The 67358-nt window shown below is 41.7% G+C and overlaps 2 protein-coding genes across 2 annotated transcripts in view; one reads left to right on the top strand and one right to left on the bottom strand.

Annotated features, from left to right (window-relative positions):
- Positions 1 to 6682: 6682 nt before the first annotated feature.
- crispld2 (cysteine-rich secretory protein LCCL domain containing 2) lies at positions 6683 to 35187 on the top strand. The gene is made up of 15 exons (XM_053634446.1): positions 6683 to 6863; positions 12520 to 12867; positions 16179 to 16297; positions 17201 to 17333; positions 22851 to 22966; positions 23314 to 23414; positions 24581 to 24745; positions 25339 to 25399; positions 25492 to 25558; positions 25667 to 25797; positions 26284 to 26327; positions 26453 to 26525; positions 27281 to 27356; positions 31491 to 31621; positions 33098 to 35187. The coding sequence occupies exons 2-15, from the start codon at positions 12613 to 12615 to the stop codon at positions 33147 to 33149; spliced, it is 1524 nt and encodes a 507-aa protein (XP_053490421.1). The 5' UTR covers positions 6683 to 6863; positions 12520 to 12612; the 3' UTR covers positions 33150 to 35187.
- A 29445-nt stretch (positions 35188 to 64632) lies between these two features.
- The window catches only part of hnf4b (hepatic nuclear factor 4, beta), a 13688-nt gene continuing 10962 nt past the window's right edge, over positions 64633 to 67358 (bottom strand). The window contains exon 10 of the mRNA XM_053634686.1: positions 64633 to 66334. Coding sequence (XP_053490661.1) covers positions 66207 to 66334 — 128 coding nt within the window. The 3' untranslated portion in view covers positions 64633 to 66206. The remainder of the gene's footprint in view (positions 66335 to 67358) is intronic.

The following is a 67358-nucleotide window of genomic DNA, read 5'->3' as shown; positions in this document are numbered from 1 at the left end:
CCGTATTTTGACGAAGAACTCTTTTGCGTCATTTATGACGGATTCACGGTAGCTGGAAATATTCTTTTTACGTATGTTTTTTTCTTGAACACTCTTTGCGGTAGACTTTCCCCACCCTGAAATCTCAGAAGAGTGCTCGAGCTGTTTTCAGACAAGTAATTACGACGAGAGATGCTTTGAAATGTCGTGACCAGATGGAGAAACCCAACACGACCCTCAAACATGCCATGACACACGGCTCTGCTACTCCCGAAGATCTCCTTTTCCATGAGCCAGACTTTGCGCGAGAGGAAGAGGGGAAAAAAACCAAAAAAAAAACCAACCCCTTTGTGGTTTGGGACGTTCAGAGCTCTCGGGAACCTGTAGGTGTCGGCTGGTTGTGGGTCTGGGTGCTGTGGAATGGAATCGTACGGTAGAGCGGACGCCGTGTCTGCTCCAGCTGACCTCTATGCAGTCGGAGGAGAAAGGACACGTTATAGTTTAGATTCCCTTACAACAGCACTTTGTCTCCGTGCAGACCGTCCTGTGATGTGGGTTTGTCCGACATGGAGCGCTTCCCGCTTTCCTCGGCGACTGTTGGCGCCTGAGACGTGTTCGGTTAAACAAAGTGCTGGCGTACGAGCTGGAATCTCAACATTGGCCATGGCCTGTTGTGCTCGTTCTGCCAGCACCTGCCTAAAGACTTACTCACTCTCTCGATTATAGCGCTTTTACACTGAACAAGCTGGCATATGGTTGCTAACCCCAATCCACATCTAGCCGAGCCCTGGTTGAGTCTCAAGGGTCTGTTCTCTAGCACGTAACTGCACTTTTTTTAATCATGGCGATCAGTCCAGACGGAATCGAGGGTGCCGAAACTTCAGCACCAGAGAATAGCTGTCTTTATTGAAACCCAGCAGAAATGCAACGAGTTGCTTGTTTTCTCAAACGGTGTTGTAGTACACTCCTTGTTCTACGCCATTGTTACTCCCTACGTAGTGAGCACATGTAGTGAACGGGAAGCCGTTCGGGATTCTGTCCTAGCGTGCGCATCAGAGTCGCTAAGGGAAACCCACGTTGTTACGTGGACCCCCTCCCCCCGGGCCTCTCCAAATAATCGAGTCCTCTTCCCACTACGACTCTGCAGATCTACAGAGCTTTACCCCAATGCAGAGACCCAAAACCACAACAGGAGGAAACACAGAGGGGAGGAGAGACAGTCACAGAGAGACAGACAGAGGGAGAGCGAGGAACAGAGAACGTAGAGAGACGGATGGAAAGACGGACTGAGCGGGGGAGAGACGGACAGACAAGGGAGAGAAAGAGGGAGAGAGGGACGCAGACGGGAGCGAGACCGAGAGACGGAGGGCGAGTCGAGTAGTTCTGTATGGTCGTAACAGCCGTGCACGATGTGCAGTACACAGTGAGGTGAAGTAACACCGATGGAGAGAGAAAGACAATCGGATAGAGACGGAGAGAGAGAAAATGTCTCGCCATCAGTTATTACGTTCATGTATGTACACGTGCACACGCTCGTGTTCGCTCGTTCATCGTGTCGCACCACAGCGCTTGTCGAGTTCTGGATCCTGATTGGTCAGATGAATTTTCTAGAACAGCAGTTCTGACAATAGCAGCTGCAAATCAGCGGTTCATTCATGATTAATGCGCTCGTTCTAATACGTTATTGTTTCTATAGTAACCGCTCATTCACAGGGACGTGTACGGTATAATAATAAAAAAAATTTACATAAATAAAAAAAAAAAACGGTGTATTTGTCCTGCTAAAGATTTCTGTTTAACATCTACAGTATGGAAGGAGTCTCCAGTGTCAGAGAGAGTATGACAGAGAGGCTTGTGAAGGGATGTCTGTTTATTATAGCTGCTATAACGTAAGCGCTTAAAGTGCACCTATGACGGTTTTTCAAATATTCCTTTTCATGTAGTGTGTTATATACGTCGCTGTTTGTGAATGTAAAATAGTCTGCAAAGTTTCACAAATCAAAACGCACGACAAACGGAGTTATCGACTCCCAAAAGGAGGAATCGATTCTGAATCAACAGCTGAAATGATTCGTTTGTGATTCCGAACTATACTTCCTGTAGTAACCTACGTCGGTTTGTAACAAAAAGCCCCGCCTCTCGTCTTCATCGGCTCCTCGCTGACAGACGGAGCTGAAACTCGTTACGGTAGTGGTCGTTTCCTTTTTTGAAACACGCTGACGCTGGTAGACCGATCACAACAGACTGGGACATCTGACCGATCAGAGCAGAGTATAGAATGAATCCTTTAGAACGGATCATTTAACGAGTCGTTTGTGACACTGGGGGGAAAAAGGTAACGCTGCGGTTTAAATTATGAGCACGTTAAAGTGTTTTTTGACCTCGGATGCACGTTAAACTATCGTACGAGACCTTTAAGACAAAATTAGGCACGTTTCAAAACCATGCTAGGTGCGCTTTAACAACATTAAATGTAGCTGGATAAAAAGTACGACATGTAATCGCTGGCACTCTTTAGAACACGCTCTTACAGGAAAATAATCAACTTTAGTGTAGTAACAGTGCAGGCCTCATCATGCGGAGAGTTTTATTCCTAACGTGTTAATATGTATATAAACTTGAACTATTAACGGATTTGTCCGCTGATAAACGGTCACGATCTTCTTATTTATTTATTTATTTTATTTGCTTTAGGAATTTAAACAATTACTACACTTTAACTTTCACAGATGAAGCAGGAAGTGTCTCCGAACTCCTGTAACGCTTTGGCTCATCCTTTATTTCTTTCTTTCTTTTTTTGTCTTGGCGTGTAACGGGAATTTCTCCGTTCTGTGACGCTGCGACATTTCTTTTGCGTTTGCAGAAATCTCTTTTCAGCGTCTGTGATTGAATGAGATTTGGACGTGTGTGGTGGTGTGTTATTTTATTTATTTATTTTTCTCGTCCCTGTAATGCCTCGTTTTTCAGGGTCGGGAACCGAGATGGGCGCCATCTAGTGCTTACAAACACGTCCTCTGTTCAAACGTGGAATTTTCCTAGCAGTCACGATGCCAAAACACCACATTCTCGGACCCTCTGACTGACCACAATGATTTGGCTCAGTCACTTTTCACCAATTTCAAATAATCTCATGGATTCAACTGAATTTTTTTTTGTCCTCTCCACATTTTAGGGCATTTGGCAGACACCCTTATCCAGAGCGACTTACATCTCGTTGAGTGTTAAGGCCCTTGCCCAAGCGCCCAGCACTGGCAGCTTGGTGGTGCTGGGATTTGAACTCATGACCTTCTAATCAGAAGTCCATTGTCTTAACCACTGGATGGACCACTGAACACATTTGTCTTGTGCTGATGTGCGTTGTTGATTCCCAGCTGGGACTGAACGTTCAGGGACAAACCCTGTGAAGAAGAAGGAAAGGAGGAAGACCTTTAGAAAGGAGTTTTGTGTGTCAGACCCCCGGGGTTGTTCCCAGGCAGCTGGCTTTGTGTGTTTTTGAACTGCAGAGTTTTACTGGACGTTTCTCTGGAGATGAGTTTAATAGGTTTTGAGAAACGCGGTTCAGCCTCTCGCTTGGGAAGATAAATCTCTGCATTCGAGCTCTGTCTTCTCCAGTGAACATGGTGTTACTGTACTGCCCTGGTGTTAACTGATGCTCATGCTTTTTTATGCAATGTTGAAAAAAAAAAAAATTATTTATTTAACCAAAACCGCTTGCGAACGCACCACGTTTTTAATCGCCACCCCCGCACTTTTTCCGAGGACGACCCGAAGGCAGCGTAAGCAGAAGAGTTATAAGACGTCTTCGCACGCACTGTACTTCATGTTCCTCGATTTCACCGTACATCTTCCCGATTCTTTAAAGCTCGCCCCATCACTCGAATAACGCTTCAACTAATCTCCATACAAAATGAAAAGTCGATAAGGAGTCGATTTTGTCTTTTCCTTTCTGACAAAAATGGAAGCCTGGACACACAAGCCGTTCTTCTGGGTTACTGATTTCACCAACGCCGACCCTGTGGTCATCATCCTGAAACGTACAAGTGTTAATAACGTGTTTTACTCCGACACAAAGGACATAAAGCAAACCTCAGGGTCTGACCCTTGCGACAAAATGACCATTGGCTTGAGTTACACTCCTCCAAGTGCACACACTGTTGACATCATAAACTATTGCGCAATAAAGCACTGTAATTGGTGGATCATCTCATATTTTCTCTCACTACAGTTCATTTGGATCATTAGTAGAATGATTTAAGGTCTGTTTGCACCAACATTGTGTGTGTGTGTGTGTGTGTGTGTGTGTATATATATATATATATATATGTATGTATATGTATAATATATACTGGATAGACTTATAAATAAGCACATAAGGTAAGTATTCTGGACTGAATACTTGATTTCTACACAATTCTACATTTCTTCCACATTTCCCACAGGTGTGAGCGATTTCACAACGCACTCCCCGAACACTTTTCTTATCGTTATCGCGGCTGCGGTTGAGAGACTCACTTTCCACAGAATGTTTCTAAATCCCACATCTAATCTTGTTTTGTGTTGAATAAGCTGCTCCTGAGCACATCTGCGCTCGCAGACTTTGTGTTGTGTCGGTAACGTGGAGGCCAACAGCTTTGAAGAACAGAAAAATCGGGGATTATAGAAAATCTTCAACAATCCATTACAGTGAACTGTGTTTATATTAGGACAGATAAAGAGAATTCTTCGTGTAATGTCTGCTTATTATTGGAAAAATTAGATGATGTAGTGTGAAGTGAGGGATTAAAAAATAAAAATTTTTTTGCACTAAATCTGTCCCATCATGCACCATGAATGGGCGGGGCCTGTAACGTAACTGACAGAACCAATGAATGTTTACATCTGTAGTATTAAAGACACCCACATTTGCATATATGGTCTTAAAGATACACCCATATTTGCATATATGGATTAAAGCCATGACACGCCCACGTTTGCATATATGGTCTTAAAGATACACCCATATTTGCATATATGGATTAAAGCCACGACACGCCCACATTTCCATCTATGGTCTTAAAGACACGACCACGTTTCTATCTATAGTCTTAAAGACACTTCTAAAGATATCTAAAACGATATATGCAAATGACAGCAGATGTGAGTGGGATGTGTCTTTCGAACCATAGATGTGACTTTGGACATATCTTTATGACCGTATATGGAAAGGGGGGCATTTCTGTAAGACTATATATGAAAATAATAGCAGCTGGTAATGGGGTGTGTCTTTAAGCCATAGATGGAAATGTGGGCATGTCTTTAAACTATAGATAGATATGTGGGTGTGTCTAAGACTATAGATGGAAATGTGGGCGTGTCTTTAAATTGTAGACAATAATGTGGGCATGTCTTTGAACTATAGATGGAAATGTGGGTGTCTTTAAACTATAGATGGAAATGTGGGCATGTCTTTAAACTATAGATAGATATGTGGGTGTGTCTAAGACTATAGATGGAAATGTGGGCGTGTCTTTAAATTGTAGACAATAATGTGGGCGTGTCTTTGAACTATAGATAGATATGTGGGTGTGTCTAAGACTATAGATGGAAATGTGGGTGTGTCTTTAAACTATAGATGGAAATGTGGGTGTCTTTAAATTGTAGACAATAATGTGGGCGTGTCTTTAAATGATAGAGAGAAATGTGGGCGTGTTATTAAGACTATAGTTGGAAATGTAGGAATGTCTATAAGCCCATGAATATCCTGGTGATTAGGTGCCCTGCCCCTTCCAACACCGGAGTCTGCCTTACTCACCTGTTTTACACGGTGATCCATGTGACATCAAATCCATCTGAGTGCCGTCTAATCACACGCTTCAATCGAAGAGATTAGACGTGAGGAAAAGCTGAGCATTGTTGTTAACACGGTCAGTATCACACATTTGCTTACATTTCAGTAGGGACCTAGAAATCCTGGAGAATCCTCAAGATGAAATATTTGAACTATTGTTTTGACGTGTTCTTTCTTTGTGTGAAATGTTTCTCAATTCTATAAACCGACTGGTCATTTCCAATCTTAAATGAAATAAATAAATAAAAAGCCGCGATATCTGGAATGTGGTTTGAGATTTCTGGACCCCACTGTACATGTTGATAACATATTGATCTCCTCAGCGATGCTATGGTAATAACCACCCTGTATATGACCTGAATTATGATACAGACGTGTTTTGCGGCTGTTTTGAAAGGAACACTCCAGAACGAGCGTTGATGTGACAGAACAGCGAGCGCTTGGCCGAGAACATGACGTCCTGTTAGTTATATTTCCCCCCGTGAAGTTTACATAATCAAAGAACTGGGCAATGATCAGATATTGTCTGATTGGGATCAGATGTTGACGTAAAAATGACTTTGTGTATCTGGATGGCAGGATTCCAGAGCTACTGCTAAATCGAGATTAGGCACAGGGCCCGGTGGCAGGAGATGAGAGGAGCTGAGATGTTATGGGATGGGGCTTACGGTGATTTACGTGCTTTTGCACATCGTTCGTCAGATGCGGAGACTCTCCAAGAACATAGCCTTCCTCTGGCGGGCTTGAGGGGGCGTGCACGGATGGCATGCGTAGCTCAGCAGCTCTGTCTCACCCACACCCACCACCCCTACCCCCCCTTTCCTGACTTTTTTCCCTTTTTTTCCCCCCTTTCCCGGGGTCTGTTCCTCTATAAAAGGTGCTGAACGCTGAGCACACAGTCAGTGCGAATAAGAAAGCCCTGCAGCCTGTAGAGCTCCTCAAACCTGCTGGAGTAAAGAGCTCAGAAGGAGGATTTCAAACGAGACACCAGGCACGAGACAGAGTTATTAATCGAAGTCGGAGAACGTCTGGAATTCTTGGAGGCGGAAGAAGCTTGGTAACGTCACACACGTAGATGCATGCTTCAGACTTCATTCACATGTTCAGTGTATTTTTTTTTTTTTTGTATTTGGCTTTTGGAATCAGTGCTTCAGGTGTGTGTGTGTGTGTGTGTGTGTGAGTGCTTTAATGCATGCAGGATTGCTCTAAGTGACTTGTTCAGCTCAGGTGTGAGGTGTGAGGTGTGCACACGAACAAGGATGAAATTCTGTACTTTCTGATTTCTTAGTCGAAAAAAAAAAAAGAGAGGCGAAAGAGAGGACGGAGGAAGGCGGGGGTTTCTGCACTCGTTCGCTGGTCGTGCGGTTAGACATGTAATGAAACTCTCAGGTATTTCAGTGTCAGCACTCACCCCATGCTGTTCAAGCACATGCAGGAGCAATTACCGGACGTTTTCTTTCTTTTTTTTTTTTTTTAGGTGTTGAAGGTCGTATTCTGTCTTTTTACTGGAGACGGTTTTTTATTTGTGGAATTTCCACACATCGAAAACATTTTAATTAGATTCGAATTGACGTTAGTTGAGAGGCAGACTTGTTTTTTGAGTTATTGAGTTTGAGGTTTTGGTTGATCCACAGGACCACTTAATAATAAATAAATAATAAAGCTTTGATGATGATGATGATGATGATGATGATGATGACCCCTGAACACACTTTGAGAACACACTGGTATAAGAATTCTTGTTTTATGTTGGTTGAGAGTGTAGAATGCGTGGTCAAGGAATTTTTAATGTCTGTGAAAGGTCTTCTGAAGAATAGTGAGAGAAGTGTGTGTGTGAGTGTGTGTGTGAGTGTGTGTGAGTGAGTGAGGAGAGAAACTCAGAGTCAGGAGAGGACAGGGAGGGAAAGGGGTGTGGTAGTCTGGCTTTCACAGAGGACTGTAGCTGGAGCGGTGACAGTCTGTTCACACAGCCGAGGTGTCAGACCTCAAACCTGTGGAAAGAGAGAGAGAGAGAGAGAGAGAGAGAGAGAGAGAGATGGAGAGAGATGTAGGAAGGACTTTGGCTCCGTCCTGTCTCTCTCGTCTCTCCCCTGTACACCGGGCTGCATACTGATCGAGTGTTGTTTGGCTAGCAGGCCCTGTGAAGGCCGTGAGGTCCAGCGACGGCACGTGACGTGCCGCTTCTTCTTGAAACGCTCCTCTAAAAAGACTTTATTCATGTCTGTCTTTCTGTTTGGACTCGTCCCGTCTAGCACCAAGGCCTCAAACTCTACTCTAGGGATCGTTTACAGGGTGAGGAGGCTGATCGTTGTGTGCAAAAGTTTGTGCATTTTTCTACGCTGTTTGAGTTCAAACAGAGTCTCGGTCTGATCTGCAGTTCTCTGTTTCTCAGAGGTTTGCGTTTCCAATGACAACAGCCTGAGAAAGGAGAGGAGACGAGGAAAAGTGTACCAACAGTGGGGGAAAAAGCGAAAAGAATCATTCGGGATCGAATGAAACGAACAGAAAGATGAACACAAAAAGCAAGAGACTTGAAAAAGTTTAGAGCACGTTAAGATCACTCTTAGTATTTGTGATGATGGTAAACACGATCAAACGTGCATTCGATACCGTTTTTAAAGCAAGGGTGCACAAACTTTTGCACTCAACTTTATTCGCAGCGTTTTTTCTAATTGGAGTGCGAATTACCTCTCAGTGCGTTTATAGCTCAAATTATACCATGTTAAAATTTGTTCCCCAGACTTTGTTTCTCTCAAATGTTCTCTGGATCGGTGATTGGTTGCTGATCTGTTAGTGAAATTTCATCAAGATACATGTTTATCGCCGTGTTTATTGCTGTGTTTATCACCGGTGTTTATCACCGGTGTTTATCGCCGGTGTTTATCACTGGTGTTTATCGCCGTGTTTATCACTGGTGTTTATCGCCGGTGTTTATCGCCGTGTTTATCACCGGTGTCTATCACCGTGTTTTTCACTGGTGTTTATCGCCATGTTTATTGCCGTGTTTATCGCTGGTGTTTATCGCCGGTGTTTATTGCCTGTGTTTATCACTGGTGTTTATCGCGTTGTTTATCGCTCGTGTTTATCGCTGTGTTTATCGCTCGTGTTTATCGCCGTGTTTATCACCGGTGTTTATCGCCGTGTTTATCGCTGTGTTTATCGCCCGTGTTTATCGCCGTGTTTATCACCGGTGTTTATCGCTGTGTTTATCGCCCGTGTTTATTGCCGTGTTTATCGCTGGTGTTTATTGCCCGTGTTTATCGCTGGTGTTTATCAGCGTGATTATAGCTGGTGTTTATCGCTGGTATTTACCGCCGTGTTTATCGCTGGTGTTTATCGGCATGATTATAGCTGGTGTTTATTGCCGTGTTTATCACTGGTGTTTATCGCTGGTGTTTATCGTTGGTGTTTATCGCCGGTGTTTATCGTTGGTGTTAATCGCTGGTGTTTATCGTTGGTGTTTATCGTTGGTGTTTATCTCTGTTTTTATCGTTGGTGTTTATCTCTGTTTTTATCGTTGGTGTATATCGCCGGTGTTTATAGCTGGTTTTTATCACCGTGTTTATCGTTGGTGTTTATTGCCGTGTTTATCGTTGGTGTTTATCGTTGGTGTTTATCACTGGTGTTTATCGTTGGTGTTTATCACTGGTGTTTATCGTTGGTGTTTATTGCCGTGTTTATCACTGGTGTTTATCGTTGGTGTTTATCAATGGTGTTTATCGTTGGTGTTTATCGCTGTGTTTATCGCCGTGTTTATCGTTGTGTTTATCATTGGTGTTTATCACTGTGTTTATCGTTGGTGTTTATCGCCGTGTTTATAGCTGGTGTTTGTCACTGGTGTTTATCGCTGGTGTTTATCGCCGTGTTTATCGCTGTGTTTATCGGTGGTGTTTATTGCTGGTGTATATCGTTGGTGTTTATCACTGTGTTTTTCGCTGGTGTTTATCGCTGGTGTTTATCGTTGGTGTTTATTGCTGTGTTTATCGTTGGTGTTTATCACTGGTGTATATCGTGGGTGTTAATCACTGTGTTTATCGCTGGTGTTTATCGCCGTGTTTATCGCTGTGTTTATCACCGGTGTTTATTGCTGGTGTTTATCGTTGGTGTTAATCGCTCTGTTTATCACTGGTGTTTATCGCTGTGTTTATCGCTGTGTTTATCACTGGTGTTTATCGCTGGTGTTTATCGTTGGTGTTTATTGCTGTGTTTATCGTTGGTGTTTATCACTGGTGTATATCATGGGTGTTAATCGTTGATGTTTATCGCCATGTTTATCGCCGGTGTTTATTGCTGGCGTTTATGGTTGGTGTTTATCACTGGTATCTATTGCTGGTGTTTATCGCCGTGTTTATCGCTGTGTTGATCGCTGATGTTCATCGCTGGTGTTTATCATTGATGTTTCTCGCTGTGTTTATCGTTGGTGTTTATCGTTGGTGTTTATCGTTGGTGTTTATCTCTGTTTTTATCGTTGGTGTTTATCGCCGGTGTTTATAGCTGGTGTTTATCTCTGTGTTTATCGTTGGTGTTTATCGCCGGTGTTTATAGCTGGTGTTTATCACCGTGTTTATCGTTGGTGTTTATCGCCGTGTTTATCGTTGGTGTTTATCGTTGGTGTTTATCGCTGGTGTTTATCGTTGGTGTTTATCGCTGTGTTTATCACTGTGTTTATCGTTGGTGTTTATCGTTGGTGTTTATCGTTGGTGTTTATCGCTGGTGTTTATCGTTGGTGTTTATCGCTGTGTTTATCGCTGTGTTTATCGTTGGTGTTTATCGCTGTGTTTATCGTTGGTGTTTATCGCCATGTTTATAGCTGGTGTTTGTCACTGGTGTTTATCGCTGGTGTTTACCGCTGTGTTTATCGGTGGTGTTTATTGCTGGTGTATATCGTTGGTGTTTATCACTGTGTTTTTCGCTGGTGTTTTTCGCTGGTGTTTATCGCTGGTGTTTATCGTTGGTGTTTATTGCTGTGTTTATCGTTGGTGTTTATCACTGGTGTATATCGTGGGTGTTAATCGTTGATGTTTATCGCCATATTTATCGCCGGTGTTTATTGCTGGTGTTTATGGTTGGTGTTTATCACTGGTATCTATTGCTGGTGTTTATCGCCGTGTTTATCGCTGATGTTTATCGCTGGTGTTTATCGTTGATGTTTCTCGCTGTGTTTATCGCTGGTGTTTATCACTGGTGTTTATTGTTGGTGTTCATTGTTGGTGTTTTTGCCGTGTTTATCGTTGGTGTTTATCATTGGTGTTTGTGCCGTTGGTGTGCCGACCCAGTCTTTACATTTTTAGGACATTTTTGTGATCACATGTTCAGAGAGCCTTTGCTCCTTTCATGATAAAAGGGTCTTCTTTCACATGACGAGGTGTAGCACTTATCTATCTCCTCACGTACGTTCTATCTGCTTATCTTATGGCATGACCTATCAGGTCAGAGCATCCTGGTACACAATACACTCACAAATAGTACGAGTCAACATAAGGAGAATAAAACCAGGATTTAAGCGCAAGAGAAAGTAAAGTAAAATCAACACATTCCACGCTGACAGTGGTTTCAAGTCTTGTGATAAATTCCACCCTGGGACAGGATTATTCCCTTCCCCGGACAGGATCATTCCATTCCTGGGACAGGATTATTCCATTCCCATATGTGATTGAGAGAGATTTAGTCATTCTTGTGATTATGATATTATCAGAAGATGGATGCAGGGTGGAGTGAGCCGGGATGGTGGAAGGGAATGCAGTGCTGACAGGGAGTAGCGATTGGTATCTCAGCGATTGGTATCTCAGCACTGATGTGTGGGATTTAATGGCCTCAGCAGCAAGAACTGCATCAGAGAAGGAAATCTTGTGTTGTGAAAGATCAGCGTCATCACCCTGTTCCTCCTGTCGCTCTGCAGGCTCACTCTTTCTTTCGTTCTTTCTTTCACTTGTTTAGGTTTTCTTTCTTTCTTTCTTTCTTTTGTAGAGGCTTTCTGTCTTTCTTTCTATTGCAGACAGTTTCTTTCTTTCTTTCACTATTAGAGGTTTTCTTTCTTTCTCTTGTTCGTAGAGGGTTTCTGTCTTTTTTCTTTCACTTGTAGAGGCTTTCTTTCTTGCTTTCTTTCTTTCTTTTGTAAAGGGTTTTTTCTTTCTTTCTTTCTTTCTTTCTTTTGCAGAGGCTTTCTGTCTTTCTTTTTTTTTCTTTCTTTTTCTATCCTTCTTTCTTTCAATTGTAGAGGCTTTCTTTCTTTCTTTTGCAGAGACTTTCTTTTTTCTATCCTTCTTTCTTTCAGTTGTAGAGACTTTCTTTATTTCTTTTGCAGAGACTTTCTTTCTTTCTTTCTTTTTTCTATCCTTCTTTCTTTCAATTATAGAGGCTTTCTTTCTTTCTTTTGCAGAGACTTTCTTTCTTTCTTTTTTCTATCCTTCTTTCTTTCAGTTGTAGAGGCTTTCTTTATTTCTTTTGCAGAGACTTTCTTTCTTTCTTTCTTTTTTCTATCCTTCTTTCTTTCAGTTGTAGAGGCTTTCTTTCTTTCTTTTTTGATGACATTTTTACATACTCTTTCTTTCTATAAGTCTGTCTGTCTTTTTAATTTGGCATTATTCTTTTCAAAACGAAGTTATATTGGCGTTACATCAGCGCCGGATCAGCGAGCTTGTGTTTGGACTTGGAAAGTGTATGACTGTATTTTACTGATGCCTCTGCTCCTGTTTTTTTGTTGCTGTTTTCAGATCAGTCTTCATCTCTAATTCAGTGATCCCCATCTGTGATCTACAACCACCACCAAAACCACCACCTTCATCACCACCACCACTCTCCCCGCCATGTCCAGACTGCTCTCTCTCGCCCTGCTGCTATTGGCCACTCATCTGTCCTCCAGTCTCTTCCTTCCCGACTCGCCTGAGCTTCGGCAGCTGCTGAGTCGCTACGAAGACGATCTGGAGGCCAATCGCACGGCCTCGGCGTCAGGCTCGCGTGTACGCCGCGCCATACCGTGGTCAGATCGGGAGGAGATCCTTCTTCTGCACAACAAACTGAGAGGTGCCGTCTATCCAACCGCCTCTAACATGGAGTACATGGTAAGGCCACTGAGAGTGGGAAAGGTGCTACAAGTGCCTCATTTGACAACATGACACTTAATAGATAACTCAAGATGAACCCGGCCTAAACTGTAGTACAACGTGGACGGCATCCAGTGCGCTTCTGACGTCAGCCATTCGCGTCGGCTTTTCTAAACACTAGCGCTGAATCATAAACAGAGCTAAAAACAGTCTCATGCTGGCTGCCTTCTGAGTCAAACCACTGATGCAGACTTTACAATTCAGCGGAAAACCTCTCGACAATTTTACGTGATGCTGATCGGCTGCTTGAACCTTATTTTATTAGCCTTATAAACGTCTGCTCCAGAAGTCATTTTGGTGATATTTACAGCTACATGATGACACTGTGGACGCAAAAGAATTAGCATTAAACAAATACTCCATGTAAATCAACCCACTCCCTATCCAATAGATCTGTAGTGTGTGTGTGTATGTGTGTGTGTGTGATTACCATTAATAAAAATCTGAGAAGAAAATAGACAACCTGTTTACTCCAAAAAGCACTTATAATATTTAATATAATGGGGCAGTGGTGTGTCAGTGGTTAAAGGATCTGGGTTACTGATCAGAAGGTCAGGAGTTCAAGCCCCATCACTGCCAAGCTACCACTGTTGGGCCCTCGAGCAAGGCCCTTAACCCTCAACTGCTCAGTTGGATAAATGAGATAAAGGTAAGTCGCTCTGGATAAGGGCGTCTACCGAATGCCGTAACTGTAATATGTTTAGGGCAGTTTATAAACGTTTAATTCACATGACTCTGTAATGCAAATTCAAAGCTGCAGCCTTTCCACAGGAGCAATAAAGGTTTTCCAATGAGACAGACATGAGAGAAAAATCTGATCCCCAAACTACTATTCTGGAAGTTTATCCATTTTCCAACACTGGAGCAATCCAATATGAAGTAGTTCTGGTTATGTTAGACTTTCCTGCTAACGTTGATATAACCAGATTTATAGAGATTATATACAGAGCTTCACTCGGAAACACGTTTGAACAATTTATGAAAACCTTCCACAGAAATATTACTGACATTCAACAGCTGCCCTTACACTTTCATTATAAATAGATTTGGAGTAAAACACGATTTCGGTTCTTGTCTCATGGCAGAGAAACTATTCTCATCGAAATTGTTCTCATTGGTTATCAAAATACTCTCCAGATACAGCGGATAGAGGTTTGATTGAAAACACTGTGGTATTCCTTTAGTGTCGAAACAATGCCTTACATTTTCCTGTTTTTTAAAAAAACTTTTTTTTTTTTTTTTTTTTTTTAAGGTTTAAGGTGTTCATTAAAGTGGTGCTGTAGGTTACATAACCACATGTAGACAAATATATGCTTGTAGCCAGGTCTGGAGCCTCAGAGAAACTTTAACTACTTAATATCCCCCCCCCCCACACACACACAAACACTTGTAAAGAAAGAGAAAAAGGTGAAATGGCCGCCAGATTGTTCTCTGACTTTTCAAAAGTTCAAATCGGTGTATTTGCAAAGCAGTGCTTGGACCCCTATTGATCGCTGCTTGCAGAGTTAATATTCCCGCGACGGCAGCGATCAGTAGGGGTCCAAGCACTATTTTGCGAGCACACTGATTTGAATTAAACTCAGTGCTTGGTTTTAAAGATATACAAGCTCTGTTGTAATTTAATATCCAATTTGGTCAAAGTTAGAAAAAAACGAACCTATTAAGAAAGTCTTTAGTGTTGTCTGTTTACGCCACTAGCAGTGGCAGGAGCAGTGGTCGCTTGATGGTTAAGGCTCTGGGTTACTGATCGGAAGGTCGGGGGTTCAAGCCCCAGCACTGCCAAGCTGCCACTGTTGGGCCCTTGAGCAAGTCCTTTAACCTTCTTTGCTCCAGGGGGCGCTGTATCATGGCTGACCCTGCACTGTGACCCCAGCTTCCTGACATGCTGGGGTATGCGAAGAAAAGAATTTCACTGTGCTGTAATGTATACATGATTAATAAAGACTCATTATCATTCTCATCATTATGATAAAAAAGAAGAAATTTCGAGCAAATATAGCCTTATTAATGAAGATATTGTATAAAATGAGTGTCGTCAGGTGTTTCTTAGTAAATTTGCTTATTCTAGCGTGCTTGGTTGAGCAGGTTCGGAGCAAGTCCAGGTTTCTGCCAGGTTTTGGTGAATAACTGTATGGAGTGCACTAACACATGGACACCAGACAGGACAAGGGTTATAGAGTGTGTGTGTGTGTGTGTGTGTGTGTGTGTGTGTGTGTGTGTGTGTTTAACACCGCATTGGAAATTTACTGAGAGTCCTGCACAGCTTTCCTCAGATGAGCAAATGTATGTGTATATGAGACTTCTTCCACTGTGTAAGTGTGTGTGTGTGTGTGTGTGTGTGTGTGTGTGTGTGTGTGTGTGTGTGTATCCATGGAAGAGATGGAAACCTCCTCCCGTCCTTCTCAGGTGGAGAAATAAGCCAGAGAAATGTGTTTCATTTATCCCGAATTGCAGGGTGTTTACAGTGGACCGGAGCCAGACTCTGATGTCTGTGTTGGTTGTCGTCTGTGCGTTTTCCCTTTTCAGTCCGATTTCCCTCCACGTTACAGGCTTCGCTTTCGTGAAACGGCAGAACGAAATCACTTATCTGCTCAAAAAAGTTCAAGTGTATGCAATCTGTACTGTAGGTCTACAGCGAGATCCCAACGTTTGAAACGATATAATCAAGGCTCAAACCATCGTATTCGAAGTCGAGCTATTTCATTAACATACGACTTGCACTCGATTGATTTTGTTTAAAAATAGATGTATTCCAAAAAACATGTATTCAAGCCTAAATTCTTATAATAATCCTTAATAATCATATTCTTGCATTTTTTGTCTCGAGTGCAGTTTTGCATCCAGCATGGTCCGATAACGATGCAATGCTGGGATTTTAATGTATTATTTCATATATAATATTTGTTCAACATTCCATTTTATTATTTCATATATCACTTTTATCATTTGTTTATTATTCAGTGCTTTTTGAATGTTTTTTTTAAATTTTTTTTTTAATGTAGATGATATTTTTTCACTTTCAAAATCTCACCATTAATTATTTGTCCATTATTTATTTACATATGGTAATGAAGGATGTCGAATCACATTCATTATCTTCCTGATTAAATGAAAATTTTCTTCTAACTCTATTCAAACTTTTTGCACTTTAACTTTGTTTTTGCTTTGTTTTATTGCACTAATATTTTGTACAAGTACTTATATTATATGTAACTGGATATTTCTATTGATTTTACATTGTTTATTTACGTGTGTGTGTGTGTGTTTAGATATGGGATGACGAACTGGAGCGTTCTGCTACACACTGGGCTGAACAGTGTCAATGGGACCACGGACCCCATGACCTGCTTATGTCTATTGGACAGAATCTGGCAGTGCACTGGGGCAGGTCTGTGTACACACACACACACACACACACACACACACACACACGCACACGCATACTGTTTGCGAAGACACTGATTCACTTCACTACCATTTGACTCCACTGTGACAAAGTACAGCAATAAATAGGGTTGTATTTCTACCTCAGCGCTGCTGAACGCTGGATCCTGATTGGTCAGAAGGTGTTGATTGATTTGACAGGAGTGCAGCTGCAAATCACCGGTTTATATTAATGCCCTCGTCCTAATATGTTATCGTTTCCACAGTAACAGATGGTTCACTGGGCGCTCCACTAATAATGAACAGATTAAAAAACAAAACCCGTGTCTAGTCGTTGATCTGTACGGGGATGTTTATGTAACATTTATGGAAGGAGTCTCCAGTGTCGGCGCTCTGTAACAGTCAGACGTAAAAAGATGTAACTTTAGGTTTTCCGACATCTCTGGGACGGAGGACTTTGAGCTTTTTCAGTAACGTGACAATCTGCTTAAATTTTTTTTTTTTTATACCACGGATCTATTACTCTCCTCACACACAGTGTGTGTTATATACACTTCGAGAGCTCCTCTCTATAACCCAGCAGTTTGTGACCAGCGTCTCTCTCTCAGTGCCCTTCCTCAACTCCACGCTCGTTCCCTTTAAACTTTGTGTCTGTTCTGATGCCAGCAGAATGGGTGTTTTTTTTTTTTTTTTCCACTCCCCTCCAGCAGGACTCCTCAGTGCCGTATAAAGTAATGTTTACAGTGTGTGGAGATGAATGGCTGTTCAGAGGAACGAGCGCTATTTATTTTGGAGTCAGGGATGAGAACAGATAAAGGGTCTGTGTGTGATGCGTTAGTGTTCTTCTGGAGAAAGTGGGTTAAGGAACAGGTTCTCGACTGATTTTCTGTCCCGTCCTGTCCTTTAGGTACCGTTCCCCTGCGTATCACGTCCAAGCCTGGTATGATGAGGTGAAGGACTACACGTACCCGTACCCACATGAGTGCAACCCCTGGTGCCCCGAACGCTGCTCTGGACCCATGTGTACTCACTACACACAGGTGAGAGGGTGGGTTATAAACACAGGGTTTCTTTAAGGTTCATAAATAAGTGGGAAAAACCTGGGAAACAGCAATTTTTTAGAGAAGCGCCTTGCATTTGAGATTAATTGTAGCTGCGGATTAAACTGAGAAATAAATTCACTTTAAAATCAGCTCACACTTTACAGATGAATAGATTAGATTTATTAATCTCAGTAATGATGGACGAAGTGCAGACTGGTGTCACGCAGGTGATGAGGAGGCTGTTTGTTTTTGCTGTAGCTTTGGAGGCAGAAATTCAACATACACACTTTTGTTTTTTTTGGTTACACTGGAACATTGGCAAAGAGAGAGTTTCCATTCAACATGTCGTAAATCTGCTCATATTCGCTTATTACTAGGACTCCAGATGCTTTGTCCTCCATGACTGTTTTTCTCGTTTCTAACACCCCTCCAGGAACATCTCACCTGTAATACCCCTCAGTAACATCTCACCTGTAATATCACTCAGTAACATCTCACCTGTAATATCCCTCAGTAACATCTCACCTGTAATATCCCTCAGTAACATCTCACCTGTAATATCCCTCAGTAACATCTCACCTGTAATATCCCTCCAGTAACATCTCACCTGTAATATCCCTCAGTAACATCTCACCTGTAATATCCCTCCAGTAACATCTCACCTGTAATATCACTCAGTAACATCTCACCTGTAATATCCCTCAGTAACATCTCACCTGTAATATCCCTCAGTAACATCTCACCTGTAATATCCCTCAGTAACATCTCACCTGTAATATCCCTCCGGTAACATCTCACCTGTAATATCCCTCAGTAACATCTCACCTGTAATACCCCTCCAGTAACATCTCACCTGTAATATCCCTCAGTAACATCTCACCTGCAATATCCCTCAGTAACATCTCACCTGTAATACCCTCCAGTAACATCTCACCTGTAATACCCCTCCAGTAACATCTCACCTGTAATACCCCTCCAGTAACATCTCACCTGTAATACCCCTCAGTAACATCTCACCTTTAATATCCCTCAGTAACATCTCACCTGTAATATCCCTCAGTAACATCTCACCTGTAATACCCCTCAGTAACATCTCACCTTTAATATCCCTCAGTAACATCTCACCTTTAATATCCCTCAGTAACATCTCACCTGTAATATCCCTCAGTAACATCTCACCTTTAATATCCCTCAGTAACATCTCACCTGTAATATCCCTCAGTAACATCTCACCTGTAATATCCCTCAGTAACATCTCACCTGTAATACCCCTCAGTAACATCTCACCTGTAATATCCCTCAGTAACATCTCACCTGTAATATCCCTCAAGTAACATCTCACCTGTAATATCCCTCAGTAACATCTCACCTGTAATATCCCTCAGTAACATCTCACCTGTAATACCCCTCAGTAACATCTCACCTGTAATATCCCTCCAGTAACATCTCACCTGTAATATCCCTCAGTAACATCTCACCTGTAATATCCCTCAGTAACATCTCACCTGTAATATCCCTCAGTAACATCTCACCTGTAATATCCCTCAGTAACATCTCACCTGTAATACCCCTCAGTAACATCTCACCTGTAATATCCCTCAAGTAACATCTCACCTGTAATATCCCTCAGTAACATCTCACCTGTAATACCCCTCAGTAACATCTCACCTGTAATATCCCTCAAGTAACATCTCACCTGTAATATCCCTCAGTAACATCTCACCTGTAATATCCCTCAGTAACATCTCACCTGTAATACCCCTCAGTAACATCTCACCTGTAATATCCCTCAAGTAACATCTCACCTGTAATATATCTCCAGTAATGTCATTCCAATAGAACAATATACCTTCTTACCATCCATCTGCCTTCAAGTAATATTCTTCCAGTACTATCCGTCTGGTAACATCCTTCAAGAAATATCCTTCTGGTAAAATTGTAGCTTTCAAATAGAAAAAAAAAAGCTTGATGCTGATTGGTTAATCCCGTCTCTCCTCATAGCAGTTAATAGCCAATAACATTTGATTAAATACAATAGGGAATATGGTGGTGTTATTGTTTTTGGACCTCTGGGGTTGAAATATATTTCACAGGATCGTATGGCACGTAAATTTGACGTCTCGTTATATTCGGTGATTACTTGTGCTAATCCTCGCACTCGTAACAAACAGCGTGCGGGACATGGAGGTGTTTTGGGGTTGTGTATCGTCCAAGGTGTCGACTTTCCACCTGCTTTCGACTCCGTGTAGAGACGCGACGGGAGTGACAAAAGGGGAAAAAGGTTTATCTTTGTAAGGAATGGGGGGGGGGGGGGGGGGGGGAGTCAGAGAAGCAGAAAATGTTCTGGCTCTGTATCCTCTCAGACTTTACTTAGCAGCTGTGATGGATTTGTGAAAACAGTCTCCCGCTGAAACCAGGTCACAAACATCTGGAAGCTGTTCTCCGACTCCTGCAGCGCTTACTTATTGGACCTGAAATCGTTTGAAGATTTATAAAAACACCCCCGAGCCACCGTGCCCTGCTCGTCTTTCTCGACGTCTGATACGGCTACTGTCCTGTTTTGTGGTTTTTAACCAGCCTGTTAGTTCAAAACTCAATACAAAATTATTGGCACCCATCATAATACATAATACAGTGCCAGTATCGTCGATACTGACATGAACCACGTGTTTTGTATTAATCGATCGTGGGATGGCATGGGACGTTTAATTTCACTTTGTTTATTATTTCCCAGGTTTAGAACGTGCCTGTGAAAACGTTCATGCGTTAAGGCTACTATGCTCGTTTGTTAATTTGTTGAATGATTATGAATTCGTTAGCTACACAAGTTAGCATGGCGTTGCGCTGGAGATGGGTTTGTTTCAGTACGGGAAAGTCTTTCCGTACAGCTGTTAGTAAAGTACGTTTTTGTTTTCATGCCATCAGAATCCCTCAAAAAATGTATACTGAGTAAGAGCTTTTAGTGGTTTTACCGCAAACAGGTTTTTTAGTCGCATTTTGATTGTTATTAATTGCGAAATACAACCGAATCGCTGTAATTTTGCTTCGTCTGTTCGTTAGCGTGAAAGCAAACGCTAGGGTTATGTCTCACAGTATCGCATGGTATTAGATATTGGTATTTGAGAACATTTTACGTATACGAGGAAATGAGTACGGTATCCGACTGATACGGAGCACCGCTATCGGAAACGATGCATCCCTAACGGGCATATTATGTGACCGCAGAGTCCTTTCCTGTAGCATTGGAGGTGTAGAGACTGTTCTCCAAGCAGTAGTGCATGTAGACAAGCTCAGCGTTAAAACAACTGTCACGAAACATGCCTCCATCTCTCTGTTGATTTTGTCTTTTATCTTGGCGAACGATCCGTCTGTGGTTAAGTCGTAACCTCTTGGCAGCAGTAACCAGATTTTTGGATTTTGAGATATCCTCCCAGTTGGCTCTTACAGGAGAAGTTATTCACTATGCCGTCAATCTGTACAAGAGCCATAAATGAGCTTTAAATATCAATAATCCTCTGTCATATTTGTGGTCCGGGGGCTTTTAATTTGTATTCAGTTCTCTTTTTTTTTTTTTTTTTTTTGTCCATAAAGCTCTTATGGGACTTTGCAAAGTTCAAGTACTGCACTTCGTAGGTTTCTTTTGGGGTGCCAAAATTTTTTGCAGCATATTTGAGCAGAAAATAACTTTTCTGCGCGTGGTTTCTTAAGGATGCTAAAAGTTTGTTTCTTGACTGTGAGGCCAGGGTTAAATGTGATCTCTTTCTGGCCCTGGAGCAGGAAGAACTGGATCAGGAGAGAATCTCTCTCTCTCTCTCTCTCTTTCTCTCTCTCTCTTTTTTTTTTTAACACCACTGCTCTGTTGGACTGCACACAAACCCGCTGTGTAGTTTAAACTGTACATGAGCAAGAAAGCGCTGAGTCAGAAGCTCCATTTATTTACTAGTAAAACAGTCCTGGCTCATGCAGTGTGGCTGCACTGGATGAACTCCACTGCACTGTGTGGCAGCGTTCCTTTATTTGTGTGGAGGGTGAAAAAGATTGTACGAGCTCACAGGAAGCTGATGCCGGTCACACTTCACGTGCATCTCCTTCCGCTCGGGTTGAAAGGATCGGTCTCTCTTTAGAGCCCCCTGCGGACCCATCAATCCGGACACGCCTGACTGGACTGGACTGGACTGGGGGGGGGGCGCCAGAGACATTAAAAATGCACAGAAGTCAAAGAATCTTTCTCACTCCGTACACGTTCCGCGAGATCACGTCTAAACGACACTGATGAAACAATCCAGCTACACGATTTCCCATCCAACTTACGAATAGTTTTGTATTTGCACTTTACTTTCAATGAAAGGCTCTTTTTCTTACAAGTTTTACCAGAATTATTGGCGCCCTTCATTAAAATACTGAATGAATATATAAAACAACGTGGCATTTTGATCTTAAGCGTATAGGGACACTTTACGGCTTTGTTAAAACGTGCATCCGTTACTGTATATTCAGGGTTTTGTGCGATATCTCTGCAGAAACACTGGTTAATATTTGGGGACACCTCTCTTGGGTAACATAATTATAATCCTGTATATACACTCTTCATTCAACATAAACATAATTAGACTCACTCTAAAGAAATTAATAAATATATTCCCAATATTATGTAAACAAATAGACAGTAGTAGCCTCGTCAAAAAAATAATAATCTACCAACACACTTTAAATAAAATAACCTAGTAGATTAGATCGATTTTACACGATTGAAATCATCTGTGTAATAAAAATATAATAATACACTGTTTAATATGAAAATGAAAGACATTGGGTCATCTCTACGACTTTACTATGATTATCAATAACGGCATCTATGGGTATATTAATGAATATGCAAATTAGGAAATGCCTCCATGAACACAGCGATCGCACGCAGGTCTGAGAGCGTATGAGCGAGGTGGCCTCGGCCCACTTCCGAGTGAACCCTTTAGAGAAAGCGATTTGACTCTGAATCGACTCACTGCAGGAAGTGAATCGATTCCTGGATGGTTTATTTATTGATTTATTATCACATTCTAAACTGATCCAAAGGACAAAGCTGTAGTTGTGTAGAAATGCTGCATGTTCTGGAGGAGCAAGAAGAGTCTAGTTATTTATATCATGATCTAAATGTGTATCTCCGTGTCCTCACTGCTCAGGAGATTTTTCCACTGCTGCTTCTCTGAATAGTGAGCGCGAGAATCTTACAAGGACTTTTTCAGCCCTACACGATGAACACGATGAAGTGTGCACTTCAGTTCTGTTTTATTTTCCATGCCTCACTCTAAATCCTGCTTCCTGCCTCCACTGACTCATTCTGAGCTACAGTAGAATGGATAAAACAGTCCTGATATCGTGACCTTGTGACCTCCAGGAAAGCCAGGAAACGTATCAGGAAGCCATCTGAGTGGCAGCACAATGCTCAGTCAAGCTTGTTGCGCAAGGGTTTTTGTGCAGACCGTTGTGCTCATGGGCGTCTCTGGTTGTTTGCAGATTGTCTGGGCCACCACCAACCGCGTGGGTTGTGCTGTCCACGTGTGTCCAAGCATGAACGTGTGGGGGGAGACGTGGGAGAACGCCGTCTACCTCGTATGCAACTACTCGCCAAAGTAAGTCACGTGCACCCGCTAACTCTTTCCACTGACATCACATCTGTCCACTTAAATATAATAAACCACTTAATCCTGGGCTCTTGAGAAGAACAGGACTGGAAGGACAAGGTTCCGTCGAGTGGGAAAACAGAAAAATGTCTCGAGTTAGGGAAAGAATAATGCTATGCAAGCTGATTAGTTCCAGACTTTCCTGATCATTTAATCGCCGGTTTCTATTTGGATGGTGTTTTCTGGAGAACCTGACTTTGTGAAAATGTCCAGACAACTTTAAAGCAATTAAGTTCACAGTCACGTATATAATCGCTCCATGATTGGTTCTGACCCGGTTGTGTGGTCTCCATCAGGGGAAACTGGATCGGCGAGGCGCCCTACCAGCACGGACGTCCATGTTCTCAGTGTCCTCCCAGCTACGGTGGAGTCTGCAAAGACAACCTGTGCTACAAGGGTAATTTTTTAAATGTATTTTTTATGTGCAGGTCAAAACGGTCCACAACTCATCCTACTCTAAAGAATGTGTTTTAACTCCTAAAGGATGATCTTGGGTATTTGTAGGCACCGTGTCTTTTCTGGTTCACAAATCATAAACGTCTTAATGCGTATATAATTAAAATCGATAGAATTGGCTCTTTAGCTTCGGAACCAAAGGATGGAGAAAAAAAAAATCAATCAAGATGCGTTCTAACATGTCTTACAGTCATTTAATAATTCCTATAATGTTTTGCATCTCATTTGCATATCGTTTGTCCCACCCACTTAACTTCACCTCCTATCACTGTTAATCACCAGACAGACTTCTAGCCTCTTTGTCGCATTACGTTGACGTGAACCCGGGGTGAGACTCGATCCGTCCCGGGATTCACTTGGAAGCTGACGCTATATTCAGTGAAATATTCCAGTCTTACTCCTCCACAAAGTAATAATAATAATTGATGAAGCCACCCACCGAGCTTGATTGACAGGTTGACTTACAGTAAATTGTACTAACAGTGAAAGTGACATGAAATCAATCCATGGAGTAAATAAAAAACTAGTCAATACAAACCATAGAAACCAAATGATATATTAGTATACGTTTGTGGAAGATGTTTGCTTTAAAGAACAACATTAATGGACAGTGTAACCGTAGCAACGCTCTTACCAGCCCTAGCTAGTATGAGCTAACTGACTAGCCTAGCTCGCTTTGTAAATATATATTAGATTTATCAAGATCAGTAAATGGAGATGAAATAAACATCGTGGTGATATATTTAAAGGCAGAAACGCTAAAGAAATCCGAGCTGCTCGTGGGACGTCACGTGACGTACTCGTGAACATCCCACAAATACACGTGCTGTTATATTTATTTACATTGCAACATTGGAATACTGGCATATTTTTGATTCAACGTCTCATGTTTGATCACTAAGACGAGAGCTTTTCAGCTGTACTTTGTCGTCCATGTTTGTTTTTCTCTCCTCACGATTGGTCGAGAGGTAATAAAAAAATTTAAAAAAAGCTTGACATCACAGCAGTTTTGAAAAAGAACACGCCCTAAGATAATGAAAGCACGTTAAGATATAACACTTTTGCTAATTTTACCTCTGTGATTGGAAATGACATGCTTCTTTTCAGGAACTCCTCAACGCCCTGAGACTCCAGACATGAATGAGGTGGAGAAGCCTCAGGTTCCTGTGCAGGTGGAGATCCCTCAATCCAGACCTGCTTCCAGGACCAAACCCAAACCTTCTACACCCAAAAAGCCCACGCCGCCTAAGACCACTCGCACCAACTTCCTGAGTAAGAGCTGTCCGTTTATTTATACACGTGTTTACATCGTCACAGCTGTACCACAAATCCCCGTTTTAAAGTGCGGCGATTTCATTTACCGACAGGTTTATATTAACGCTCTCGTTCTGATTATGTTATCGTTTCTATAGTAACAGCTCATTCAGAGACTTGTATAGCGGATGATCTTAAAAAAAAAAAAAAAGGTCTAATTGTTTAAACGATGAAGCTTTGTGTGAGGAGATGTTTATGTAACGTTCACGGAAGGAGTCTCCAGTGTCGGTGCTTTGTAACAGTCAAAAGTAAAGCCGCGTTTTTTTTTTTTGTCTCTTGAGGGAACGGCCGTTTATAGCAGCTTTAACTTCGAGACGTTCGGCGAGATTAAATGTAACTATAAAGAGATAAAAAGCACGAAGTGTCGTTCAGTAATACGTTAAGAATCGTAAACGTTGTCGAGTTGCTGTGGTATTAGAGGAATGAAAGTCTTCGGGAAGTGCTGTTATGTCGGGGTCGTAACAGGAACTCGGCTTCGTGTTGCCTTTATTGGGGGAGGGACTTTTTCTTGTCTTGCCTACTGTACACGTGTATTATTGTTTGCACTGCAGCTCAAAACATCAAGTGCGAGACGAAGATGAGGGACAAGTGCAAAGGCGCAACCTGTAACAGGTCAGTTAGACAATCTCACATCTCACATCTCACCTCAAACTGTACTGTACTGTAGACATCCACTGATTAAACCCCATGTGCACTTCCTGCAGGTACAACTGCCCCGCGAACTGCTTATACAGCAACGCTAAAGTGTGGGGCACGCTGTACTACGACGTGGTACGTCTCTCGGGTCCTTCTCGACGCGGATTTGTCTTTTTTTTAATTGTTTTTTTTCTCGACTTGCGTCTGAAGATTGTTTTTTCTCTCTCTTTCTGATTCTTCCAGCAATCCAGTATTTGCCGTGCTGCCATCCATTACGGGGTCATCGATAATAACGGAGGCCTGGTGGAGGTCGCAAGGAAAGACAGTTTCCCGTTCTTCGTTAAAGCCACGAAGAACGGCGTCGAGTCTTTCAGGTAAAACACTCAGGGGTGGTAACAGTAACTCTGCGTCATCACACCACCCAGGCGTTGATTATTTTCCTACAGCGGCGTGACGCTGAGTGTATTATTTCTTACTAATATGGGGGCAGTGATGGCTTGGCGGTTAAGGCTCTGGGTAACTGATCAGAAGGTCGGGGGTTCGAGCCCCAGCACTGCCAAGCTGCCACTGTTGGGCCCTTGAGCAAGGCCCTTAACCCTCTCTGCTCCAGGGGGCGCTGTATCATGGCTGACCCTGCGCTCTGACCCCAACTTCCTAACATGCCGGGGTATGCGAAGAAAACAATTTCACTGTGCTGTAATGTATACGTGACCAATAAAGACTCGTTATAATCAATAATGGATGACCTACTGTACTGTAATATCACATATTGAACTGTTATCTTTTTCCCCTCACTACTGTATGAATCTGTTACGTGCAAAAATGTCTTAATCTAACAGCTTCACGTTTTCTCTTCACAGTAAATATAAAACCGCCAACGCATTCCTTGTAGCAAAAGTGGAAAGTAAGTGAAGCGAATCTCCTCATGAGTGAAATATCGTGTATCATTCCTGTATCCTGTCTGTATGCAGAGGTGTAACACGAGCGATGTTTGTTTGTTTGTTTGTTTGTTTGTTTGTTACCTCACAGTAAAATCGGTCGACTGCTACACCACGGTGGCCGAAATTTGCCCCTTCAGCGACCAGCACAGCACCTGCCCAAGGTAACACACATCGAACAAAGTATTTATAGTATATTAAATTCTGGATCATGGATGAATTCTGGATCGTGATTGGTCAGAAGGTGTCGATTTAATTTTCTATAACAGCAGGTCCGATCGTAGTGCAGCTGCAAATCACAGGCTTGTATACGTGAACGCGCTCGGACGTTATAATACGTTTAGCGTTTCTATAGCAACAGCTCATTCACTTCGCTCGGATTTTTCGAAAAATGCGTATAATCGGTGATGTCGTGACGTTTTCTGTAAGGAGACGTTTGTTTAACATTTATGGAAGGAGTCTCCAGTTTCAGAGCTAAAAGAGTTTTACACTTCTTTGCGGTTTCTCGGTAACATGCGTAACAAACTGCGTTTTTATTTTTGGTCTTCTTACCTTCGAGAGAGAGAAAAGGAAAGAGAAGCTGGTGAGTGAACGACTTTATACCAGTTTGTAGCTGCCATAGCGTAAGTGACGACAGGAAAGAATGTGTTTCGCGGATGCCGTTCGTTACATAATCAAAAATATGTCCTCTTTGCTGTTGTATACGAGGAATGAAAGAGTTCGGGACAAGAAAAAAGAAAAAAAATTGTAAAGCCATGAGGTCCAACTTGAAGTCATTTGGGTAGTAAGTCTTTTTTCATTCGGTCCACGTCACGTGATCCTTTCGTTCTTATCCACGACGAAACACATCTACATCACAGAACTGAAGTTCCTGTTCTTTAACTCATCATTTAATTGCCGTTTTTTTTGTCTCATTCAGGGTTCTGTGCCCAGACAGCTGTAAGAATCAGCCTTCGTACTGGTCTCCAGTGATCGGCACTGGCGTCTACGCTGACGTAAGTAGCTCCTCTCTGTGCTTTGGGTGTTAATGGAGGTTCGGTTTAATGTGGAGGTGTTCAAATATTAAAAATGGCCATTTCAGACCTGCTAACCTGTACACCAACTTGCGCAGGAGCTTCGCGTTTTAACTACGTACTGCAAAAAGAGCGTTGTTCTTCGTACGAATATGTGCAAATATGTTGTGCTTGCAATTCCTTGCCATATGTGGTACATCGCATCATTATTGAATTTTTATTCACGCTCTGAAACAATCACAGTGAACATGTCGGCAGTTGCGTTTAACTCTTAACTCGTGATACGGGCCAGATCGCATCTTCTAAAAGCATCAAAAACAAAACAATACCCACAAAAAGCCACAGACTACTACTTACTTTTTCAAAGTAAACAGTTCATTAATCAATCAAATAATCTATAATTAGATATCTATGATCTACTGCGTTCTATTATTTAATTTATTTCATGTTTCTCTTTCAGATCGTGATATCAGATCTAATTACATAGTTTATTTGAAAATAATGATTACATTATAAAGCTCGTCATGAATTATTTATTTTGAGAATGTATTATATATTTTTTTTTTGTATATGATATATTATTTCATTGGTCAAATATTTGTCTTTATTAGTAACCTCGGACTTGATGATCAAATTTTAAAATATGTGTTAAATTATAGTATAAAACCTAGACATTTTATTCATTTATTTGTTTGTTGGTTTGTACAATCTCTGCGTTGTGTTTTTATATTGCATATTATTTCATTTATCAGATGATTTTTATTTAAAGGAGATTATTCGATTATTACACAGGTTGATAGGCATTATTTACGAGATTATATAATCTACAAATCGTTAGTCATTTGATGTTTGAAATTGTCTCCGTTAGCATTATAATAATGAAAGTTTTGCTCAGTAAATAAATGAATCAATAAATAAATGAATAAATTAATGCTTGAAAAAGAAGCACACTTTATTTTAAAATGAAGCTATTCTAAAAATAAAAATGTCTTTAAAAAAAAAAAAAAAAAAAAAGTAAAATTGGCCTAAAAATGAATCCTGGAATTATTTATACCGATCTCCTATGAAATATTACAAACATTCGTCTTTAACAGAGATGTATTTTTTTAACTTCTTAAAATAACATTTTTTTTACAGCGCAATCTCAGTTCATCTCCCTGAGCCCCAGGCTTAAACTTCTTAATCCTTTTCTCTCAAAGCAGGCCTCACTTTATTAATTATTATAAACTATTTTTGTTTGTCATCAGGAATAGCTTAAAGAGCTACAGTTGCAATCGAAACGATTCATCCCCCAGTGCAAATCAAGTTTATTGTGAAAATGTACAGACTTTCAGCTGTTTGCGATGAACACATCAAACAAAAGCAAGTGAAATAGTTCGACACGACGAACGCTTCAAGTGGTTTCAACAAATTCAACTGAAAATGCAACTTATAATGATTTCTCCAGTCTCAAAATTATTCACCCCCCTGAATAGAATCCCTCACAACAGCACGAATATGCAGAACAGGTGTTGTCTCAAGCTAATCAAGGGCTTCATTAGTTGCAGCAGGTGTGCTTGAGCTGGAACACATGAAATACCTGAACTGGCTAGGGGTAGAAAACGTATGAAATACCTGAACGGAGCAGAAAAAGGAAGATATCGATGGCTGCAAGCAGATTTCTGAGAAGGCAGGTTGTGAAAAACGCTCGAGTGACTGTAAAAGACCTGCAGCGAGACTTGGTGTAACAGGCACTGAGGTTTCAGTGAGCACAGTAAGGCGCGTACTAAACGCAGAAGGTTTCCGTTCCAGAACTCCAAGATGTTCACCGCTACTGACCCAAAAGCACAAGATAAGTGGTTCAAAATCATATAAATAATCCACAGAAGTTTTGGGATTCTGTTCTGTGGAGCGATGAAACAAAACTGGAAAATTTCAGCACGATGGATCAGTGGTCTGTCTGGAGGAAGAAGAATGAAGAAAGAACACTCTGTACACAGTCGAGCATGGTGGGGGCTCGGTGATGCTCTGCGGCTGCTTTGCATCCTCCGGCACTGGAAACCTGCAGCGTGTGGAAGGCGAGATGGATTCATTGAAGTATCAGGAAATCCTAGGAGAAAACTTCAAGCTGTCTGTGAGGAAGCTGAAGCTTGTGCATCATCGGCGCTTCCAACAGGACGATGATCCTAAGCATGCCTCAAATTCCACCAAGGCTTGGTTGCAGAAGAAGTCCTGGAAGATTCTACAGGCCCATCACAGTCACCTGACTTGAACCCCATAGAAAATCTCTGGTGGGATTTGAAGAAGGCGGTCGCAGCACGCAAACCCAAGAATATTACTCAACTGGAGGCCGTTGCTCATGAGGAACGGGAGAAGATTCCTCAGGAACGCTGACAGAAGCTCTGCATCTCGTTTGCAGCAGGTCATAACAGAAAAAGGAGCTCTACTAAGTACTAAAGATGCTCGCCATGAAGAGGTTGAATAATTTTGAGACTGGAGAAATCATTATAAGTTGCATTTTCAGTTGAATTTGTTGAAACCACTTGAAGCATTCGTCGTGTTGAACTATTTCACTTGCTTTTGTTTGATTTGTTCATCGCAAACAGCTGAATGTTTGTATCATTTGACATTGAACCTGATTTGCAGTGGGGGATGAATCATTTTGATTGCAATGGTATCAAATCAAATCAACATCTGTTAGAGAAAATCTATGGAATGAATGAAGGGTAAACTGATCGCGGCTGCTCTCGCAATTGTCCTTGGCTGCCCTGTGTCCTCCACTGACATGCTGATCCTCATTGTCTGAGAGGGATAAAGTTCTAATAGACTTATGCCTGTCTGAGCCACTCACATTTGCTGGAAGTGAACTTGGACACACTCGCTGCTGCGTTTTGGCATGTTTATCGCATTCCTCTGTCAAAGCCCCGGGTCTGTCCAGCTGGCCACGGATCAGAGCTCTCTCTTGGGTCTCGGACGCAAGTCAAACCCTAGCTTCTCAGTGTCCTGAAGCTACTTTACAGTTTCCTTCAAAATAAATGTGACGTTTAAATGATATATTTCTCTTGGATGCTGTTTCAGATAGTATAGTTTTGGACACTAAGGGCATGTTTTTCCATTTAAAGCGCTCACAGTACTTCTGTAGAAAAGTGATTAGGGGGTGGAGCTATGTCTAAGCTTGTATAAGGTTTGGGATGGCCATAAATAATAAGATCCTGAGTTTTGGACATCCAAAAGAGGGTGAGTGAATTGTTGGATGGCGTGAGGAAAACCGTCCACACGTGATGTGTTTCCATTCAAATGTTTTGCATTTTATTCAGGCCTTTTTTTAATTCCAGACTTTTTTTAAAAAAAAATTTGCATAAAAGTTTTGGATGGTAAACTTCATTCAGTCCCTTCAAGAGTTGAGACGCAGCAAAGCTCTGAAGATTAACATCATTTTGTTCCACCAGCATATCCATAACTGGGCTGGTTCTGATCCTTCTGAACCCTAAATTCCATCCTATACCCTACATTTAAAAAAAATTCTTATGCATTCTCATGTGGCCCCCTGGTGGCTCGGAGGTCTGACCGAGTTCTAGAGAAGTGGGTGGACTTTGAGACCCAGCGGCCTTCACCGCCTCTTCCAGGCAGGAACTGAAAAGAGTACTACTTTAGACTCCAGATAAGAACTGTATGTGCTGGACTGGTCCAGCGTTGCCCTCAAACCCGTTGAGCGGGTCATGTGATGTCATCTGTCTGCGTTCTCACACACTGAGCTCATCTATTTTCCTTTAGAAGGTCATGTTGAACTTGGTTGATTCACTGGAATGCCATTCAGTATTTGTGGATTTGGTCTTTTCTGTCCATTGCACAAGCACAGAGGATATATTTTCTGGGATTTTATGTGTGTGTGAAGTGAACGATGGATGTGTGAGGAACAGCAGTAGATGTGTGCACAAAGTGTGGCGGTATTAAACTGTAGGTGTGAAGGTCAGCGGAACATCAGCTGGTGTAATGGAACCGAAGAGACTCGGCTATCGAGTCCGAGTTGACTCTTTATTCCCAACACCTTTATTTGGAGAATTGACTCTTTTTTTTTTTTGGCATCATCTGAGTAAACGGTACTAGTGTAAGATCTGCCGTTTGTATTCCCTACAGAGCTCTAGCATCTGCCGGGCCGCTCTCCACGCCGGCGTGATCAAAGCTTCAGGAGGATATCTGGACATCTTGGCTATGGATAAGAAGAACAGCTACACGGGCAGCCTGAAGAACGGCGTTCAGTCTGAAAGGTACTTGCTTCTCGTTTATTCCTCTGAGCTTTTCATCTCCGAGTGCGTAAAGTAATAACGTGTGGTCGGACCACACACAAACCTCTAGCTTCCTTACTCGAGCAGGACCATTCAACTAGCATTGACAAAATCCACCCCAACCTTGTTGAACTGAGGGTGGACCGCAACTTTTTCTCACGTGATGCTAGCCACGGCTCGTGCGCCTCATTAACAAGAAAATAATCACACGCTCTCGAGTTACCTTCTCCGTCTGCTCTGACTCAACCGATAATTACAGGCGATCTGAAACCAAACGCCTTGTTTTTATCCCCGCGTTCTCCGATGTGGTGCAGCACGAAGGCCGCTCTGCTAATGAATTCATAACAAAGCAAACACGCCAAGCACAATAGTCAATAAAGCTCATTTCATTTGAACAAGATCATAACACCAGTAACAACGAGCTAGTGTTTGAGTTTCCACTTCAGTCTTCCAAGAAATCATATTGAACTATTAACACTCCTAGATGGAATAAGTTAGGACCCTCTAGCAATGTGTCCTCTATATCAAGGGTGGTTTAGTGGTTAGCACGTTTGCCTCACACCTCCAGGGTCGGGGGTTCGATTCCCACCGTGTGTGGAGTTTGCATGTTCTCCCCGTGCTGCGGGGGTTTCCTCCGGGTACTGCGGTTTCCTCCCCCAGTCCAAAGACATGCATGGTAGGCTGATTGGCATGTCCAAAGTGTCCGTAGTGTATGAATGTGTATGTGATTGTGCCCTGCGATGGATTGGCACCCTGTCCAGACTGTACCCCGCCTTGTGCCCCATGCTCCCTGGGATAGGCTCCAGGTTTCCCCGTGACCCTGAAAAGGAAAAACGGTATAGAAAATGGATGGGTGGATGGAAGGAATTAAATTACAGGCTCCCTTAGTACAGCTTCATTTTACAAAATATTCCAAAAATTGAAGCACGTTATTTAAACATATGATATACAGTATCATTTTGACTATTTATTTGCGTAAGAGCGTGTTTTTTTTTCCTCATGAATTTTTTCCCATTATTATTGAAATCAAAATATTTCGATTTCATTACCTTCGATGATGGTGGGATGTGGTTTCTGTTACTGTTAGAAGACTGCGGACCCTCCATGAACCCCACTTTGAGAATCACTTTGAGATATTATAAATGCATTTACATACAGCGCGTGTATTCCGCTCATAAGAGCTTTCATGTTTTTAAAAACGGTTTATTCTGACATGTAAAAGGCACGAGACTAAAATCCAGACGTTGAAAAGACCTTCATTAGAAAAGCAGTATATTCTGAGATAAAGCTACTATTTATATCACTATTACTATGACATAAATCTAAATATGCTAACCGAACTAGCATTCAGCAAACTGTGCTAGTTAGTTAGCCAAGCTAGACTGGTAAGAGCGTTGTCATGGTGACACTGTGCACATTTTGCTCATATTAGCTGAGTGTTCCCTGTCTCCTTTCCAGTAAATCCCAGTCACAAGGTGGGTCCTTCCGCGTCTTCACGGTTCGAGAGTGATGCGCCCGTACACACAGGGTCTCCCGTCCACTTCTCCAGGGACACACAGTCTTCTCATCAGGACAAAAACTCATTCGTCTACCGACTTCATCTGGAATTGTCTCTCTTGAGTGAGAGCGAAGGGACCCACGTGACCAGCGGACCTCCCTTCCTCGTCATTTTCCATCCGGATCATTCCCAATATCTTCTTACTCTTTCATTTTTATACCCTTTACACGTTTGTGGCTGAAAGGACGATGTTTACCAGCAGTGCTGGTTTTATATATTCAGTCATTTTATGATCTTTTACGAAAGAATATAAATATATTGATCACACTGTATTTAATCGTCGTTTTTGTTTTGTACAGCTTTTCTTTGGGATTTTTCTCTGGGCTGCACTTTCCCACCTCTAGCTTGTCTTCTGGCATTGTTTTTTGAATTGAATTGAATTTTTTTTAGCCCGCTCAGTCTATATAGTGCGGGGTGGCAGGCGAGCAGGCATCGGCGCTCGGCGTCTGTGGGAATAGCACATCACCGTGAGCTTTGTTCTCCTGGCCAGAGGAACCTTCGTGAACTCTGGGGGGGAGGACGGGTTCTCTGTGGAGGAACGGGAAAGGAAGGAGGCAAAAAGGCAACACTCCAAAGAAAAGAAACTTTTCCTGGAGGATTGTGTTAAAGCTTTCCAGAATCAATAACATGTTAAAGTTTGACCCAGAGTGCAAAAACAATGAAGTGGCCTTCGAGAAGTCCGAGGAGCCAGCCAGATTTCTGCCTTGGTAGCATCCCAGCTAACAGAGACGTGTCAGTAGGTGTTGTTTCATTTCCTATAACAGCAGCTCTGACTGAATGCGCTCGTTGTAATATTCGAATATCGTTTCTATAGTAACAGCTCGATCACAGGGACTTGTACTGAGGACAGAGGTTAATAATAAACTGCGAACAATAATAAGCCATCATCACTGATTATTTTCCCATAACAGCAGGCCCTAAAGTGTTTAATTCCTTATGTAACATTGAGAAATGTATCCTAAAAGTCCTCAAAAGGTTCAGCGGTAAAGATTAAAAAAAAAAAAATTTTGAATATGTATTTATTATTATGGTTACTCACACACACACACACCGTTGCAATGTTTGTGAGACGTTTGTGTTAGCATTGCTACAACTGAAAATTGGTGCATTGTCTTCATTGGAATGCTTAAATGTTTAAGATTTTATTTATTATTCCCTTTTTAAGGTTGCTTTTGCGTCTGGCGGCGAAGGTTAACGTAAACAGCATTAAAAACCGTTCTGTCTGGTCAAAGACGTCTAAAACCTCGCACTTCACTCGCGCAGTGAATTTGATGAAGCTGTTGGATAGCTACGCGCCGAAGCAAAACGGAAATAAGCCTAATCAATCCGGTTTGCGATCAAATACCGGCTTTCAAAATGTCCCTAAAATGATGTTTTCCCAGACTTCCACATATCTCTGGATTTTGCCACAATCCAAATTTAAGCTTAAGGTTTAGTGTGTGTGTAAAAGTAGATATTTTCTCTCCATCTGCCTTACTTTCTGTTTTTCTCGCTGTCTCCATGTCTTCATGTGCTACCTCAATCTTTTGCTACAGCTGAAGTGTTATATGGCGTTTAAAGTAATTTTGGGGGAAAATTCTTTGTACAGATTTTAAAATTGTGTAAATATTTTTGATTTATGACTGTTTAAAAAAAAACAAACAAACAAACAAAAAAAAAAACCCAAAATAATTGTGGATGTGAAGGTATGTTTTCTATGAAAGTCTGTTTTTGTGCTTTTGTATCTTTTTATTATTACATTGTTTTTAAAAATGCCAAAAAAACAAAACAAAACAAAAAAAAACAGTGGCAAATCGATATTTCTTTCCGCATAACCTTTATTTTTTAATGAAGAGCAGCAGAGTCTTGGACGTGATTCGTTCCTGAAGCGACTCCAAGGTTTGGGTGCTGAACTCCAGTGATTTTTAATTTTTTCTCACTTGGCATCTGCCACAGGTAGTGAAAGCTATTTTTGCACAAAAAGAAACTGAAAATAAAGTGATATACCTTGCTTGATCGTCTCGTGTTCTTTTGAATAACGACCCACTACAAACCTGTTAATGTATATTGAAGATTACACAAGTCATGTGACCTGTCCATGTTCGTGTTTTCTCTCCTCTAACGCGTAGACTCAAGGATGCCCCGTTAATGAGCCGATCAGTTGACTCGGCGGATAAAACAATAAAGTATGCAGGATCGGGGTATTCTAATACCAAATTTAGGAACCACTGTACATTCAAGACCACCCAAGAAAAGCTGGTTAACCTTGAACACTGGTCCAAAGCCAAGAAGAACACTTTTTTTTTTTTTTTTTTTGCTATGGGCCTAGCGTGATCTGGAACAGTGCATATTAAAACAAATGGTTCACCTTGGCCTGGGTCATTGGACCAGTACCGTCATAAAACTGAGGTCTCTCGACACCAGAGCCTGAACAGAAAGACAGAGTACAGTAAAGGTTCTGAGATAAAGTTTATATGATATGAATAAATTTGTGATTTCTGCCGCTAAACTTTAACACTAACGAAAACGTGCCGTGTTCACACACGTCCGTAATTAAAAGCGAAGTGATAGTAGCTTGGCGGAGTGGATATTTCATCTGGATTTCACAGAGACAGCGAGTCCAAAAATCATAGACTTTAATGTGTGTGTATAAGAATTCAATAGAATAATTACTGAAATGTCAGTATAAAAGTATCACTTTGCGAGACTGATGATCTTGCAACAAAAATCCGCTCTGGACCTTCGTAGGAATTTGACTGTTCGTCCCAGGAAAATATCTAATACTCTAAAATTCTAGTCTTATAATATTCCAATGCTAAAAAAAAAAAAAAATAAGGTCCATCTTGGAAAAAAAAATAAAACAAAAACAGTCATGTTTGATAAAAGAACTCCTTTTGGAGTCAAAGAAATTGCAATAAATGATCAAATAGAAAGTAGTAGTTGGGGAAATATCTGTTTTTGGCTTTGTACGCAAGCATCAGTGTCGCAGTAGTCCAATCATAAGATGACCACAGGTCTGAACAACCATCTGAGTGGCCTTTGAGGTGAAAAAAGCGTGGATGTTCTAAAGGCGAATCCATGAGCAGAGAATGATAATTGCTTGTCCACTACTACACCAGTGATCTTGACAGGGATGTGAGGTTTACTCTCAGCTGCCATCCATATCCACATGCTGAGGTATGTTCAGAAGCATAATGTCTGAGGGAGGAAAAGAAAGACGAGGATGAGCATACACAGCATAAAAAACAAATACGGGACGATATGACCTCGCTGAGAAAGTGGGGTACACTGTAGGAGGGAAATAAAAGAAGACCCAGCACTGAACCTTTCACACTTTAGATACATTACAGATATTCTCAAACCTGTCCTGGAGGACCCCCAGCACATTTTGTATGTCTTCCTCATCTAACACACCTCGCTCATCTCAGCAGCTCATTAGTACAGACTGCAAGACCTGAACTGGGTGTGTCAGATAAAGGAGACGTACACAATGTGCAGTGCTGGGGGTCGTCCAGGACAGGTTTGAGGACCGACCCCTGGTCTAGAGCATGGTGGAAAGGGTCTAGGGGACAAGAGGGGGATGTGAGGGCTAGGATTGCTGGGTGAGGGAAGATGCAGAATCTCTTATGGATAAAAACATGTTAAGCAGTTAGATAGGAAGGAAGGGGATTGTTGAAAAATAAAGCTCTCTTACCATGTGACACTTTAGGTGCTAAACTGTGACTCAGTCAACATGTGTATCCAAGCTGTAAGTAATCTACAGAGCACGGTGTTGGGTTGTTATATGTGTGAAGTTGACGGTGTAAGGGAAAGCACCTCTGGGCATGTTAGCCGTCATCACGGCCTTGTGTCCAGGAGTTAATGAGGCAACACTGCCGTGAGCACTTCCTAACAAAAATTCACATGTGTGTGTGTTTTCAGAATGGAAAAGCTGCTGTGTCACTAACTCATCCGGCTCGAATGTGAAAACATGCAGCTGTGTTTACATCAGCCGGAATTAATTCATTTCCCTTGCAGATTCCAAATGAGCTGTTTACAAGAACCCCAATTTACTCAGACTGTTGAAAAATCTCCGTTTGAGTTCAGATCTCAGTAGGTCTCAATAAGGAAAACATCACCATAACAACACCACCAATTGTGTGAATCCTGTTCGAGCATAACAGGTAGCTAACGTTAGCTCGAGCTTGTCCCAGGAAAATGCACACCAAATGCCTTTTCTCGAACAGGATTTGGGAGAAGTAGAATTTGTGTCATGGTTTATTCGGCTTTGAAATGTTCGCTGGATGCCCCTGAACCCCAATCCAAACAAATCTTTAAAAGGCAGGCTCACTCCATGAGTTTGGGTAAGTTTACTTATAAGGAGACGCACTAAATGTTTCTCACATAATTGTTGGTATATATTTATATGTATAATTCACAAGGAGGCCTAATTAATCATAAGCAAGTCCTCATGAGGAATTCATCATTGTAGTGTTGCACGTATTTCAATCAGATTCTTGCAGTGGGATGGACTGTATGGTTTTTGGGAGTGGTGGCTCAGTGGGCAAGGCCACCACCACCAATCTGCCACGCTTGGGATCCTGAGCAAGATCCTTAACCCTCACCTGCTCAGTTGTATCCTCTCAGTTATAAGTCCCTTCGGATAAAAGCATCAGCCAAATGAGCAAAATGTAAACGTTTAGCGTGATGAAAACAACATCATTATGCAGAACATCATTATGTTCTGTAAATGCAAACAGGTCATATACAAGATGACTTCTGCATCTGTGGCTCAGGTGGTAGAGCGGGTTGTCCACTAATTGTAGGGTTGGCGGTTCGATTTCCGGCACACATGACTCCACATGTCTCCACATGTCTCCACAAGTCTCCACATGTCTCCACAAGTCTCCACATGTCTCCACATGACTCCACATGTCTCCACATGTCTCCACAAGTCTCCACATGACTCCACATGTCTCCACAACTCTCCACATGACTCCACATGTCTCCACAACTCTCCACATGACTCCACATGACTCCACATGTCTCCACATGTCTCCACAAGTCTCCACATGTCTCCACATGTCTCCACAAGTCTCCACATGACTCCACATGTCTCCACAACTCCACATGACTCCACATGTCTCCACAAGTCTCCACGTGACTCCACGTGACTCCACGTGTCTCCACAAGTCTCCACATGGCTCCACATGTCTCCACAAGTCTCCACAAGTCTCCACATGACTCCACATGTCTCCACAAGTCTCCACATGACTCCACATGTCTCCACAACTCTCCACATGACTCCACAAGTCTCCACATGACTCCACATGACTCCACATGTCTCCACATGTCTCCACAAGTCTCCACATGACTCCACATGTCTCCACAAGTCTCCACATGACTCCACATGACTCCACAAGTCTCCACAAGTCTCCACATGTCTCCACAAGTCTCCACAAGTCTCCACATGTCTCCACATGACTCCACATGTCTCCACAAGTCTCCACATGACTCCACATGTCTCCACAAGTCTCCACATGTCTCCACAAGTCTCCACATGACTCCACATGTCTCCACATGTCTCCACATGTCTCCACAAGTCTCCACATGACTCCACATGACTCCACAAGTCTCCACATGTCTCCACATGTCTCCACATGTCTCCACATGTCTCCACATACCGAAGTGTCCTTGGGCAAGACACTGAACCCCAAGTTGCTCTCGATGGCAAGCTAGCACCTTGCATGGCAGCTCTGCTACCATTGGTGTGTGAGTGTGTGTGTGTGTGTGTGTGTGTGTATGTGAATGGGTGAATGAGACACAGTGTAAAGCGCTTTGGAACGCGCTATATAAGTGCAGACTATTCCTCTATAGTATACCCAGTAGAGGATGGGTTTCTTCCGGTTTCTTCCTCATATCGTCTCAGGAAGTTTTCCTTGCCACTCTGGCTTGCACGTTAGGAACGAATTGAAAATCTATATGCGGATTTCTGACAATGTCCATTGCTGTGTATAAATAAAATCGAATTGAATATACAAAATCGGACATGGATATGCCGGTATTTATTAAAGGATTATTATCGGCAGGGTTTTGTTTTGTGAAATGACTCATCCCTGCTACAAGACCCAACTGTTTGATTTGATGAAACTTCTTTCAATCCAAACCTCAAACCTAATAAAAAACAGCCTGTATGTACTTTTTGGACCATGATCGTGACATTTTAATCCTTGACACTCAGTGAGGATAAAGAGAAAGGACTCATAATCAGTAAGGCGACTCATCCACGGTACCGTATACTGGAAATGGGTTTGTTTTGTACTGCTTCTGTTTCTACCTCAAAACCTCAGTCTTGCAAAATAAACTTATATAAATAAAGCCTTTTTGGCTTGACAATAAATTATGACAACTGTGTTACACTGCATAATGAATATCCTTTAGGATAAAGCTGTTGTGAAACAGAAACCTATATAACCTCAATTGTAAAGAAGAACAGAGACATGCTGTGCTGTGTTGTGTTGTGTTGTGTTGTGTTGTGTTGTGCTGTGGAGAAGGAGTTTAGTGAGTTATGGATGGATTTGCTTCTGGGATGGAGTCGTGTTTTGCGTGCATTTTGGCTGAACGTGTGCTGGGAAGGTGAAACCACAACGCTGATAGACCAACAAAACCTAGGCTGCTGTGATAAATAAAGATGATGAATTAACATCATGTTTTGAGTTATTTAGTGAGCAGGATTTGCTGGGGATGAACTCTGTGGATGAAGGAATGAAGAGAGGAGTTACAAGGGGCCATGGAAAGGTTCAGGGAAAGTGTGAGTGTGAGGGTTAATAGAAGTTCAGATCTTCTTCCGAATGATCCAGAGCACCACAGGGGAACCTACAGAACCATCCAGACCTCTTTTAAAGTATCCCTGAACTCAAAACATGATGTTTAAATCATGAACTCTTCTTGGAAGCAGATTCTGATGATATAAACAGTAAAACTACGAACTAGTTTCATATTAACAGGGTTTGCGATGTATAGCTTCGGACCAATCACATCAGAGATTGGGGTTGTCATGGTAACATTACGCTGGTTACTGGTTTAATTTTCTCCCCGATTCCCACGCACCAGCTAACTCTCTCCTATGACAATATGCAAACCGAGACGCTGATACATGATCCCTGACTAATGTGAGAGGGTTTACTATAAGTTAGCAAGGACATGGAGGTGCTTTCCTTACTTACTGTAGAAATTTAAGCCCTATAGAGGAGTTGCATGAGTCAATAGCAGCAATATTCACGTATCAGAAATAGTAATTAACGATGTCCAGTTAAACAGTTAAGCAGTTATACACGTAGTTAGACTTTTTTTCTCATCCGTGGTGACGTACGTCCTTCCTGGGAACAGAGCGCAGATGACATGGGCAGAGAGAGAGAGAGACCCTTAAAAGCAGACGTATGGTCTATGCTCTGATTCAGGACTGGACTTCCTTTTTAGGGGCTTGGTATTTCGTTTGCTGTGAAAGCATCACGTTGAAAAAAGAAAAAAAACCCAAAAAACCCCATTTGACTTTATTGCCTTTGAGAGCCAGCCAGAAATGATGTTGACAAAGATTTAGAGCTTGATGGAGGGATTACAGGACAGACTGGAGAATGTGTGAAATACTGTAGCATCGCACATGTGAATATAGAGTATGTATCTCGTTCATTAATCCATCACCAGTAAATGCATTATTTTTATCAGGCTTTTGGGGAATCTGGGAATACTGAGGCAGGATGGGACGCTGGATACTGGAGCATACACACTTATTCACACACACCTGGCGAGCACTTCCCTGACCGCAACAGAGAGAAGAGTCCGTTGTTCAGATGGCTGAGGACCTTCAATCTCTTCCTGGCCTTGGTCCAGCACCACTTGCTGTAGATCGACTGCAGGTCAGGTGCGCTCATCTGATCTCGCCACCTGCTGGAGAGCCACCGATCCTGCTTTAACCAGGCTGTGATGCGTCCCATCAGGAGGCTCTCGATGGTGCGGGTGTAGAAGTGCCTTAGCACCTTAGAGGGCATCTAAGGGACTTTAAACTGCCCTCTAATGTGCGAAGGCTTACAAACTGGCCTACAAACATGGCCGCCATGGACAGCAATTCCCAGAACACTCATTCATTCTAATCACGCACACCTGCATCCAATCTCACACACAATCACACCACAGTTTAAAAGGACTTTTGAGGCATTCACTCTTTGCGAAGTATTGAGTGTTATCACCGTACCGAGCGTTTGTACCCTGTTCCTCGTTTTTATTCGTGTTCTTTGATCTTGTTTCTTGTTTCTCGTCCTTGATTTTTGCCTTGCCTCGCCTTGTTTATGCCTGTTTGCAGATCGCCTGACCCATTGCCTGTTTTTGACCACGTTATTGTCTCATGATTTGGATTCGTTTGCCTTCCTCTCTTTATTAAAAGCTCTTATCTGCACTTGCATCCGTCCTAACCTCCATTACGTCCAAAACGTGACCGGCGTTCCTCAGGTAGCTCCTCTCCTGCTTTGTGCTGAAAAGCCAATCCACCTACTGGCATGGTTTTGGACAGAAATCCTCAATATGCCGATATTTGATATACTGTATTGTTTCACAATACACTTTTTCTGAGATATTGCAGATATTTAGATGTCTTTTTCTTTAAAAAAACAAACAAAACAAAACTGGAATCAGTACTGTATTACTGTCAGTTTTTTCACAAACCTTTCTATCATGATACGTGTCACCTTTGAAGAACGTTTGGGTTTACATGAGCCCGTTTTCTACATTGTGCTGACTGATGACGTAAGCAGCACTGTATGCAGTAATGTTCTTTACATCGCAGGTTTATCCTTAGACGATCGTCTTCATATAATCTGACATGGAGAACACTTTATCGCATAGTGTGGTATAGAATTCACCAACCCATCGTCATAAACCAGAATAATAACCATCATTTCCAAAACAGGAAACTGGGACAGAAAAATACATAAGTTTACTTACAGGCACATAATACAGGGGCAGAAACAAGACGTTCAACACGTTCAACCCAGGCGATGAACCCAGAACAAAAACCAGAGGACCAGATCATGACATCAGAGCTGTTTTTCGAGTGTGTGTGTGTTTTTTTGCTATCACTCTTTGAGACGATGACCAGTTTTGGGGTAAAAGTCTCCTCTGTACCCGCTGCACTCTGAATAACTGCTCCAAACCCTGTTGTACAGTCTATTTTGCAGGTGACGTCAGGCGGTGCAGTCCGAGATCTTTTGGAAATGCCTCCCATCACGTACAGTACAGTGCAATATGTGGGAGATTACCCTGCTTTGATTTACCGCTGTGGCACTCGGAGCTCTTTCCCACTTTATCTAGGAATGGCTCATAATACAGTTTCGAATAAAGTTCCCGCATTCTCGAGCAGGTACAGTATGACACTGATCATAAACAAATCTTTAACCTTCCATGGCATGTCCATTAACCTATCACAAATAAAACAACCCTCTATGGAATTCTCCTGATACAGACGAACCTGTTTTTTTTCTCTTTGATGGAGAAGATGGAGAAGCAGTTGTTCAAGTATAACGGATGAGTGTGTCCATCGCGAGCGTTTACGAACAGGTAGTTAAGGTAAGACGTGAAAAGCAACTCATTTCACTAGCCAGAGCTGCTCTACTAACCGTTTATTTGTGTCTTGTTTTAAAGTGGCCCTTCATGTTATCACTTTTTATTATCTCCAGGCAAACACCTTTAATCATTCTGTTTTCATCATCAACTTCATCTTCTTCTTCTTCTTCTAGCCATGTCGTTAGTTCACTAATGAAACCAGAGAGATTAAATAAAACAATACAATCGAAAGAGAAAAATCTCTCCTTTTTGACCATGTTGTGGAACGTTCCCTCACCAGCCTCTCTTTTGAAGCCAATAAGGAAAAATTAAGCAACTTGCCATGTTACTCGTCACTCGAGACTCCTTCCGTGAATGCAAAAGAAATGTCTCTGTACAGAAAGCGTCACCTTATCGACGATGAACTTTTTTTCTTTGATAAATAACGGCACATTTTGAAATTCCTTTATAATTATTATTAGGCTTAGATAAGTGGAGAACGGTAGAGACTTCTACTATAAATTTGCCGCAAGGACGAATTAACACATTTTTCTCCGTCCACTTATATAGTCCGTTTTCATTGCTGTTGTTTTTTAAACGCGCAGTGTCGTCAGTTTGCTAATCAGACTTGAATAAAATGATATATACCGGGGCGGCTGTGGATCAGGTGGTTGAGCGGGGTGTCCACTAATCGTAGGGTTGGCGTTGGGTTCGGTTCCCGGCCCACGTGACTCCACATGACTCCACATGTCGAAATGTGCTTGGGCAAGACACTGAACCCCGAGTTGCTCCCGATGGCAAGTTAGCGCCTTGCATGGCAGCTCTGCTACCATTGGTGTGTGTGTGTATGTGTGTGAATTCGTGAATGAGACACAGTGTAAAGCGCTTTGTATAAAAGCGCTATATAAATGCACCATTTACCATTTTATATATCTATAGAGTCTCCCAAAAGTCTCCATATATAGGAAAAATTCTCCATACAGAGGGGAAATGAACACTTTTTTTTTTTTTTTTTTTTTTTTTAGCAAAATGTCTTCCAAAATTGTTCATACTTAGTTTATATGATATCTTTTTCAGAATGCCGTTGACAAAAGAAGAACATATTTCATAAGAAAAATGTTTAAAATGTTCCCCCCCCCCCCCCCCCCCCCCGTGTATGGAGACGTTCGGGACACCCTGTATCTTCTGAATCAAGTTATCTAGTTTCTGAACGAATATCTCTAGTATTGTAGCTAGACTCTAATTTGATGAGCTGCCTTCAGCTAAATAATTTAGCTGTAGGCAAATTTCACACCCAACAGAGGATCTTCTACAGAAAAGACACTCGCTCAGGTTTAGAAAACGTGTTGCTGACTTATAGCTAGTTTCTTTTCCCATAAGCTTGTCGCAGCGGTTCGCAGACGTTTTTTGTAGCCAGGGATCCCATTAACTGTAAAATAAATGCCACAGTCCCCCTCAGTCTGATTGATGTCATGAACATTATTGAAATAATTCTAGAGCATAGAGCTTTCCATTCCTGACATTCCAGCAGTAGAACACATTACCTCTGAGTTGACTTTGGTGCTTGGCCCCCTAAATATAGTAACGTTATTAACGTTGGTTGTGATTTTTAAACACCGTAACAAAAACAATCACAGACCACTGGATAAGCTACACGGACCCTGTGGGGTACCCAGACCCCACTTTGAGACAATAACCCCTCCCCCCACACCATCCTCCAAAACGTACTCGGTCTGTTCTAGACGGCCGCCATTGAAAGCCCCTATCTTATAGAAAAGAAAGAAAAGTTATGTAAGGACTCTGTCATGTAGCCAGCGCTAATCCTGTAATATACAGCAGATTAAATGTGAAGAAATTTAAAAAAAAAATCAAAATAATGAACAGAAATCAGGGTGTCTGGTGCAGGCCAAAACATCTGCGTTCATCAAAATGTCGGTTCACGATGACTCATTAATCGCATTCGCATTCAGGAGAATGTGAATCAGATCATAATTCAAAATTCTGGTATTTCCCACATCTGTAATGTTGTTTTGCTTCTTGCAATGCGTTTTCTTTCTGTGTTCTTAGAAAGTTTTATCTCAATCATGTTCCTTACACTTTACTGCTTTTTTTAATTATTATTTTTTTTAATGTTTCTTCATTACCTCAGCAAATAAACAAGGCTAGCTTGAGAAACTTCACTGTTCATGTCATGGCTTGTCGTGAACCCAGTGACTCATGGGAAATGTCCCATTTTATCACAGGAAGTTTCCCACTACTTTTACGGCTGATTACACGATCATCACAGAAAGAAATTAATTTCACCAGTAATTTCCCATATTACTCAGCTTTTGCAACGTTGCCTGCGCTGTGTCGTCACTCAAAACTTTAACCGACACACACGCACACACACACACACACACACACACACGTCAGTCAGTGTGTAATATTTTCGTCAGGCCTGTGATGGATGGCTCGTGTGCTGCCATGAAAAAGTCCTGCACGGGTGGTGCGGCGTGTCCTCATAGCCCTGCTCTGGGAAAGCTTTCGTTCCCAGACCACTGGGTTCAGAGAGAGAAAAACACCCTAGAGGTTCAGTTTTTTGAGTCTCATAGCTGGGGTTTACGTACAGTCCACTCCAGAAATATTGGCACCTTTTCAAGCGAACATGTATTAAAATTTTCCACAAGTATGAAATGAAATCTTTCCTTTAATAAAAACCTCTCATAAGAACAACCTGTTTTTGTTTTTTTTTTAAGAATACTATTTTCTTTCAAAGACATATGTGGCAAAATTTTTGAAAATAAATGCAAGAAAAGTAGGGCCGTATTCATAGAGAACATTAATGCTATGGTAATGAGGTGCCCAGTTCGTACTTAACACCTTCAGGATGAACTGGAACCCCGACTGCGCCCAGGCCTCCTCGCACCCAACATCCCTAATGCTCTTGTGGCTGAATGGACACAAATCCCCATAGCCATACTTGAAAATCTATTGGAAAGCCTTCCTAGAAGAGTGGAGGTTATTATAACAACAAAGGAGGAATAAAGCTGGAATGGGACGTTCTAAAAAGCACCTATACAGTAGGTGTGATGGTCAGGTGTCTGCAGAACGTTGGCTATATAGTGTACTGTGTGTTGGGTAATGAAAATCAAGGTGAAAGGCAGAAGCAAGAAGACAGAGAAAAGAAGGAAAACAATGCTCAAAAACACCTTGAAACGCCAAAACCCTTGCGAAGATTGGTGGTTAATGAAGTTCCACAAAAAAGGGAGTTCAATAAGGAGGTGAATGAGAGTGAGACTGTCCGGACTAGATCAAATTTTGAATGAAAAACTCCTAAAAATGGATACTAACCTTAATATTTAAGAGTAATTCACAAAACCTATTTAGCTCTCAAAGCAGCTCCTAAACCTGCGGTAGTCCAGATGACTCCGAAGGCACTAAGGGCCTTATTCAGGGTAGCTGACTTCAGTTTAAATGGGAAGGGGAATGTTCCTTCTGATCAGAGTCAGGTTATTTGAACTGACTTCCTGGTCATCCTTTTCAGGTTTTGAAAGCTGCAGGTCTCTTTTCTTTGCAAGGATATATCGGAGTTGAAAATCTGGTTGCCAGGAAGTTAAGAACACTCCAGATTTTCCCAATGGGTATCATGGTGGCAACACTTCGAGAAGGTCAGCCCAGACTTCACTATCTCAGGCCACAGATTCCAGCTCCTCCTGGAGGATCTTCATTAGATAGTTAGATCTCCACCAAGTTAGATGTACCTGATACAACGCGCCCAAATATACAGTCAGGTCCAGAAATATTTGGACAGCGACACAATTTGGGTGATTTTGCCTCTGTACACCACCACAATGGATGAAGAAATCGAATTTAGCTTTAATTCAAGGAGTTTAACAAAAACATTGCATTGACCCATTAATTACAGCCGTCTTTTACATAGACCCTCCATTTTCACAGGTCAAAAGTAATTGGACAAGCTGATATAATCATAAATATTAGGATTAATATTTACTTGGATACAAATCCTTTGCCATCAACCCATGGACATCACCGAATGCTGAGTTTTCTCCCTTGAGATGCGTTGCCAGGTCTTTACCCTATCCGCCTTCAGTGGCTGCTTGTTTGTGGGTCTTTCTGCCTTCAGTTTTGTCTCCAGTAAGTGGAAAGCATGCTCATTTGTGTTGAGGTCATCGGACATTTGAGAACATTTCATTTCTTCTCATCTTGATTGTTTCATTTCAGATCCATCGGGGTGGTGTAACGTACAGAGGTAAAGTTACGAAAATTGTGTGACTGTCCAAATAATTATGAACCTGACTGTGCGTCTAATTCAACAGAGAAATGGCTGCAGAACAAAAATAAAAATCAGGATTTTGCGATGACCAGTTACTGCTGAAAACCAGAGCACTTGCACAAATGTGACAATATAAAGGTGCTCAGAATTTCGTTGAGAAGAGAAGAGAAGAGAGACTTCAGCAAAATATTGTTTACTTATAAAACTCCAGTCCTCAACCCCCAGATTGGAAATGTCACGTGTAGGCATTGTATTATTTTTTTTTCAGACATGACGTATGGAACTGTCTCCTGCGATGTCAGTTTCACTTGAATCCATGTTGTGGAATGCTTTCCTCCTGATGTTTTAAATTAAATCTTTCTAGCTCAATATGCTTTTGATGAAAGAAATCGGCCTGTTGGTCCAAGGACCTTTTATATAACCGGTTTCTAATGATCTGATCAAATAACCCCTTTAAAAGCCAAGGAACCATTTGAAGAGCCGTTAAGGAACCCTTTATGGTGAGTGTGGGAGACAATTTTTATCAACAATTGTATCTGAGATCGATGCTTTTTCATCAGATCTAGGAAAGTTGATCAAAGGGAAGAAACCCATCTCCAACTGTCTCCACTTTAAACCCATAAATTACATTTCTAGCCTGTGGTTTCTCTTGACATCTGGACCTGCTGCGGTGTTTACTGTGGCAACTGTTGGCTCTTGTTTTAGAGAAACATTCATGACACGAGTTCTGAGCCATCGCTATGGACCCATGACGTGCATTGGCAGAGGGGAAACCAGGCTCTCCACTTGCTGCCAAAAACCTGTTCCTGGAACTGATGTCTTAAGCAAAAAGAGCAAGAAGATGCTGAGCAAAACGTGCAGTGTGCAATCTTGGTTTTCGAGCATGTTAGGAACACCAGTAAGCATGTCACTACCCGAAGCTCTTGTCTCTGCAGTACTAGAAGCTCTTGTCCTTGTTTCTGTGTCATATTGGCCATATCAACAGAAACGTAGAAATATTTGAGAAAATAAAATCTGAAAACGTCAAGTGCATCCAAAAACCACCCACTGTCACTGTATTTCCATTCTTGGAATTCAAAAGTGATCCCTCGGTTTCCTTCTTTTCCCTTCTACAGTCTCTTGCAGGTTATCCACTGTCTGGAAAGAAGCTGAAATCAGGAAGGCTTTAAGTTCATGGTCCAGTCCTGGATCTGATCTTCACATACTACCGAGACCGGCTCTGCCGAGCGTACTACCTGGATCGGTTCTGATCAGCGTTATGATAGTTTTAATACTCACTAAACATACTGCTGTGTGGCTATGGGTCATAATAGCATTGTAGATAAAAATGTCACAGACTTCTTTCTGTTATTTGTCTGGCTTGTTTGTCTGATAAGTAGCTTAGTTTTGAGTAATTTGCTTTATATAAATACTTAACAAGTTGCTTTAATTTTTTATTTATTTAGTATTTATTTATTTATTTTTTTTACATATGTTGGTTTGGAGAAGTTGCTTTAGCATTTACTTTTATGTAGTTAAATATAATTATTCTATAATTGAACATGTTTCTATTATATTCTATAATGAAAAGAAGATATAATCCTCTTTCTGGTAAGTTGCTTGCGATTCAATAAAAAAAAATTATTAGTCTGTTTTTTTTTATACAATGCTTAGGAAATTTTGTTTTTCTTTTAATAAATTGCATAGAATATTTTGCTTTTTGGATAAGTTTCTAGGTTTAATAAGTTTGTTTTGTAAATTTTTTTGGCATAAGTTTTTTTTTTTTTTCATAAGTCGCCTGAGAGAGTTTTCTTTTCTTGCGAAGTAGCTTTTTCTGATTCATTGGTTAAGTTGTTGTTGTTTTTAAAAAGTTGGATAAGATGCTATGCTTTATTATAAGCTGCTCTGGAATTTTTGTAGTTTTTTTTCCTTAGGTAAAAGTTTTTTTTCCCTTTCATACAGTATATGGCTTTTTGGATATGTTGTTTTTCCTTAAGAAGTCACTTGGGATAAGTTGTTTTTCTTTTATAAGTTGTTGGGGATAAGTCGTTTGCATTTTATAAGTTGTTGGGGATAAGTTGCTTGTCTTTTATAAGTTGTTGGGGGTAAGTTGCTTGTCTTTTATAAGTTGTTGGGGGTAAGTTGTTTGCATTTTATAAGTTGTTGGGGATAAGTTGCTTGTCTTTTATAAGTTGTTGGGGGTAAGTTGTTTGCATTTTATAAGTTGTTGGGGATAAGTTGCTTGTCTTTTATAAGTTGTTGGGGATAAGTTGCTTGTCTTTTATAAGTTGTTGGGGATAAGTCATTTGCATTTTATAAGTAGTTGGGGATAAGTTGTTTACCTTTTATAAGTTGTTGGGGATAAGTAGCTTGTCTTTTATAAGTTGTTGGGGATAAGTTGTTTGCCTTTTATAAGTTGTTGGGGATAAGTAGCTTGTCTTTTATAAGTTGTTGGGGATAAGTTGTTTGTCTTTTATAAGTTGTTGGGGATAAGTTGTTTGCCTTTTATAAGTTGTTGGGGATAAGTTGTTTACCCTTTATAAATAGTTGGGGATAAGTTGTTTACCTTTTATACATTGCTCAGATAAGTTGGTTTTCTTCGATAAGTTGCCTGTGATTAGTTGTTTTTCTTTGATATGCTGCTTGGGATATATATTGGTTTTCTTTGAGGGTTTTCTGGGGCTAAGCTGTTTTTTTCCTAAGTTTCTTGAGATATTTTTTTTGCTCAGGATAAGTTGGGATTTTTTTAAATAAATTGCCTGGGATATGTTTTTCTTTATAGTCTACTTAGGATAAATTGTCTTTAACAACTTTCTTGAGATAAGCTTTTAATAAGTTGCTTACGGTTTTTTGATAAGTTACTTAAGATGAAGAATTTTTAATGCATAAGTTACTTGGGATAAGTTGCTTGTTTGGATCTGATGCTCTGTTTAATATGTTGTTTTGTTTTCTTGATATGTTTTTAATTTGACATGTTGCCTTTTTGGAAAAGTTGATATTTTTGGTAAACTTAATGATCCGCTAGCGTGATTGGTGCTTCTCAAATTTTTTGGCTGTAAGTACGTAGGGGAGAGTTTGGAACTTTTTAAAAAACTTTCCATTTGCTTGGGAGCTCCATCAAATATGGACAAATATTTGAGCCTCTTTAAATGTTACACAGGTGGAACGATCAGAAAATTCTGTTATTATAGTTTATAGAGTTACAAATCATTTGAACTTGCTGGAACGTGCGCCTGATGATTTGCCTGACTTTTTTCCTGTTGATCTTTTTGCCTTTAAGACTTGGATTTCCTCCACCTTGCTCCGAGTGCTGAAAACTGCACCGTGCTCCCACTCGACAAAACTCCTGAACTTTGCGAAACTTAAAGAACTCCCTGTGTCTGACCTGCGGGTCTTTTCACCACGAATGATGGCTGTGTTTATGTCTGAAAGCAGCAGCGAGCGGCTCTGAGGTTACGACGCTGTTTTTAGCCTCAGCTGAGGTGAGACGTCAGGCAGAATAACTTAATATTTACAATTTAGTTGCTTTAAATGCATCTTATAGAAACAACATGGAGATGTCAGGGGTGACCGCATAAATATGTTCGTGTAGGTGCCACCATGAACAGGGTTTTGAAAGTTTCCTGCCCTTCACTTGACCTTTAACTCCATGTAAAAATAACAGGGGCTTTAAAAAAAAAAAATCCCTTGAATGTTTGATTTATTTGAGAAGTATGAAAATGGCAGCAATAGGAAAATGACACAGTGTTAAAACTGGGATTATTTTTGGCCTCTTTTGGTTTCCTCTAAACCTTTAAATCTAACAGAACTACAAGGTCGATCCAGATATTAGTCAAATAATCAATGCGTAAACTAAATAAACGTTTAGAACCCTTAAGCGTTGATACTCTGATTCAACCATTACAGCTTCTACGTCGCATGTAGAATTGTTAGCTCAATAGTTAAGACGTTGGTCTACTGATCAGGAGGTCGTGAGTTCAGATCTCAGCTCCTCCAAACTCTGACTGTTGGGCCCTTGAGCAAGGCCCTTAACCCTCAACATCTCAGATGTGTACATGAGATAAATGCAATTTGCTCTGGATAAGCGTGTCTACCAAATGCTGTAAAAAATCCGAAAAGGTTTCACATATAACCCTTTTAAGAGGATAAGAACTCGATTATTCAGTGAATTTTCAAAGAACACCTGAAGAATCCTTTTTTTTAAATATTTTTTTTAACACATGTACAAAGTACTAAGAACTAAATAAACACCTGGCAGGTTCTAGGTCTTACGAAGAAAATAAAGAGCGATAATTTGGAGCTTGTAACACACACACACACACTTACCCAGTTAATACCCACACTCCTAGAAGGAAGGGTTCTTTAAGGGATCTTTAAGGGTTTGATGGATTTTTCCGAGCTTCTACTCGTAACTCTTTCTGGTTGGAAAACATTTTGCTTTATGGTACTGCTCAGAACATTTAAGGTTTCAAATGTGTTTAAGAGTGCGTATAAAACTTAAAAGTAATATACCACTAGAGCTGGGCAATGTGACAATACGATAATTAATGATGATGTTTATTTGAGATGTTTCAGGTATGATTTTTCTAATCATACCTGACAAATTTCGATTAGAAACAGCTTATCACCCACCCCTGTACATCACTTATTACTTCAAGCCATTACTGCCTTTTCTGCAACATAGACCTTTAAAAATACACCCAAGTGGAAAAGTACTCTCCTGCACGAAGCCATGCTTTCGTTTCTGCGGCTTTTCCTCTTGGGGGTCTCAGTATGTGATCAGGTGTGCAGGAGGCCTCACTCCGCTCACGCCGCCATCATGGTGCTGCCAAGGTATGTCCTGTTCCCCCGGGTTCCCCATCCATCTCTCAGCTCCTGGAGCCAGCACACATGTGTGTGAGTGTGAGTGTGTGTTCATAAAGGCACATTTGATCATCTAAGAAGTCTTACATCCTCGGACTGAAAACGGCTGGGAAAAGGCAGCAGACGTTGAGTGGTGTAGCTCAGAGTTCTACAACTGTGCGTGAGATGAAAATTAAAAAAAAAAAAAATCCTACTCCTGCCCGCTTCTTAAGAAATTCCTCACGCAGTCCTTTAAAGCGAAATAAAATTGAATCTAAATAAAATTCTTGCACCGTGGGTTACGGGAGTTTGACGAACGCAGAACGTTGTCATTTTCTTTAATCGCAGGTCTATCGTCAGAGGATCTCCGTCATATAATTTGATGTGGAGAACACTTTATTGCACAGTTTTTCTATGTAACAAGTAATAATCATATCTAATCATAATCCATTCTTTGTGGTACCAGAAGGACCAGAAACAAAAAATTCTAATCTAGAGAGTTTTGCTCCAGTACCTCTTCATGTCCTTTCCGTTTGTGCTCCATTTTTATGTTTATAACCGAAATTCATTCTGACGTTTTTGGCTTTTCACTGTTAGAAACGAACCGCTTCACTTAAGCAATGCGATGTGATTGGACCGCTAATTAGGCACTTCAAAATCACGGGATCAAAGTAAACAAAGACGTAAGATGTGCGTCATAAAAGTCATGTGACTTTGCCTCAACCAATCATAGGCTGCGGAAAAGTAAAAATGCCGGAGATTAAGATGCGCCAGTTTCCCCAGATAGTGACGATTTTGTTCTCTTGAATCATTTGTTTCATTCGCAAATGATTTATACGATATTTCAGTTTTTCACATTTTTTTTGCAAGGTAAATCCGCAACTTGGATGGAAACATAGCTATTGTAATGCGTTACAATAGTTATTAGTGAGGCCAGCAGGGGGCGCTCACCCTGTGGTCTGTGTGGGTCCTAATGCCCCAGTATAGTGACGGGGACACTGTACTGTAAAAATAGCACTGTCTTTCAGATGAGACGTTAAACCGAGGTCCTGACTCTCTGTCTCTGTTTTAATGACTCTCTGTCGTTAAAAATCCCAGGACACTTATTGTGAAAGAGTAGGGGTATAACCCCGGCGTCCTGGCGAAATTCCCCTATTGGTCCTTCTCTATCATGGCCACCTAATAATCTCCATCTCTGAATCGGCTACATCTCTCTCTGCTCTCCATTAATAGCCGGTATGTGGCAGGCGTCCTGGCACACTATGGCTGCCGTCACATCATCCAGGTGCAAACTAGTGGTTGTTGAGGATATCCGTATACCAACCCCCCCACCCCTTACTATGTAAAGCGCTTTGAGTGTCTAGAAAAAAGTGCTATATAAATGTAACTAACTAACTAAATTATATCATGTGGAACAAGTCTCAGGAATGAGTTGCACCGGTTAAATGGCGTAATTTAGCTGTTGGTTCGTGCAGTTAGCTACAATTTCACAATGAGGCGTGAGCAATTACGTGGGCTTACCTGTGTTGGAACGCCAAAGGGGCAATAAACGGCTCGAAATACGTCTTGTCCTTTCATAAATACGCAAATGACTCCACATGTAGACATTCATCACGCTGTGTGAAGCATAAACAACGTGCCACTAAAGCCTGTGTTATTCTTACTTTTAACTACATTTGCATCTAGGCAAGACGGCTGCCGCGTGTATCCTGCATCACTCGTGCATGTCTTCAGAAGTTAACGCTGACCTCGACACGGTGCATTACCGATGTAAATGTCGAGGGAGCTGTAGTAGCTGTAGATGTGACGTCACATCAGCACCAGAACGAGACAAACTTACTCGCTGTTTTCACAGCGAGATTTGTTCAGTGGCCTAGTGTACCGTCTCCGTCGGTCATGCTGCCGCCGTTTCCACCTACTTCACAAGATAAACAATAAAGTCGCCTTCCACGTGTTTGCTGCTGACATGCAAAATGACAGGAAGTAGCGGTCGCGGCCGCACAAGTCGGTCAGGCCTTGATCATGCCTCAAAGTGACACTTAAAAACATTTCAAATTTATATCGATATATTATATATGCTGGTGTAAAACGACATATATATAGGACTAAATCATGCCTTAAGGCAACAACATGCTAAATAGGTGCTGATAGAAGCCTCAAAGTGATACTGAAAATATGTGTCAAAAAAGTCTTAGTCAGGTCACAATGTGTGAAATGGGATCAAACCTGAAGGCTACCCACATCGGATGTAGTTGTAGTGATGGAGGACTGCATCTATGCGTTTAAAACTAGGATAAATGTAGGATTGTGACATTGTTAAAAGAGTAAATAAGTTAGAGGATGGACACACATTCCTGCCACACCAAACACAGCTGCGCCTGTGTCCTTGCCTAACCCTCCTCGTTTTGTAACGTAGCTATAGTATGTCATGACCCAAAAATCCTCTGGACGATCACCCGAGGCAGGACGACGACCAGATTCTGATCGTCATCCCGGGACGGAGTACGAAGAGGACGGCCTGAGACTGCTTTAATAACACAACAGACTTTTTGTGATTGTGAAATTTTGTGATTGTGGATTGTGAAATTCAAACTTTTGTTGATTTGAACCGAAACGCACCCCTGGGTGGAACAGAATAACGGTGTAAATAGGACACTGATGTTAAATTATCTGACAAACAAACGAAAACGGACCTGGGACACCAGATCAGGCGGATAACTTTCACTGCGTGCAGCGGATCTTTTCATTTAAATGATAAACGACTACAATCAACAGAGCTCATTTTTAACAACGGCAATCGAATACAAAAGCGTTTAGCAAGCAAGAGCAAGAGTTACTGTGAGCACGCTAAAGCTGATTATGTTCCTTTGACAGCACATCCTGAAGTGTTTTATATATCCACTTATATACCAAAGCAGTTTGCCAACAGTTAAAATTTCTTATCTATTAAAGAGACACATAATACTTTTTATCCATTTAGAGTTACATTTAATGTTGTAGAACATCCAAGAAACATTATAACGATACATCAGCTATAATTAGACTTAGACCATCCTATGCTAAGTAGAATATTTACTGAGCAGTTTTTCTCCAGCATTTTCGATCTATAGCGAGCGTTTCGGCGTCGCCCCGTGCGATGTTCAGTACCTTCAGAACTTGTATGAAAGTTCTTCTCCAGGTTTTCCTGGGACGTCCTCGTTGCCGTTTAGAGCCCTCTCATTGGCGCCATCTCACTGCGGTCTTTGGGATCCGTTTGTTCTCCATGTGAAGGATGTGGCCAGCCAGTCGGAGTCTACTTTGTATGACGATGTTGTGGAGTTTGGACGCGCCACTTCTTCGGAGCACCTCTTCGTCAGTGATATGGTCGTAGTATCGGATCTTTAGGATGCAGCGTAGGCACCTCTGCTGGAAGATATCGAGATTCTTGTTGATACTTGTTGATGCCTTCCAAGTCTCGCTCGCGTAGATGGCTGTAGGGATCACGATGGAGGTGAACGGGTGGAGCTTGATCTTCAGGGAGATGGATGGTGAGGACCCTTTCCCTCACCAGCTTCTCTTTATTCTCTTACTTGAAGTCAACAAGATGAAAAAACGTAAGGACTCGAGGACATTCCAGTTTTATTCCAGAAGCTACTTGGAAAGATTCAGTGCTAATTTGAATTTTTTTGAGCTTTTCTGAAAACTTTGGAAGGTCCACTGTGATCAACCCCCCACCCCCCCCCCCCACACACACCCCAAAACCCAAACAAACAACAAAGAGGCAACTGTTAAATGCTTCTTTGCTAATTCCTGCTTCTTTCATAGATAATTCAATATGTGTACAAGAAGTTACATTACAAGGATGCTCTATTTAGCTCCGCCCATCTCAAACCAGTCAAAGGAAAACACCAGAAATTGAAGGCCTTGATAACAGAAGAATAATGAAGCTAATTATAACACGAAGTGCACAGGATTTTTTTTTAATGACTGCTGTTGAAGAATCTTTAAACTCTTTCATTTGTTTGCTTTTCCTCGGCACCAGGGATGTACCAGGACAGACGCCAGCTCTCACATGGTTTCCCTCGTCTCCTGGTCGGTAAACTGTCGCCTCCGCCCAGATTGGGTTACTCACCACTCAGCACTGTGATGTCATTACCAGACTACGAGCCTTTAATTCTTTGTGTTTATGGGATCCTGTGTATATATATATATAAATATATATAAAAACCTAAACTATACACTCTTCTTTAATTAAAGAATTAGGACTGTCTGCTCGGCCGTGCTGGTTAGATAGTATTTTTAGGTATGGCCACATACGTAACACCACTAAATCGCTGAAATAGTATTTAAGAACGTTTTGGTTTTGAATCGATTCAACAATAATAATAAAGTAAAAGGACCCGTTCATGTTTGCACGTCTCCTTCGTTCTCAGACGGCTGTGAAGATGAATTATGTTCGATAGACGTGAGACGCATTTGACTTGGGGGAAAATGATCCAAAAATTGTCATCGAGGTCCAGAAATGAGCCAAAAACAATTCCTATTTGCTATAAATTTTTTAATTATATTGGTGTGTAGTGTGTGAGAGTGTCCCAAAAGGAAAAAGAAAGCCGTGATATTAACGTCTGCTTAAATCATTTGTTCTTTGTCTTTTACGCAAAGCATACAGCTGTATCCATTACGGGATAGAAAGCATACCTAACAATCGCTCCTTCTCTTTACCTCCCTCTCCCTCTCTCCTTCTGTCGAGCTACACATGATATTATGGAGATGGCAGTGATCCTGACCCTTTCTGCTCTCCGGACCTGCCTGATCCATCCTGATGCCCTACTTCTGGATGGAGCTCTCATCGACTGGAAGGTGCAGCATGGAGATTGCTGAGGACGGTACCGCTTAAAGTACCATGGAAATGGTTTTGGATCTCATGTACATTCTCACTGTTGTGCTGGAACTACGGTTGCTGCGATGGCCTTGGGACTGCAATTACCACATACAGTTTTGCACTCAGGTCTCCTTTAGTGATCAGTGGACTAGTTCACCAAACAGACTTCATATAAAAACCATAACGAACTTTCTTTTACTTTCACACTATCCAGATGAGGACGGGTTCCCTTCTGAGTCCGGTTCCTCTCAAGGTTTCTTCCTCATATCATCTTAGGGAGTATTTCCTTTCCACAGTTGCCAGCGGCTCGCTAAACAATCGAGGTTGTTTGAACCCTAACCCTAACCCTCGCAGAATTGATCGATCATGCGGTTCGGTTTTACTCTTTACCTTGACAAAGAATTAAAGACACACACGTTCCTCCTCGACCTACTACACTAACATGCAAATTCACTTATAGATCCAACAATGTTGGATTGTAACAACATTCAGTAACACACCTCATGACGAACAAACCACAACGAAAGAGTTCTACAGATACTCGTCTGAGCTATACGCTTTCAAGCTTGCGAATACGCTTAATTCGCAAGAAATGGCTAGAAAAGACTTTTCATTTTGATCATAAATGGGCTAAACGTCCTCCGCGAAGTAAGGATTTATTATTAAACGGATTGTACGTTCATACTGTAATTTCACAACTACTTCTTTCCACATTTTTTTTTCTCTCTTTTAAAACTGATTACTAGCATAGATAAAGCAATCTACTGTAGCTAGCATTGTTTCAAGGTGTTCAGAATCAGTAATTATGATGACGTTATTCAACCAGTTAATCTTCTGGATAAATAAATAAATAAATAAAAACCACCCAGATCTCTGTAGCTACAAATTGAAATCCATTAAGTTGCTCAAATTGATCAACGTTAAATAAAAATTTTTTAAAGCGTTTTTTTTTTTTTTTCCTCCGGCAAAGAGACTTATATGTTCGGCCGAGATGACGCGAACAAATGAAATGTTCAAGAAATGCATTTGTCTTTGCCATCGTTTTCTAATCCCTACTCTGGGTTTTATCAGACTTGAGGGAGGGAATGGATTTAGTGATAAACGATAAACACAGACGAGTGAGTAACCGCGGGAGAGCACAAAGTGCCTCGAAGCGAACGATCGTCTTTACTCCGCAGAACCAGCGTTACTGAGTAATCGTCTGCGGTCAGATTCCCGATACTTAACACGATGATACTGTACGTGTTTATATGCAGAACGTTAGTGGACTATTTGAAAGCGAGGTAGCTGAAGTGTCTAAGAGCTAATGTACATATACACGTATCTGGATTGGATTCTGCTTGGATTTCAACTGAGTACGTTTCCACTTGTAGTCAATTCTGATTGCTGTATCTATGTTTAACATGCAAATCAGCTCATTAACATTTGACCGTGCTGTTTTTATGCTTTCATTTGGTTTCTGTAGAAGATTTTGGCTTGAGGAATCAAAACGCACCAACCTTGATACTGTAGGAGCATGTTATGATGTTATGGTATGATGTTAGGACGTAAGACGGTGGGAGAAGTTGCTGAATGTGGCTTTGAGAGCATAACAAAAGAACGATTAAAGAACATGACATACTTTTTATGCATTTAATATGTAATGTAATGTTGTGGAACATTCGTGAAAGAAGTTATAGCAGCTATAAACAGTTGTTCTTTCAGCCCCTCGTCGTTCTGTTCAGAGTCAAATCTCAGTCAGCAGTAATTATGCTACTTGGGACGCAAACGCACGGGTCGAAGTTTCTACATCCGAGACAGAAGGAATGCTTTACACGTCCCGGTGCTGAGGCACGCTGTGGGTCAGTGAGGGCGAAGGCGAGGCTGAAAGACCTGGTCTGTGCTACCTGTGGCTGTGCGGTTCCCCTGAACAGCCCCCACACCTCCCCTCAAATCCATAACCCCTGGAGGGCATGAGCATGGAAAATCCCAGAGCGCCCGAGCAGAGGAGGAGAAAGATCCAGAGACAGGTAGGCAGATGTTGAGCTTCTGATCCGCGCTCGGGTCAGAACGTTGAAAAATGGCCCGTCAGCCTTTCAGGAAGCTCTGTTCAGTATTGTAGGACTGGATGACTCTTTCCTGGAACTGAATGATTCAGGGATGATTCAGAGAAATACACGCAATAAATTATTTCTGCAGGACAAGAGGAAAAAAAAACAACAACCCCAGAACGATTCACTGTTTTTGGATTCATTCGTTGGAGCTTGTTAAAATTTCCAAAGAACGAACACGAACACACACACACACACACACACACACAGAGGTTTGAGAACTTATGTCCCTGGAGTTATATTTCTATAACTAATGAACTAATCATTCTTTCTTGAATGCAATAATGAGAAATTTATGAGTCATAAATCCATAATCAGATTTTAAAAAATGGCTAACATTTTCAACAAAGCCATGTGGATTCTGAATAAACTATGAATGCATTCCCAACTTTTTATAATGCATTCATGAAGAATTATACACATTGTTATTATATGAGTAATTAGATAGAAAATGCATTAGAGTATAGAGCAATGTTTATAATGCATTATGAATTACAAAATGCAGAAAATGTGTGGAGTCTGCGGTCTGACATTGTTGGGGGGGGGGGTAGACAGATTGTAAAAGACAGGGGGGTAGACAGATTGTAAAAGGGGGGGGGTAGAAAGATTGTAAGAGAGAAAGAGAGGGGGTAGACAGATTGTAAGAGAGAAAGAGAGGGGGTAGACAGATTGTAAAAGAGAGAGAGAGGGGGTAGACAGATTGTAAAAGAGAGAGGGGGAGGTTAGACAGATTGTAAAAAGGACAGAGAGGAGGTAGACAAATTGTAAAAGAGACAGAGAGGGGGTAGACAGATTGTAAAAGAGAGGGGGGGTAGAAAGATTGTAAGAGAGAAAGAGAGGGGGTAGAAAGATTGTAAGAGAGAAAGAGAGGGGGTAGAAAGATTGTAAAAGAGAGCGAGAGGGGGTAGACAGATTGTAAAAGAGAAAGAGAGGGGGTAGACAGATTGTAAAAGAGAAAGAGAGGGGGTAGACAGATTGTAAAAGAGAAAGAGAGGGGGTAGACAGACTGTAAAAGAGAGAGGGGGTAGACAGATTGTAAAAGATAGGGGGGGGGGTTAGACAGATCGTAAAAAGGACAGAGAGGAGGTAGACAGATTGTAAAAGAGACAGAGAGGGGGTAGACAGATTGTAAAAGAGAGGGGGGGTAGAAAGATTGTAAGAGAGAAAGAGAGGGGGTAGACAGATTGAAAAAGAGAGAGAGGGGGTAGACAGATTGTAAAAGAGAGGGGGGGTAGAAAGATTGTAAGAGAGAAAGAGAGGGGGTAGACAGATTGTAAAAGAGAGAGAGGGGGGGGGTTGGACAGATTGTAAAAGGTGGGGGTAGACAGATTGTAAGAGAGAGAGAGGGGGTAGACAGATTGTAAAAGAGGGGGGGGGGTAGACAGATTGTAAAAGAGAGAGAGAGGTGTAGACAGATTGTAAAGAGACAGATAGTGGGGTAGTCAGATTGTAAAAGAGACTGGGGGGTAGACAGATTGTAAAAGAGAGAGGGGGTAGACAGGTTGTAAAAGAAAGAGAGAGAGGGGTAGACAGATTGTAAAAGAGGGGGGGGTAGACAGATTGTAAAAGAGAGGGGGGATAGACAGATTGTAAAAGAGAGGGGGGATAGACAGATTGTAAAAGAGAGGGGGGGATAGACAGATTGTAAAAGAGACAGAGAGAGGGGGGTAGACCGATTGTAAAAGAGACGGGGGGGGGGGGGGGGTAGACAAATTGAAAGAGAGCGAGAGGGGTAGACAGATTGTAAAAGAGAGAGAGAGGTGGGTAGACAGATTGTAAAAGAGAAAGGGGGGGGGGTAGACAGATTGTAAAAGAGACAGAGAGGTGGGGTAGACAGATTGTAAAAGAGACGGGGGGGTTAGACAGATTGAAAGAGAGAGAGAGGGGGTAGACAGATTGTAAAAGAGACGGGGGGGGGGGGGTAGACAGATTGAAAGAGAGAGAGAGGGGGTAGACAGATTGTAAAAGAGACAGGGGGGGTAGACAGATTGAAAGAGAGAGAGAGGGGGTAGACAGATTGTAAACGAGACGGGGGGGGGTAGACAGATTGAAAGAGAGAGGGGGGGTAGACAGATTGTAAAAGAGACAGGGGGGGTAGACAGATTGAAAGAGAGAGAGAGGGGTAGACAGATTGTAAAAGAGACGGGGGGGGGTAGACAGATTGAAAGAGAGAGGGGGGGTAGACAGATTGTAAAAGAGACAGGGGGGGTAGACAGATTGAAAGAGAGAGAGAGGGGTAGACAGATTGTAAAAGAGACGGGGGGGGGTAGACAGATTGAAAGAGAGAGGGGGGGTAGACAGATTGTAAAAGAGACAGAGAGGGGGGGTAGACAGATTGTAAAAGAGACAGAGGGAGTAGACAGATTGTAAAAGAGAGAGAGGGAGTAGACAGATTGTAAAAGAGAGAGAGGGAGTAGACAGATTGTAAAAGAGACAGAGAGAGGGGGGTAGACCGATTGTAAAAGAGACGGGGGGGGGGGGGGGGTAGACAAATTGAAAGAGAGCGAGAGGGGTAGACAGATTGTAAAAGAGACAGAGAGGGGGGTAGACAGATTGTAAAAGAGACAGAGGGAGTAGACAGATTGTAAAAGAGAGAGAGAGACAAATAGACACAGGGATAGACCAACAGACAGAGAAAGACAGACACACAGAGACAGACAGACAGACAGACAGACAGATACAAACAGGTAGTCATGCAGACAGACAGTAAGACCTCTTGTAAGAACTTGTTCTCAGCAGACCCAATTACTAAATGATAGGATACCTGCCTTGCAAAATTTTCAATTCATCTCGACCTTCCGGAAGAATAAAAACCATAAACATCCTCGTCTGCTTAAAGACGTCCTAGATTCACTTCCCCGGGACTCCAGCGGCGTCTCTTTGGGAACAATCCCACAAGAAAATCAAATATATTTCAGGAATACCTGTTCTTCAGAACCTCAAATTAGACACAAATGATTTTGTTTATTGCAAAACGTGTTCCCAATGCCACAAACGCCACACAGGTGAAACTAAAAACACATTAATATTAATGTTAAAACAACACGTACACAACATCACTACTGTAACAACACAAAAAACACACAAATCATCATCTTAAAGAGCACGGTTTGAATAAATGATCAATCTCAGGGCTGGAAGCGAAGCTAACCTGGACAGGTACACAGAGGAAAAAGACTGAAGTGAGATGGACATTCAGATTAACAACATGGTTTCCCATGGGACTTAACGAAAGGCTACAAACGACAACAACAAAAAAAGCTAAATGAGCACAGTTTAAAGAACAAGCCAGAGATATTCTTATTGCCTTATTGTCTACATGAGGGCGGAATCGGTATTCCTTATACTGCATAAGTTTCAGAGTTTACGTCACGTTTTAACTTCAAACCAAGCCACCATGGTCATGTTTGAAGCATCAAGTCAGGGGTTTCCGTTGTCCACACAAGAGCAGAAACCACATTCGCTCTATAACCCAACTCCTAACCCATAACCCAAACCCCTAACCCCTTACCCCAACCCTCACCCTAACCTTAACCCAAAATCCTAACCCCTAAAGCTTAGCCCCCGGACCTAAAACCCTAACCTGACCCTGATCCCAACCCTTTACCATAAAGTCTAACCTGAACCCCTGGCCCAAACCCTAACCCCTATCCCAAATCCTGTACCCTATCCCTGTCCTAATCCTACCCATAACCTAACCCATTAACTCCTATCTCTTATACCAACCCCTGACCACAACCCCTAAACTTAACCCCTAAACCTAACCCCTTACCCCAACTCTCACCCAAACTTAACCCAAAATCCTAACCCCAACCCCTAACCTAAAACCCACTGATAGAAATACAGAGAGAGTGCAAGAGAGATAGAGAGAGGCAGACAGAAATAAACAAATACAAATAGACAGATACCGAGACAGAAAGAGAGAGAGAGAGAGAGAGAGAGAGAGACAGACAGACAGATAGCTAGACAGACTGTGTGCACTCTGAGAAATTGTGTCAGTAGAAGACTTAAACAGAAAAATATTTCAGAATTGTAGATTGCACACAGAAACATGAACAGATGTATAAACTAAATGTATGAATCTAAATCAACACACAGCACCATCAGATTTCATATAAATATGATCACGTGTAGAAATGAGACTCTAAACTCCTTCAGCAGACAGTAGGGATGTGATTTTTGTTGAGTGTTTGGCGCCCCCTGCTGTTTATCTACTGTAACTGACTAGCAACGCATCCACTATAGAAATACTTTAACAGGAAAAAATGGTGCCTAGTTGCTTATTAAGATCATAAAAAAATGTGGACATGAACCACATTCATCTTTTATATCACTATAGGGTTAATATCATTTATTATTTACTTTTATATTATTTATGACGCAGATCCATTTGTAAAATGCTCCTTGATAGAAGCTAAAGAATGTTTGATAAGGAACGGCTTCCTCTCCACATGATTGCAGCACCACTTCAAGAGAGATTACAGAAATGCACGCTATCATATTCTTGATAACATTTTCTCCTATAAAGTACTTTGATGGCTAATAAAGATGCGATATGTCAGAGAAAAAAAATAATCTGTCTCGGTGTGGACCATGAACCCGTCGTTCTGCCACATCACCAACGTGACAAACATCACAATCATTTACCGCTGTGTGTTTATCACCGGGTAATATTTCACCAGCTTTTACACTTTATTACATTCACTCGGCTAAGTGGAACAATGTGTGGGGTCAACGCTGACACTGGGGGGAGAAACAGACGGAAAGAGTAAGAGAGAAAGAAAGAGTGAGAGAGAAGGAGATGGACAGAGAGACATGCACATACAGACAGACACAGACAGAGAGGAAGAGAGACAGGCATAGACACAGTTGGAAAAACAGGCAGATACAGAGAGAGAGGCGGACAGATACAAAGAGAGACAGGCAGACACAGACAGAGAGACAGGCAGAGAGGCAGACAGATACAGATAGACAAACAGACAGACAGGCAGACTGAGAGAGATGAAGTTACAGACAGAGAAGCACAGTGAGAGACAGGCAGAGAGAGAGAGAGAGAGAGAGAGAGAGAGAGAGAGAGAGAGAGAGAGAGAGAGAGAACGAGGCCAATAGATAGAGAGACAGACAGGCAGACTGAGAGAGATGAAGTTACAGACAGAGAAGCACAGTGAGAGACAGGCAGAGAGAGAGAGAGAGAGAGACCAATAGATAGAGAGACAGACTAAGAGAGAGAGAGAGAGAAAGAGAGAGGCAGATAGACAGAGAGACAGACTTAGAGAGAGAGAGAGAGAGAGAGAGAGAGACTAAGACAGAGAGGGGGGGAGGCAGATAGACAGAGAAACAGACTGAGAAAGAGAGACAGAGTGAGAGAGGCCGATAGACAGAGAGACAGACTGAGAGAGAGAGAGAGAGAGAGAGTGAGAGAGGCCGATAGATAGAGAGACAGATTAAGAGAGAGAGAAAGAGAAAGAGAGGCCGAAAGAGAAAGAGAGGCCGAAAGACAGCAAGACAGACTAAGAGAGAGAGAGAGAGAGAGAGAGAGAGGCTGATAGACAGAGAGAAAGACTAAGAGAAAGAGAGAGAGAGAGAGAGAGAGAGAGAGAGAGAGCTATAGACAGTGAGACACAGGTACACAGACAGACAGGGAGACAGATGGGAGACAGGCAGTTACAGCCAGAGAGGCATTCAGAGAGAGGAAGTTACAGACACAGAGACAGACAGATAGAGACAGTGAGACAGATACACAGACAGTGATACAGGGAGACTGACAGGGGACAGTTTTCTCATATCAGTAGAATAAATTATACATTTTAGAACTGGAACATTTTGAACACACTGTAAACAGACTCTTCAACTTTATTCAACAAATAAAATGTAATAATTACAGTACAGTACGCGTGTACGTGTGTATATACAATATAATGCCTAATACAATGTCCTGATATTATTATTTTTTAAAACCCAGATGATATAAAGGTGAAGTGTCTGAAGAGGTCCCATATCACTATTCCCTAAATTAGAAAGTCAGGAACAGAGAGAACTCACCATGCACAGAATGATTGGATTTGGATTCAACTTAAGGACAATAATGCAACCAATGTGATTATAAGATGATCGCGTCACCGTAGAAACGACGGCACGCAACAAGGAATGTGGTCTGTAAGGAATAAAAGTCATAAACCTGACACAAATTGTGTGCTTTGCATAATCGTTGGTAAATTGCTGTGGTATAAGAGGAAGAAAACACTTCGGGGTGTGCTGTTATAGGAAATAAATCACCTTTGCTGTGGTAACAGTAACGCTGCTTCATCACACCACGCTGTCGTTGATTCATTTCCTGTAACAACACACATCCTGACATGCTTTATTCCTCGTATACCTCAGTGGTTTGCCAACAATTGCGTAAATTACGACTCAACAGTATTGCATGCAGCTCGTTTGCTAATTCAGAAGATGTAGGCACAACAGTTTTTTTTTTGTTGTGCCATTCAGGCCCATCAGCTCCCCCTGCTGGCGATGATTTATTTCATCCCCACACTCTTCTTCAAATTTCCTTCACGCAATTTTTCTCACATGACTAATCGATATAATCTACATTTTTAGGGCCGCCGTTTATCCGGTAACACACGACCGGATAATTATTCCAATCTGTCTGATGGGGACAGTGGTGGCTTAGCGGTTAAGGCTCTGGGTTATTGATCGGAAGGTCCAGCACTGCCAGGCTGCCCCTGTCGGGCCCTTGAGCAAGGCCCTTAACCCTCTCTGCTCCAAGGGCACTGTATCATGACTGATCTTGCACTCTAACCCACCTTCCTAACACAGTGGGGTATGCAAAGAACAGAATTTCACTGTGCTGTGACCAATAAAGACTCATTAATCAACAAAGATCTCATTAATGCTAACAAAAAAAAATAAAATTTAAGAAGAGCGATTTAAAAAAAATTATGTCGTCTCAACGTCCTCCAGTGGGCTGACTGAGATTTGAATACGTTGTTCGTTGGCTACGTTGTTTGTTCTCTGAGCTCCGAGTACTTTTACCGCCCCCTGCTGGAGATAACTTATTTCATCTCCGCATTTTGTTCGTGACAGACAAAATCAGTTTCCTGTTTAGGGCGTCATGTATCTGGTATCAGACAAAATTTAGGAACGTGTGTTAGTGCGTATTTATTGTATCGTATAGAATGACGTTGCCATTGAGCGTGTTTTCGGCTACGTCGTGCGCTCCCTGAACGCCAGCTAATCAGAAACGAGTGTTTTTCATGGTCTTGGTGTAAGAGGGAATATACATATCATTAGCAAATAGACATTAGCAAACATTAGCAGTGTGAGTGTGTATGCGAAGGTCTAGATAAGACAATGTTATGAAGTGTGTGCGTGTACGTGTGTGTGTGTGTGTCTGTCTGTCTGTCTGCTCAAAGACATGTGTGAACTGCGGGCTTGGTGAGACAGCTGTCTATCTCCAGTGTCATTTCTGCAGTCGGTGTGTGTGTGTAGAGCTGAGCGCCAGGCTGTACGGCGAGCAGAGGAACTCCAGCTAGCGCTGCCAAAGAAGAGAGAGAGGCAGGAGTGAGTTTAGAATGTTGTCCATGTTCAGCAAAAAAGAAAAAACAAAACAAACAACAACAACATAAAAACCCAGAAACAGAAACATTGGCTGTAATGGTACAAGTATTAATGACAGAAGACAGATATCAACATCCTGCCTTGCTCTGTGTGTGTGTTTGTGTGTGTGTGTGTGTGTTTGTGTGTGTGTGTGTGTGTGTGTGTGTGTGTGTGTGTTTAACTGTTAGAGTTGTTGTAACAGCTAGAACTCAAGTTAAAAAGAAATAAACACAAGAACGCTTGAGGAACCCTACAGTATTTTCAAATAGTACAGCAACACTGCCTAACATCATATTTAACAAGATGCAGAAAAGGAATAGGGTTCTTTATGTACGTAGAACCTTACACCATTAGAACATTTAGAATGCATAAGGGGTCTTTGGTTGTCCTCTCTGGGGGAACACTTCAAATTTAATGTAGAACTCTATAGAAAACCTTTTTCTAGAACCTTACACAAATTTAGAACCTTCTTCTGGGGGAACCGATAAAGTTCTAGATACAAACCCATAAACGTGTCTCCCTATCAAAAAGGGTTCCAAGTAGAGCCATTTTAGAATGCTAAGAACCCTTAATTACTCAACAAACCCTTGAAGAACTCTTGAAGATCTTTTTTTCTGGGTGTATCGCGTACAAAATGATTGAGAGATGATTATTAAAAAGGGTTCTGCTAAAAGGGGTCTGCTTGGAACTCTTTCTGATAGAACCTTACACAAATTTAGAAATCATAAGGGTTCATCAGTTATCCCTCTGGAAGAACTGTTGGAGATTTTAGAATCTCCAGAACCCTTCAACAGTGTGTCCCCAGTCAGAATGGGTTCCTAAGACAAGTGGTTCTTGGTTCATAGGCTCCTAAAAGGGTTTTAAAAAAGGGAACCCTCTTTGATAGAACCGTACACAAATTATACACAAGCTAAGAACCCATAATTATCCAACAAACCCTTAAAGAACACTTAACAAACCAT

Source organism: Ictalurus furcatus, chromosome 10 (genome assembly GCF_023375685.1).
Source record: "Ictalurus furcatus strain D&B chromosome 10, Billie_1.0, whole genome shotgun sequence".
In the NCBI taxonomy this organism is placed as follows: Eukaryota; Metazoa; Chordata; class Actinopteri; order Siluriformes; family Ictaluridae; genus Ictalurus; species Ictalurus furcatus.
Note: the sequence above shows the minus strand (reverse complement) of the source record. Positions and strands in the feature narration are given on the sequence as shown.

What these genes read in the sequence shown, in the direction of transcription:
- crispld2 (XM_053634446.1), top strand. Translation starts at nt 12,613, where the DNA reads ATGTCCAGACTGCTCTCTCTCGCCCTGCTGCTATTGGCCACTCATCTG. An exon ending in TGTGTACTCACTACACACAG is followed by an intron (nt 17,334 to 22,850) that starts GTGAGAGGGTGG and finishes GGTTGTTTGCAG; the next exon opens with ATTGTCTGGGCCACCACCAA. An exon ending in GTATGCAACTACTCGCCAAA is followed by an intron (nt 22,967 to 23,313) that starts GTAAGTCACGTG and finishes GGTCTCCATCAG; the next exon opens with GGGAAACTGGATCGGCGAGG.